Source organism: Dendrobates tinctorius, unplaced genomic scaffold (assembly GCF_039654945.1).
Source record: "Dendrobates tinctorius isolate UK_male_01 unplaced genomic scaffold, ASM3965494v1 ptg000024l, whole genome shotgun sequence".
Lineage (NCBI taxonomy): Eukaryota > Metazoa > Chordata > Amphibia > Anura > Dendrobatidae > Dendrobates > Dendrobates tinctorius.
The window spans coordinates 2,247,264-2,319,352 of record NW_027361692.1 but is presented as its reverse complement, the minus strand read 5'-3'; positions in this window follow the sequence as shown (position 1 = coordinate 2,319,352).

Sequence of the window (72,089 nt, the reverse complement as noted above, 5' to 3'; positions counted from 1 at the left end):
ATCCAAGGTACACAGCAGGTAACTAAGCGACGCACTTGTTTAGTTACCCGATATTTACCTTGGATATCAGCATCCTCGCTGGTCCTGATCGCTGGTTATTTGCCTGTTTGACAGCTCACCAGCGATCATGTAGCGAGGCACCAGCAATCCTGACAAGGTGGTATCATTGTCGGGATCGCAGGTGCATCGTTTAGTGTGACGGGGCTTTAAAGCCGGACTCAAAAATATGAGTCCATTAAATAACCATCTCAGCTTTTTAACGCTGCTGAAGCCAACTCGTCCATCACCTACATCACCAAGGCTAGCCATCTTTGTGACACACACCTCACATCCAGGATTTTTCCAGCTGCTTCTGTACAGAATAAAATTAATTACATTTATAATGTAGGTAGTGTTTTTTTGCTTTTATTGTATAGGAATGAAATTGCTGGTAGTTTGGGGGCAGCCACACCCAACAATTACTAAATAGACTATATTTCATAGTTACAAAATCGACAAGAAGCAAATGAACATAAACCCTAGTGTAAGTAAATAATTATAAAGCACAAATGTGTTTGATCTTAGTAACATGGTTTTTGATAAAAAATAGCATAAAAGTCATCCCACCATTTGCAAGGTGACCTTGTTTAGGATGGTCCTACACTTTCTAATATTTAAAACTTTAACATGTGTCAGAGTTGACCTCAGTGTGCGAATAAGGGCAAACAAAGGAGCTGATCTAGAACTGTGGACACCAGTTTGGAAAGCAATTTAAAGGTAATTTCCAGCTCAAGAAATGGAGGCCATTCCCCACCTTGCACAAAATGCAAAAATACAAAGAAAAAAAGCACAAAAATTGAGCTTGATTTAAGTTGGTATACATATAGCACATAAATGCATGTTCACATTGGCCATAAAGAATACAAGACCTACAAGAAGCAAAATGAACATAAACCTTGCTGTAACTAAATAAATAAAAATCAAAAGTGAATTTAAATAACATAGGGTTCCTAGTAACACTGTTTTTGATCAAAAAAAGCATCCCACCATTGGCAAAGTGAACCTGTTCAGTTTTCCAGCTACCTCTGTACAGAATAAAGTCAAAAGCCACCTTTGTGACACATACCTCACATCCAGACTTTTTCCAGCTGCTTCTGTACAGAAAAAAATGAATTACATTTACAATGTAGGCAGTGATTTAAGCTTTTATTGCATAGGAATGGAATTTCTGGTAGTTTTGGGACAGTCACAACTAACAATTATTAAATAGACTATATTAAGCCTTTTAAGCATTTATTATATAGCATCTCAGATCAAGTGAGCATAAATTTGCATAATAATTATAGGCAAAATATCTATGAGTACCAAAGTCCCCATATCATATCTCAAATAGGGTCAGCTTAATTTGTACAATAATTCCAAGGAGGTATCTTACCCACAAATAGAAAAAAGCTCAGGTAGTCATCTGAAAACTGAAGAAAAATCCCCAAAGCGCTTTTTGTGTGTTTGTGGTTTTGCTTTCTCAAGAGAAAGTTTTGAGAACATGAAAAAAAGAAAAAGTGAATACATACAAACATATGAATAAAATCCATTAAAAAGATTGAGGGACTAGAATACTAAAAGATAAAGGGAGAGAGGGCTATAAATCTTTATAGAATGGAAGCAAAACTAAGTGATATGTTCAGACCATTAGGAGTCATTGCTTCCAATGTAACAATCCACTTGGCCTCACATTGTGATAAAAGTTTTTTAATATTTCCACCTTTAATTCCAGTATGAATGGCATCTTTGTCTCTAACCATAAATGGCTTAGAGTCACAATTATGGTAAGTCTTAAAATGCCATGGAATTATTTTTAATTCAGAAGGATCAGCCACTGTCTTGACCACGTCAATGCCCTGTACATGCTCCAGTACCCTCATTCTAAGTTTTCTTGATGTAATAAATAAGTGGGCCAGCTGCATGTAGCATAATAGATTACATTTGTGCTGCTGCACGATATATGTTGTTTGATCTGAAAATATTTGTCTCCATTTTCCAAATTGAATGAGGTACAGCGGAGGACATAGGTGCAGGTAAGACACTGACCTTGCCGTGCTCCAGCGGTGAGCCATCTGTTCCCCAACATGAAAGCATGCACTCGCCAGTGACTGACAATGGCGTCAGAAGCTGGTGATGGTGAACGATTGGCTGGCAGCTTTAACTATTGCCATGTGAGCCCGGCAGGCTCAGTTACTTGATTGGCAGAATCCTGCCGCTGGGGATGGAGCAGTGGGGCCCGATGGATAGAGGTGACGGGGCCCGATGTGGGTCCCCTCTGCTGATCAGGCCCCATATGCCAGACAGGGCAGTAATGCCCTGATGGCGGCCCTGTATGCTAATACTTGTATTTGTTTGCAGCAGACGTACAATCATAAATGACACTGCCTACTTCATATGTGTCAGTAATAGCAGCAGGTATATGGTACTGTATGTACATAACTGTCATTCCTGAGAAAAAACATTCTTGAAAATACTTCTTCTGAAAGTCCCAATAATATACTGTATGTGTGCTTTTGTGATATTGTCCTGCTGAAAAGTAAAAAAAGACAAACATTTTGAACTTTAAGAATATTGTGTTCTGAAGGTCTAATATGAATGAAATGTTGTACCATCTAATAACATTTTCTGCACCAAAGTTTAAAGTACAGTAAATGTTCCCAGCATTTTATTTTATTGACAACGTCAATCATTTTATATTCTTCATATTTTAAGTAGGACATTTGATTGCAATGTCATGGGCTTTATAAAATTTAATTAGAAGGAAGCAAATTTTATGATTATATAATCACCAATAAGCATTACAGTTAGTAATACTTAACATACATTAATTGAAAATGTTTTTATTTATTTTATATTAAAACAGTTCAGGACAGGTTCTTATAAGTTTTATTTCCAATTACGTAAGCAGGCTACCTTCTTTGTCCTTAAAGGGATAATAGGTTTCTTCCATGCTATGTTTATAGAGTTATAGCTGACATTAGAGATGGATGAATTGATTCAATGCTTATCACATTTTGTTTAATTTGTGGAAATTGAATTGTTTGAATTTAGCAGTTAAAGAGTCAATTCAAGCAAATTATAAAAAAAAACGCTTGCTGCCATTTTACACAATAGAGAAGATTGCATCAGCCAGAGAAGGATCATATGAGCCTGGGTGAAACTGGGTATTCTTTCCCATTAAGCCTTGCAGCTATCACATAACATGGTATAGGCTAAAAAAAACTAAATTTAGTGGAGGGCACCACTTCCATATATGCAGCGATGTACTGTACCATACCAAAAAATGTACCAAATGCATACAAAAAAAAGATGCATACAAAGATGATCACCTAGAAATATTTTATTAAACATAACTACAATGAAAAGCCACAAAAAATAATTAAAAACCTTTGAAAAGGTCATAAATGGACATTATGCACAACACAGAACACAGTCTATTGTAGGACTTGGGTCTACACCTAACTTCCCAGGAGAATGGTTCCTCTTTATTAGCTGCAATATAGCTATGCACACATTGAATAAAGGTATCAAATACACAGCTGTTTTACAATGATAAAATTAAACATATCATATGCTGGTCAGTTTATATAAAAATTAATAATGCACTTATTTAATGTAGTGCACAAAAAGTACATTTGCAAAAATTGACTTATACAAAATGCAAACATAGAGTATACAGTATATCATTATAGCAAATAGACATGATAATCATTGATGCCTGAAAAAGATCTAGGTTACATGCATGTGAATATTTCCCTAGTAAACTACAAGCAAATATACAAAAAAACTATCAGTAAGTAAAAGAGATCATACTAGACAATCCAGAGAATGAATATAGGACAATAGGGCATATTGCCGTCAACTAAGTTCCTGATTAAATTTACATTCACTATTTATTTACTTACTGCATGGTATTTGCTCACTTAGTTTTTATCTTAGGCTTGGTCTGTTAGGTGACCAGAGTGTGAAAGAGCCCCTATATGTTCTACTTACATCAACATTTGCTCTGGCTCATTTCTTTAGTTTTGTACAGGGTTGTAGCTAAAGACTCATCTTGGTGAAAAGGTTCTGCTCTTATTTTAAACTCGCTGCTCTCGCAGTATTCATTTTTTAATCTGACATACAATTCCAGAGATATAGGCCTTTTTTATATGATGATCATTTGTATGGGTTTTAAAAAGGTGGCATGGCTCATAGGATTTTCTGAGGGCGTGTATTTAACCTACTCTGCATTATTAGTCTGTGAGCAACACTCTCTCAGTAAAGACTAGGGATGAGCAAAGGTGCCCGGTAATGCTCAGATATCACTCCAGTATCTGGGTGCTTGGATGTACTCGTTACTTGGTAAGCATTGGGCGGTGCTCGATGTAAAACTTTAAGCCCCACCCACATTTTTTACATCTGTTGAGCAGTCAATAAGCCTACTTGAATTCCCTGTGCAACACTAATGCCATAGCCTTTTGGTTGCTGCATTACTGTGATTGTCTGGCAGTGTAACATCATCAGAGGTTATAAAAGACAGGCATACCCGGCTCTGCACACTGATGCCATTGCACAGCCCTGTGACACTTCGTATTGGAGGGAGAGAGTGCTTTTCTAGACATGTGAATACACAGTATATGAATCAGAGTCCTGTAGTGTTGATACTGGTGCTGAAGCTGAACCATAAATTTAACAGCCCTTTTAAGGGCTAATCCTTTCCTATTTCCTATTTGTATCTCAAATATTCTGCATTTAGTGAAGCGAGGAAGAGTCCCAGGAGCAGGGAGAGAGGCTGAATATAGTCTGCAGACAGGGATTAGGGCTGTGAAGTTCAATGTCAAATATATACAGTGAAGGAAAAAATTATTTGATCTCTTGTTGATTTTGTAAGTTTGCCTACTGACAAAGACATGAACAGTCAATAGTTTTAAGGGTAGGTTAATTTTAACAATGAGAGATAGAATATCAAAAATAAAATCCAGAAAAATCACATTGTATAAATTATATAAATTTATTTGCATTTTGCAGTGTGAAATAAGTATTTGATCCCCTACCAACCATTAAGAGTTCTGGCTCCTACAGACCAGTTAGACGCCCCTAATCAACTCAATACCTGCATTAAAGACAGCTGTCTTACACAGTCACCTTTATAAAAGACTCTTGTCCACAGACTCAATTAATCTGTCAGACTCCAACCTCTAAACCATGGGCAAGACCAAAAAGCTTTATAATGATGTCAGGGACAAGATCATAGACCTGCACAAAGTTGGAATGGGCTACAAAACCATAAATAAGACACTGGGTGAGAAGGAGACAACTGTTGGTGCAATAGTAAGAAAATGGAAGAAATACAAAATGACTGTCAATCAACATCGATCTGGAGCACCATGCAAAATCTCACCTCATGGGATATCCTTGATCATGAGGAACGTGAGAGATCAGCATAAAACTACACAGGGGGAACTTGTTAATGATCTCAAGGCAGCTGGGACCACAGTCACCAAGAAAACCATTGGTAACACATTATGTCATAAAGGTTTAAAATCCTACAGTGCCTGCAAGGTCCCCCTGCTCAAGAAGGCACATGTGCAAGTCCATCTGAACTTTGCCAACGAACACCTGAATGATTCTGTGAGTGATTGGGAGATGGTGCTGTGGTCAGTTGAGACAAAAATTGAGCCCTTGCAATTAACAACTCGCCGTGTTTGCAGGAAGAGAAATGCTGCCTATGACCCAAAGAACACCGTCCCCACTGTCAAGCATGGAGGTAGAAACATGTTTTGGGGGTGTTTCTCTGCTAAGGGCACATGACTACTTCACCACATCAATAGGAGAATGAATGGAGCCATGTACCGTAACATTTTGAGTCATAACCTCCTTCCCTCCGCCAGTACATTAAAAATGGGTCATGGCTAGGTCTTCCAGCAAGAGAATGACCCAAAACATACAGTCAAGGCAAGAAAGGAGTGGCTCAAAAAGAAGCACATTAAGGTCATGGATGGGCCTAGCCAGTCTCAAGACCTTAATCCCATAGAAAACTTATGGAGAGAGTTGAAACTCCAAGTTGCCAAGTGACAATATTAATGATTTAGAGATGATCTGCAAAGAGGAGTGGACTTAATTTCCTCATGACATGTGCGCAAACCTCATCATCAACTACAAAAAACTTCTGACTGCTGTGCTTGCCAACAAGGGTTTTGCCACCAAGTATTATGTCATGTTTGTCAAAGGGATCAAATACTTATTTATCACTGCAAAATGCAAATGAATTTATATAATTTATACAATGTGATTTTTAGGGTTTTATTTTTTATATTATATCTCTCAATGTTAAAATTAACCTACCCTTAAAATTATAGATTGTTCATGTCTTTGTCAGTGGTCAAACTTACAAAATCAGAAAGGGATCAAATAATGATTTCCTTCACTGTAGCTGCAGGTTTATTTTGGGGGGGTTGTGAAAATATGTAGTATATTTTGATCCATTGGATATTATGTGCTTTGTATTACTTTTATGTGTTATATAAAACTCCAAAAAACCGTTGCAACATTTTCCTGTGCTAATTTATCAACACACTATTCTGTATTCTGGGGAAAATGTATTGATATATCACACTCCAAATAAAGCATTTACAAATTTAGCAGAGTTAATTTTCTCTCCAATACACTATTCCATGCTGTGGGGTACATTTCACTAATCTCTAAAACTGAAAAGTGTTACAAAAATTTTAAGGTTTAAATAATTTCTCAGTCATACAGAATTGTGTGGTCTGGGGTTTTCTTTGATCTATAATGTTCCAAGAAAGCATTATTTTTTTACTGTATTCAATTATTCATCCATAGAATGTCATATTCTGATTGGGCGACAAAGAGGGCAGAACCACGTGAGACTCCTGAGGGAGTGACTGGCAGAATATTGGCGCAGCAGCACAGATGTAAGGAGCCTGTGGTCTGGATCAGTCTGATTTCCTGGAACCACCAAGACCCAAACCAAGGCCACATTCTTTACCACTGGAGTTCTTGCAGAGTGTGGACAAGAGAGCCAAGATCCAGGAACTGGTGAGCGGACTGCGGGGCCTGGGATGGTTGGAAAAGACAAGGAGGTGAGCCAGGACCAGGTCTGGAGAAATGTTATCAAGACCTCTAGCAGCAAGGTACCGAGAGTTGGCATCCCGGGAGATGATCATTACTTACAACCATCAGCAGAGAAGGGAGTATATGAAAGAGTTTAGGACACATCATCACATCTCTTTCAACCATCATGAAGTAGAGACAGAACACTTGCAAGGGCTGATGACTGGAACCAGGGTCATGTTCCTCAAAATGGGGGGAAACATTGCTGGTATACAATGGGTATGATCACAGAAAGTAGGGGGTAAGATGAACCCTTCTTGAGGAATGAACAGGCCTGGGTGAGGCTTTTTGAGGCAGCTTGAGACAGTGCTACTACCACCCTTAAGAGATCGTACTGTCCTTGGAGTTCCCCACCTCCTATGCCGGAGCAACCAATGGTGCAGGTGACACAGGAAGCTGTTGCCCATTTCTATTTTTCCGTGGCTCTGGCACTACCAGAAGCCAAGTCACCTACAGCCCATGCTCCAGAAAGGAGGTGGAGGCAGCCCCCAACAGCCTCTTGAGGAAGGAGAAGATGAAGTGGACACCGGAAGAGGATTTATGTATTACCCTCATATTTTTTTCCTGGCTTTCCACTTTGTGCCAAGCCTTTATGAGTGTAGGAGTACAGCAGCTACAATTTTAAAAATAATTGAATGAGACCTGCCACTTTTTTCCTTTCAGGGGTCTAAGGATGACTGTCCTTATAATTTTTTCCTGTCTTTGCACTTTATGAAAAGCTTTTATGAGTGTAGAATTACATAAACTACACTTTCAAAATATTTACATGCCAAATTTATTTATGGATTCAATTAGTCATCCTTACATAAAGCAGTTATTGGTACATTACGGTGGTATGTAAAACTAAAAAAAAAGCAAGTCAGGTTTCTCACCCATACAAAAATTTATATGAATTAAATTAGTCATCCAAAGAGTATAAGGTATTCTGGGGTACATTTTGTTGGAATATAACCCTTCAGAAAAATTGCTCAAATAATGTATTGGTATAATATTGCTCATCCACACAGTATTATGTATTCTTGGGTACATTTCTGTGGTATATAACCCTCAAAAAATGTTAAAAAATGTTTTCCTCACATGGCAGATTTTAAACAAATCAACATTGTAAACTGAACACACATAAGGGGTGACATAAGCAGATTTCTGTTAAAAAGTGAAATATTTAAAGTCAGAAATACTCCCTTGTTAATGTAAAGGTAACTATAATTGGACAGACTTTATCTAGTTTTCCAACACTCAAAATTTTCCGACTTGTCAGTGACATTTTGTGATCTGAAATTCTGAATTATGGAAATCTCTGTTCTGAACTATCCTAACTCATTTTTCTCCATTCATCTAGTAATAACAGGGTTCTGAATTACTGTAGTGATGCATAACAGGATTTAGGGCCCAGTCATAGCTGTAACAGCTGCAATCCCCAATATCTATGCCAAGGAGTGCAAGCAGATTTCTATTGAATAATGGATGATATAAAAGCACACATACTCCAAAAGAACAGACTTAGGCCTCTTTCACACATCAGGTTTTCGCCGTCAGGCGCGATCCGGCGCTTTTGACAGAAACCGGATCCGGCGAAATGCAATGCCGGATCCGGTTTCCCCCCCATTGACTTGCATTAGAGCCGGATCGAGCCGGATGGCCATGCGTTTCATCCGATTTTCGCCGGATCCGGCAATGTGACGCGATCCGGCGTCTGGAAAAAACGGCTACTGTAACGTTTTTTGTCTCCGGCGAAAAAGCCGGACACGCCGGATCCGGCGTGTCCGACTTTTTCATACAATGAAAGCCTATGAGCGCCGCAATGCGCCTGATCCGGCGACAGCCGGATCCGGTGGCCGGATCCGGTTTTTTTGGTCTGAGCATACTCAGTAGCTCTGCCCACAAGACATATATAAAAGCAAGACAGTGGGACCCTCAGCCACACCCAACATGCCACCCAAGCCAAGAACCAGGAGCAGGAGAAGGCAGCAGACATCTGCAGCACCATCAGCACCACCACCACCCCAAATGGAGCAGCAAAGGGAACATGCTGAGGAACGGGAGGGGAGTCCAGCAGCAGATGAGAGACGGTAATTATCAAATCCCCCATTCCTCCAAACTAGGGCTATTGAATATCAAGATATTCATTGGCCCTTTGTTTCTCTTTATTCAACAGCGGCCCAATAGATGCAGCAGCAGCAGCAATGGCAGCAGCTGGAACACCACCCACAGGCATGGAGTGTGGCCACCAGGAAGACAGCACATCATCTTCTGGGAGCCCTCCCTCGCATCGTCAGCGTTTGACGGTAAGTTTTTATTTCCAAAATCCATCATCTCTGTAATATATGTCTATTCATTGCCTTTTATTTCAAAACAGGATTCACAAGATGAAGAGGAGCTCCCAGAAGAAGAAGGAAGGGGTGGACAGACACTTGGAGTGGGCTCACAATTGGTAAGTTTTTTGCATCAAACGCAGAAACACAACATCACACTACACACAACACATAGAAAACAATGTTCTGCAGACCACACACAGCAAACAAATGCCTACATCCAAAGACATAACATTTTTTGTTTTCTTCTCTAGTCTTCCCAATCTGGTGCTCGGCCAAGAGGTCCTCGCAGTGCCTCCCAGGGTCGTCGGCGACAGCAACGCGGCGGTCACCAGCGTGTAAGTATAAATATTTTTGCTTTGTTTTTTTGCACTTTTTATTTCATTTCTTTTGTGGAGGCTAATTATGTTATTTTTGTCTTTTTCTTTAACAGCCTTCACAGCGTGCTCCCGACTCTGATGGTGAGGATGGAGGACTCGATGTGGACCACCTCATCGATCTCGTCAGAGAAAGGGAGCCGCTCTGGAATATGGCTGACCGCCGCCACGCTGACCTTATCGTTACCCGACGACTCTGGGAGGAAATCTGTTCGCTCCTTGTGGACCGCTGGGAGGACCTCGAAGCTCGGGCCCAGATTAAAGAGCGTAAGTATATACAGTACCGGTTGCTTGATTTAAACCAGTGTTTCCCGAACTCCAGTCCTCGTGGTCCCCACGGATCATGTGTTCAGGATTTCTATTTACTTTGGAAATCCTGAAAACATGACCCCTGGGGACCATGAGGACTGGAGTTTGGGAAACACTGATGTTGTATACTAACCACTTTTTCCTTTCTCGTTTCAGGGGAGAGAATTGTGAAGCGGTGGCGGTCTGTGAGGGATCGTTTCAAGAAGGAGTTCAATAAAGAGATGCGGGCCCCGAGTGGATCTGGAGGACGCAGGAACAAGTACAAGTACGCACGAGCCCTGTCGTTCCTCCGGGAAACAATGCTCACCAGAAGGTAAATATTACACACCACATGTGACAAAAAAATGTTTAGATGTAACTTTTTTTTTTCAGCCAGGGCCATACCATGTCACTATTTTAATTGTTTTTTTTTCTTTTTATTTCACAGCACGGTGAGCAGCACTTGGGAGCCTGCACAATTGGACCCTTCTGAGGCGATCCCTGAGGAGACCGGCACCGAGGGACACTTCGACCGCCCCGGTACATCTGCACCTTCCCAGCCTTCCCACACATTCGACCCATCTGTCCCATCCACCAGCACAGGAGCATCGTGGCCGCCTACATTACATGAAGCTGCTGGTGAGGAGATCGCTTTCCCTTTACCCCACCCTTCTGCCCCTGCCACCTCTAGTACACCTGCGGGTACTGGGCGGCAGCGGCAGAGGGGTCAGGAAAAGACTTATGCGCCAGAGTTCTTGCATCTGAATGCATCTTTCCAGAACTGTCTAAAAGTCTTGTCAGAGCAAATCTCCACAGGCTTTCAGCAGATCAACTCCAGCATTCTGGAGGTGAAGACACTTCTGCAAACCATGCATTCAGAAGCAAGATCTTCGCCAAACCACACCTTTTTCAGGTCTGTTGTGGAGCGCATGGCAACACTATCTCCTACCCAGCAGATGCATGTAATGCATTCGTGCCACGGTGCTCTACAGCAGGTTACCTCCCTACCTCCACCTCCCACCACTGTAGTTCCTCCACCTGCACCCCCTCCAGCCACTTTCCATCCTCCCCCTCCTATTACATCTGCACCCCCTCCAGCCACTTTCCATCCTCCCCCTCCTATTACATACCAGCAACCTCACCAGTACCAGCAACCTCCCCAGTACCAGCAACCTCCCCAGTACCAGACAACTCCCCACTTCCAGCAACCTGCCCCGTACCAAACTCCTTCCCCGTACCAAACTCCTTCCCCGTACCAAACTCCTTCCCCATACAACTTTCCATCAACATCATCTGCTCCTACAGTCCCTGCCCAACCCTCCACTCCACCGCCCACCACCTCTTCTGCCTCCCACATGTCCACCCATTCTGTAGCTTTTTCCACACCATCACCTCTAACTGTTCCTTCCCCACCACGATCCCAGTCCTCTCTCCACACTCCCATTGTCGAAGTGTCCCGCAGCCCCTCCAGCAGTATTTCCATCCCACACTACACCGAGTTATAATGTTTTTTTTGTAATAAAAATGCCCATTTGGTTGTTTTCAAACCTTTATTAAAAAAGTTTTTTTAACCTTAAAAACAGTTTACAAAAAAAAAATATTTTAAATAAAAGTTAAATTATTGTTTACACTGGTTGTCTGTCATTTCTTTCTGCGGCGAAATATGTTTAAAAAAAAGGTTAAATACAGGGTATTTAAAAGGTAAAAAGGTATTCAAAACCAGGTATATAACTGTGGGTAAATTTTAGCTTTTTGCCACAGTTGTGTTCCTGGTTGTGTTTGAAGCAAAGTATTTCACCTGAAAAGTTGTGTTTATTGTTGGTGATTTCCTAACAATGTACACAACTTTTGTTAAAAGGTGAAATACTTTGCATAAAACACAACCAGGTACACACCTGTGGCCTAAAGCTAAAAATAGAGACCATGACAAGATAGCCAACTTTGGTTGGCAAAGGTATATACTGTTGGTACAGAAGGTACACAAGTTTGGTTAGGGCACAAATCTTTCACACTCTGTCATCCTGCCAGTGTACTCTGCCTTGAGGTGACATAAAGTATAGTGCAAAATTGTCCCTCATTACTGAAACCGTCACAGAACTTCTAGTGGTAATGTCATGGTAATCTTGCAAGGTGGTTTCTTCAGAGGTGTCCTCAATGGAAATGGGTTCCTTGCAGATAACAAAATTGTGGAGTACCACGCAAGCTTTGATCACCTCGTCCACGGTTTCTGTCTTGAGGTTGATCGCAGTCAATAGGACCCGCCATTTGGCTGTCAGAATACCAAAGGTACATTCAACCATTCTTCTTGCTCTTGTGAGGCGGTAATTAAAAATGCGTTTTGGTCTTGTCAATCCTCTGCTAGAGTACGGTTTCAAAAGGTGTTCTGACAGCTGGAAGGCTTCATCCCCTACACAGACAAATGGCATAGGTGGACCAGATGTTTGCGGCAGCGGTCTAGGTGGTGGGAACTGGAAGGTGTTTCCATACAGTTTACGCCCCATGGCAGACAGTTTGAAAACTTGAGAGTCATTGGAGCGGCCATAGGCCCCAATATCAACCGCAATAAATTTGTATTCCGCGTCAGCGATGGCCATGAGGACAATTGAAAAATATTTCTTGTAATTGAAATATTCCGATCCCGATCCAGTTGGCTTTACAATGCGGATATGTTTCCCGTCCACAGCGCCCAAGCAGTTGGGAAACTGACATATCTGTTGAAACTTGTCAGCAATTTCAATCCACCTCTCTGTTGTGGGCTCTGGTAAAAACTCTTCAGCTAAGGAGTCCCACAGTGCACGGCATGTGTGCTTCACAATTCCAGATATGGTGGAAATCCCGAGTCTGTACTGGAAATGCAGTGACGAAAGTGATTCTCCAGTTGCAAGAAATCTGTGGGGAATTAAAAAACAATAAATTAGTTTTAAATCACAGCATTACATACCAAAACTGAGCTATAACACTTGGAGATACAAACTACCACCAACAAGATTGCAGTGAAAGTGTGCTCTGATGCGATCACATCCAATAAATGTGGCTTACCTTAAAGTCACCATCAGACGCTCTGCGGGTGAAACAGAGAAGCGGCAATAGGTGTCCGCTTTTCTTATGAGGTGTGCAATGCGCTTCACCAAGTAATCAAAATTCTCCATTTTCATCCGAACATATCCAAAAAATTTATCCGGGTTTCGTCGAAGGTCCATGCAGAGTGTAGAATAGACCCCACGCGTCATTCTCTTGGCTGTGATGGGGTGGATCCACAAACGTCGTCTACGATGCCTGATGCGCTGCTGTCTCGCTCTCTCCTTCTCCAGAACAATCACCCTCAAACGATTCGCCTCCCCTATAAAATCCACCAAATTCTTCAAAATATTTCCAATGACAACATCCATCTTCGCCAGTAACTTGCTCTTCTCTCCAACCTGCACTTTCTCCTCTACAACCTGTCAAAGAAGGGCTGTAGGAACACGCTATATATAGTTTTCCAGTAGCCAATCCCGTTCGGAAGGCCACAAGGGTCAATTTTAAAAACCGGATCCAGCGTAATCCGTCGAAAAACGGATAGAAAAACGGATGAACCGGATGAGACGGATCCGGTTTTGTCTGTCAAGAACAAGACGGATCCGGCAGAAAACCGGATCCGGCACATCAGGTTTTACAAAACATTTGCCGGATCTGGCATTCCGGCACGACGCCGGATCGCGCCTGACGCCGAAAGCCTGATGTGTGAAAGTAGCCTTAGGGTGCTTTTACACAAAGCATTTTTCTTGGCTTTCTAAGTTTTATTTCCACTAAAACTCATTGTGGTTAGTTGTTAACTGTGAATCAGAAAAACAAATGCACTTAATATTTTTCCTACTGTGACATTTTTTTCAACTTCCATTTTTTTGGCTCAGTGGAAATGTCTGTGCAAACTCAGCATGCCCTATGGTTGGTAAAACTTGTAGAAATGAATGTATGCTGCACTCTTTATTCCATTCCTTACATTACAAAGTAACTGATTCTAAGAAGAATCATTGAGTTATATGATCTAGGCATAACATGATTTACAATGGAAAAAATAGCAACCAAATTGTGTCTGAAAAAGAAAGAAAAAAGCTGAAAGATACAGTTGAAACCAGAAGTTTACATACACTATACAAAAAACATGAAATCAGAATAATCCTTTCCCATTTTAGTCAATTAGAATTACCATAATTATTAAATTATTAATGTGTGACAAATGCCAGAATATTGAGAGAGAGAGAATGTTTAAGGAATTTTTCTTACTTACTGCAAAGTCAAAAGCTTACATACATTTCATTAGTATTTGATGCCATTGCCCTTAAAGTGAATGACTTTGGTCAAATGTTTGGTAAATCCTTGATACAAGCTTCTCACAATAGTTGGTTGGAATTTGGGCCCATTCCTCCCAACAAAACTGGTGTATGTCACGGCCCCCGTCATGCCCCTGTATACTCACCTGATCACTCCAGCGCTGCAGCCTGTCTCCTCCTGTCAGCCACGGCGTCCTCCTCTGACCGGTCTGTGACATTACTGCATGCTCTGCGCATGCCCGTAGGCCACGGCCGCGTCTCCCTCCACCTTCTTGTGCTCCGGCGGTGCCCTGACATGGAAGCACCGCCGGACCAATGGGGGGCTGTCCTAGAGTATTTCAGGCCGCCCTCCTGTATTAGAGGCACCTGATCGTCATGTTCCTACCTGCATGCTAGGCCATCCCTGTGCCCTGTGTCCTATGCGCTGTGCCCTGTGCGCTGTGCCCTGTGTCCTGTGTGCTGTGCCCCGTGCTCATCTCTCTCTCCTGTGCTTTCGTCCCTGCTACGTCCTGTGGCCCGTGCCTGTTTCCTGCCGCCTTCTCCGGTCCTGTGCCCTTGCTCCGTCCTGCTTCCCGTGTCTATCTCCTGCCGTCCTACTCCGGTCCTGTGTTCCTGCTCCGTCCTGCTTCCTGTGTCTATCTCCCGCAGTCCTACTCCGGTCCTGTGTTCCTGCTCGGTCCTGCTGTCCATATTTATCTACTGCAGTCCTACGCCGGTCTCGCCACCCGAGTACTTCCCTGTCCTGGTGCTCGTGGTACCTCGCACTCAGTCCTACTCCAGTCCATTCCAAGCCTCCCCTCTTGATACCGACTGCCATGGCATTCGAACCCCAGGGCCTGCTCCTAACGATCCCTATATAGGGGTCGGCTCCACCTGGTTGCTCACCGGGGAACCCCTCGGTGCCACGGTCCAGACAGTCCACTCCTGGAGTCTTGCTTCACCAAGCTTGGATGCTAACAGTGTAACTGATGTAGGTTTGTAGGTCACCTTGCTCTAACCTGCTCTTTCAGCTTTGTCCATAAATTTTCAATAGGATTGAGATCAGCACTTTGTGATGGCCACTCCAAAACATTGACTTTGTTATCCTTAAGCCTCTTTGTAACCATTTTGGCAGTATACTTTTAGTCATTGTCCATTTGGAAGACCCATTTCTGCCCATGATTTTAAATCCTGGCTGATGTCTTGAGATGTTGCTTCAGTATTGCCACATAATCTTCTTTTCTCATGATGCCATCTATTTTGTGAATTGACCCTCCCGCAGCAAAACAACCCCACAACATGTTGCTGCCACCCCCGTGTTTCACAGTTGGGATGGTGTTCTTAGGCTTCTAAACTTCTCCCTTTTTCCTACAAATGTAACAATGGTCATTTGCTGTGAATGGCTCACTGAGGAGGATAGCAGGCCCAGGCTAAGCAACAGAACACCAGAGAGGTTGGAAACTAAACAGATTGCAGACCCCTGATCCTGTCCACACAACTAGCAGTAGCCGTGGAGCGTACCTACGAAAGTCCTAGATGCCTCAGCACAGCGGGAGAGCTAACTAAGTCTAAAGCATGAAAGGGGAAATCTATACTGCCCCGAAGCAGACCCCAAAGGAATAGATAGCCCCCAAACATATATTTTTGGTGAGAGAATATGAAAACACAAACGCAGGCAGAAAAATAGACTGAGCAAATGATGGGGCCCACATTGACTAGACACCATCTTTACAAGATCTTTTCTTTTGTCCTTGGGTTGATATGCACTTGTAGGACCAAAGGATGTTCATCTCTGGGACTCAGAACCCGTCTCCTTCCTGAGCGGTAAGATGGCTGGACATTCGTATCTTGTTCCCATAATTGTTTGTACAGATGAATGAGGCAACTTAAGGTATCTAGAACTTGTACCCAAGGATGAGCCAGACTTGTGCGAGTCCACAATTCTCTTCCTGATGTCTTGGCTAATTTCTTGGGACTATTCCATGATGCTACACAAAGAAGCAGTGTGTTTTAGGTGTGCATTAAAATACATCTACAGGTGTTTCTCTAATTAATGCAGATGTTGCCAAAAAACTATCAGAAGCCTCCAAACACATGACCTCATATGGGTAGTCCAGAATTGTTAAAAGTCATAGCAATCTTAGTGTATTGTGGTAGAGTGGCTCATTTGGCTGGACACAGGGGTATAACTGGAACATTGTCTCTTTAAGAAAATGCTTGGTTTATTGAAGACAGCATAAACCATGCTTGGGAAAATAACCACGGCCCTCTGGGCAAAACAGTAACAGTCCTTTTCCTAGCAGGAATTAGCCCGCTAACAGGCAATAATGTCTATGATTCTGGTTCAGCACGCACTTTCCTGGAGTGGTCTTTCTCCAGGCCCACACTGAACACTGAAAGCTCTGTCCTTCGGTCATTTAAGCCCAGAACTTATGACTCCTCCATTATGTGACTAATCACATGATCTTGACATCACACAGGTCCTGTCAGGACTCTGCATGTGGTGATACGGCAGACCCCCTCCCACTCACTCTATGGAGGTCCACTAAAATTAGCCCGTAATATAACTTTATATAAACCGTCCCAACACATAGTGTGCTGGAGGAAACTATTCTGGTTTTACATCACTGATGCCATCATGCGCATTAGCACGTATCTCCCCTCAATCACTTCAGCAGTGACTTTGCCACAGTATGTAAACTTTTTACTTTGCAGTAAGTAATAAAAATACCTTAAAACACTATCTCTCTCATTATTATGGCATTTTGGCACATTTTGGCAAATATTAATAATTATGCTAATTGACCTAAAATGGGAAAGATTTATTCTGATTTGATGTCAGATATTGAGAAAAACATTCATTTGTGTCTTTTTATATAGTGTTTGTAAATTTCTGGTTTCAACTGTATGTATTTTTGAAGAAAACCTAAAAGTAGTTTGTTTTCTGATTTTCAATTTTCTATCTTGCTAATTGTTTTTTAATTATCTGAAATTCAGATATATTGATGCCTTTGATCTGAAATAGAAAAGGTAAAACCATTTGACCTTTAGTCTCCTTCTTATGAACATGGTTAAAATGTAAAGTTGTTGGGGGTGCAAAGTCAAAACATGTTGCAATTCCACTTTTCACCTAGTTTAAAGGGGTTGTCTGGTTTAAAATGAAAAGTCTGCAGTCAAGATTGAGATATGCATACTCCCGAGCAGCATTTGTCTATTGGGAGCTCAATAATCTTGCAAAGAAGGAATTGCAATCCCAGGTTTAAGTACAGTGTTCATTCGAGAGATTACAGGGTGGAGGCAATCAGGAACTGAGAGTGGTGACAATAAGGAACAACACAGATACTAGTATCAGGATTAGCAAGGAACTGTCCAGCAACCTGAATAGGTTATACGAAAGAGCTGTTGCCTGGTGCACAAGAGTTGCTGAGTTAGAGTTCTGACACCTATTTTAATTATTAGATATAAACATTGTCATGATTACGAACATTGATGTTTGCTAAGGCGACTGAGCCTAATATTTTATTTATTGTATTTATATGGTTCAATATATAGATCAGTTTAGCTACAACAAGGCTATCGGAATTCAAGTTTAGCTGTGCGTAATCAGCCTATTCTAGTAATCATAATTAGCTAGTTATTTTGCTCACCTAAGGCTCATTTAGACTGGCCCATAATCATTGGCCAATCCAACGAGACCAGCAATCACCTGACAAAAGAGCAAATTACACGCTTGTCAAGTAATATGATTTTAACCCCTTCGCTCCCTAGCAATTTTTGGTTTTGTTTTGTTTTTCTCCCCCTTCTTCCAAGAGCCATTACTTTTTTATTTTTCCTTCAAAATATATGTATAAATGTTTGATTTTTGCAGGATGAGCTGTACTTTTGAATTACATCTTTCATTCTGCCATATAGTGTACTGGAAAACAAGAAAAAAAATCCAAATGCAGTGAAATTTTTAAAAAATGCAATTCCACAATTGTTTTTTGGTATTATTATTCACCATGTTCACTATATGATAAAACTCATATGGCAAAATGTTTCTCAAAGTCAATCTGTGTACACAAATGTTAAAGATGTAAAGTTTAATTTTTATTTAACCCCTTTCTGCCATATGATGTACTATCCCATCCATGTGCCCTGGAACCTAATTCCCAGGGATGGGATAGTACGTCATAGCGATCAGCGGCGCTCACGTGGTGAGCGCCGCTGATCGCGGCCAGGTGTCAGCTGATTATCACAGCTGACACCCGGCACTATGTGTCAGGGGTAGTGTTGAGCTTTCTGATACCGCAAGTATCAGGTATCGGCCGATATTAGCTGTATCGGAATTCCGATACTGACTTCTGATACTTTTTTCGTATCGGATACCGGAATCGGAAGTTCCCATAAAGCTATCAGCCTGTTCGATTTGATTCAGCCAATGGGAATCCTCAGAAGTGTGGGCACATCCTGTTAGGCATGTTAACTATTGGTATGGCTGTGATTGGCTGCTGAAATGACGTCATCATGATGCGCGGTCTGTGCCGACTGTCGTGGGTCTGTGCCAACTGCCGGGTGCCTGTGCCGGCTGCCGGTGGTCTGTGCGGGCCTGCCGGGGGTCTGTACGGGCCTGCCGGGGGGCTTATGCCGGCTGAGGTGGTCTGTGTGGGCCTGCCGGGGGTCTGTACGGGCCTGCCGGGGGGCTTATGCCGGCTGCGGTGGTCTGTGCGGGCCTGCCGGGGGTCTTGTGTGTGTGCAGGCATCGTCCGATGGGACTACAAGTCCCATCGGGTGATGCCTGCTACACTGACAGTGATTGACACATTAGCCAATGATGGGACAGTACTAGACCCATCATCCGGCTAATGTGTTGAATGTAAAAAAAAAAAAAAAAACATACTACATACATACTACATACATACTACATACATGCTACATACATGCTACATATATGCATACTACATACATGCAACATACATATATACTACATACATACTACATACATGCTACATACATACTACATATATACATACTACATACATACTATATACATACTATATACATACTACATATATACTACATTCATACAGCATACATACATACTACATACATACTACATTCATACAGTATACATACATACTACATTCATACTACATATATACATGCTACATGCATACTATATACATACTACATATATACTACATTCATACAACATACATATATACTACATACATGCTACATACATACTACATATATACATACTACATACATACTACAGTGGGGCAAAAAAGTATTTAGTCAGTCAGCAATAGTGCAAGTTCCACCACTTAAAAAGATGAGAGGCGTCTGTAATTTACATCATAGGTAGACCTCAACTATGGGAGACAAACTGAGAAAAAAAAATCCAGAAAATCACATTGTCTGTTTTTTTTTTCATTTTATTTGCATATTATGGTGGAAAATAAGTATTTGGTCAGAAACAAGCAATCAAGATTTCTGGCTCTCACAGACCTGTAACTTCTTCTTTAAGAGTCTCCTCTTTCCTCCACTCATTACCTGTAGTAATGGCACCTGTTTAAACTTGTTATCAGTATAAAAAGACACCTGTGCACACCCTCAAACAGTCTGACTCCAAACTCCACTATGGTGAAGACCAAAGAGCTGTCAAAGGACACCAGAAACAAAATTGTAGCCCTGCACCAGGCTGGGAAGACTGAATCTGCAATAGCCAACCAGCTTGGAGTGAAGAAATCAACTGTGGGAGCAATAATTAGAAAATGGAAGACATACAAGACCACTGATAATCTCCCTCGATCTGGTGCTCCACGAAAAGTCCCACCCCGTGGGGTCAGAATGATCACAAGAACGGTGAGCAAAAATCCCAGAACCACGCGGGGGGACCTAGTGAATGAACTGCAGAGAGCTGGGACCAATGTAACAAGGCCTACCATAAGTAACACACTACGCCACCATGGACTCAGATCCTGCAGTGCCAGACGTGTCCCACTGCTTAAGCCTGTACATGTCTGGGCCCGTCTGAAGTATGCTAGAGAGCATTTGGATGATCCAGAGGAGTTTTGGGAGAATGTCCTATGGTCTGATGAAACCAAACTGGAACTGTTTGGTAGAAACACAACTTGTCGTGTTTGGAGGAAAAAGAATACTGAGTTGCATCCATCAAACACCATACCTACTGTAAAGCATGGTGGTGGAAACATCAAGCTTTGGGGCTGTTTCTCTGCAAAGGGGCCAGGACGACTGATCCGGGTACATGAAAGAATGAATGGGGCCATGTATCGTGAGATTTTGAGTACAAACCTCCTTCCATCAGCAAGGGCATTGAAGATGAAACGTGGCTGGATCTTTCAACATGACAATGATCCAAAGCACACTGCCAGGGCAACTAAGGAGTGGCTTCATCAGAAGCATTTCAAGGTCCTGGAGTGGCCTAGCCAGTCTCCAGATCTCAACCCTATAGAAAACCTTTGGAGGGAGTTGAAAGTCCGTGTTGCCAAGCGAAAAGCCAAAAACATCACTGCTCTAGAGGAGGTCTGCATGGAGGAATGGACCAACATACCAACAACAGTGTGTGGCAACCTTGTGAAGACTTACAGAAAACGTTTGACCTCTGTCATTGCCAACAAAGGATATATCACAAAGTATTGAGATGAAATTTTGTTTCTGACCAAATACTTATTTTCCACCATAATATGCAAATAAAATGAAAAAAAAAACAGACAATGTGATTTTCTGGATTTTTTTTTCTCAGTTTGTCTCCCATAGTTGAGGTCTACCTATGATGTAAATTACAGACGCCTCTCATCTTTTTAAGTGGTGGAACTTGCACTATTGCTGACTGACTAAATACTTTTTTGCCCCACTGTACATACATACTACATATATACTACATACATACAACATACATACAACATACATATATAATACATACATACTACATACATGCTACATACATATATACTACATACATACTACATACATGCTACATACAGTACATGCTACATATATACATACTACATACATACTACATATATACTACATTCATACAACATACATATATACTACATACTATATATATACTACATACATACTATATACATACTACATATATACTACATTCATACAACATACATACTACATACTACATACATACTACATACATACAACATACATACAACATACATATATACTACATACATACTACATACATGCTACATACATACAACATACATATATACTACATACATACTACATACATGCTACATATATACATACTACATATATACTACATACATACTACATATATACTACATTCATACAACATACATACATACTACATACTACATACATGCTTCATATATACTACATTCATATAACATACATATTGCATACAACATACATACTCACCAATACTTGTCACATTGTTCCCCGAAGTCAGTGTCATCTAAGGAAAAATATGAAAATAACAAACAAGCCATATACTCCCTGATCCGCAGAAATCCACGCGTGTCCCACGCCGATCTCCCGTGGAGAGCAGCAGCATCAGCTGATGCGACCGCTCTCTAGGGGCTCAAGGAATCCAGTGTCGGAAGGTAGGTATCCTTCCGTACTGTATTCCTCCGCCACTGTAAAAAAAATAGTCCCTAGTCTCACTTTTGGCATTGCTGTGTGAAAAAGTTCCCACACAGCATTTGCCATAAAGTGAGACCAGGGACTATTTTTTTACAGTGGCGGAGGAATACAGTGCGGAAGGATACCTACCTCCCGACACTGGATTCCTGAGCCCCGTAGAGAGCGGTCGCATCAGCTGATGCTGCTGCTCTCCACGGAAGATCGGCATGGGACACTCAATCGTGTATTTCTGCGGATCAGGGAGTATTTGGTGGTTTGTTATTTTTATATTTTTCCTTAGATGACACTGGCTTCAGGGATCAAAGTGACAAGTAATGGTGAGTATGTACTCTATGTTGTATGTACTGTATGTCTATATGTATGTATTGTATGAATGTATTGTATGTATGTTGTATGTCTGTAGCATGTTGTATGTATGTAGTATATATGTATGTTGTATGAATGTAGTATGTATGTAGTACGTATGTAGTATGTATGTAGTATGTATGTAGTATGTATATATGTAGTATATATGTAGTATGTATGTAGTATGTATGTAGTGTATATATATGTAGTATGTACGTATGTTGTATGTAGTATGTATGTTGTATGTATGTAGTATATATGTATGTTGTATGAATGTAGTATATATGTAGTATGTATGTATGTAGTATGCATGTAGTATGTATGTAGTATGTATATATGTAGTATGTATGTAGCATGTATATATGTAGTATGTATGTAGTATGTATATATGTAGTATGTATGTAGTATATATATGTAGTATGTATATAGTATGTATATATGTAGTATGTATGTAGTATATGTATATATGTAGTATGTATGTAGTATGTATATACAGTGGGGAAAAAAGTATTTAGTCAGTCAGCAATAGTGCAAGTTCCACCACTTAAAAAGATGAGAGGCGTCTGTAATTTACATCATAGGTAGACCTCAACTATGGGAGACAAACTGAGAAAAAAAAATCCAGAAAATCACATTGTCTGTTTTTTTTTCATTTTATTTGCATATTATGGTGGAAAATAAGTATTTGGTCAGAAAAAAGCAATCAAGATTTCTGGCTCTCACAGACCTGTAACTTCTTCTTTAAGAGTCTCCTCTTTCCTCCACTCATTACCTGTAGTAATGGCACCTGTTTAAACTTGTTATCAGTATAAAAAGACACCTGTGCACACCCTCAAACAGTCTGACTCCAAACTCCACTATGGTGAAGACCAAAGAGCTGTCAAAGGACACCAGAAACAAAATTGTAGCCCTGCACCAGGCTGGGAAGACTGAATCTGCAATAGCCAACCAGCTTGGAGTGAAGAAATCAACTGTGGGAGCAATAATTAGAAAATGGAAGACATACAAGACCACTGATAATCTCCCTCGATCTGGTGCTCCACGCAAAATCCCACCCCATGGGGTCAGAATGATCACAAGAACGGTGAGCAAAAATCCCAGAACCACGCGGGGGGACCTAGTGAATGAACTGCAGAGAGCTGCGACTAATGTAACAAGGCCTACCATAAGTAACACACTACGCCACCATGGACTCAGATCCTGCAGTGCCAGACGTGTCCCACTGCTTAAGCCTGTACATGTCCGGGCCCGTCTGAAGTTTGCTAGAGAGCATTTGGATGATCCAGAGGAGTTTTGGGAGAATGTCCTATGGTCTGATGAAACCAAACTGGAACTGTTTGGTAGAAACACAACTTGTTGTGTTTGGAGGAAAAAGAATACTGAGTTGCATCCATCAAACACCATACCTACTGTAAAGCATGGTGGTGGAAACATCATGCTTTGGGGCTGTTTCTCTGCAAAGGGGCCAGGACGACTGATCCGGGTACATGAAAGAATGAATGGGGCCATGTATCGTGAGATTTTGAGTGCAAACCTCCTTCCATCAGCAAGGGCATTGAAGATGAAACGTGGCTGGGTCTTTCAACATGACAATGATCCAAAGCACACCGCCAGGGCAACGAAGGAGTGGCTTCGTAAGAAGCATTTCAAGGTCCTGGAGTGACCTAGCCAGTCTCCAGATCTCAACCCTATAGAAAACCTTTGGAGGGAGTTGAAAGTCCGTGTTGCCAAGCGAAAAGCCAAAAACATCACTGCTCTAGAGGAGATCTGCATGGAGGAATGGGCCAACATACCAACAACAGTGTGTGGCAACCTTGTGAAGACTTACAGAAAACGTTTGACCTCTGTCATTGCCAACAAAGGATATATCACAAAGTATTGAGATGAAATTTTGTTTCTGACCAAATACTTATTTTCCACCATAATATGCAAATAAAATGAAAAAAAAAACAGACAATGTGATTTTCTGGATTTTTTTTTCTCAGTTTGTCTCCCATAGTTGAGGTCTACCTATGATGTAAATTACAGACGCCTCTCATCTTTTTAAGTGGTGGAACTTGCACTATTGCTGACTGACTAAATACTTTTTTTCCCCACTGTATGTAGTATGTATATATGTAGTATGCATGTAGTATGTATGTAGTATTTTTTATTTTTTTTTTTTAAATCAACACATTAGCCGGATGATGGGACTACTACTGTCCCATCATTGGCTAATGTGTCAATCACCATCATGGTAGCAGGAATAACCCGATGGGACTTGTAGTCCCATCGGACGATGCCTGCACAGACCCCCGCAGCCTGCACAGACCCCCGGACAGTCGGCACAGCCCCCCGGCAGGCCGGTACAGACCCCCGTCAGTCCGCACAGACCCCCGGACAGTCGGCACAGACCCCCGGCAGGCCAGCACAGATCCCCGGAAGGTCCGTGCACACCCCCGAGAGGCTGTACAAGGACAGAAAAGGGTTTTTCTTATTCCGATACCGGAAGTTCCATAGACTTGAATGGGACTTCCGGTATCGGAATCGGCGATACCCGATACTTTTTTTAGATCGGCCGATCCATTCCGATACGATATTTTTCAGTATCGGCTGGTATCGCTCAACACTAGTCAGGGGTGGTCACGGACCGCCCCTGACACGTTAACCCCTGACACACTGTGATCAAACACGATCGCAGTGTACCGGGGTTTAGGGAAGCATCGGCAGGGAGGGGGCTGCTGTGGGGGTCTCCTTCCCTGCGGGTCCCCAGATTCAAAATGGCAGCAGAGACCTTCGGGGGCCTGCAGGGAGCTGGCTTCCTCATGCCTGCAAAGCGCAAGCACGAGGAAGCCTGCAGCACTGTCTGTGACAGATCGCTGATCTGTGATGTGACAGATCAGCGATCTGTCACATGACAGCTATGTCCCCCTGGGACATGGTAATAAAGATAAAAAAAAGTGTAAAAATAATATATAAAAAATCGCTAAATAAATGAAAAAAAAAATATTCCCTAATAAATTCATTTTTTGGAAATAAAGAAAAAACAATAAAAGCACACATATTTGGTATGGCCACGTCCATAATGACCCGCCCTATAAAACTGTCCCATTAGTTAACCCCTTAGTGAACCCCTTAAAAAATAAAAATAAAAAACAAAGCAAAAAATAATGCTTTATTATCATACCGCCGAACAAAAAGTGCAATAACGCGATCAAAAGGACGGATATAAATAACTATGGTACCGCTGAAAATGTCATCTTGTCCCGCAAAAAACGAGCCATCATACAGCATCATCAGCAAAAAAATAAAAAAGTTATAGCTCGCAAAATAAAGCAATGCAAAAATAATTATTTTTTATACAAAATTGTTTTCATTGCATAAAAGCGCTAAAACATAAAAAAAGACATAAATGAGGTATCGCTGTAACCGTACTGACCCGAAGAATAAAACCGCCTTATCAATTTTACCGTACGTGGAACAGTGTAAACGCACCCCCTAAAAGAAATTCTTGAAATGCTGGTTTTTGTTCATTCTGCGTCCAAAAAAATAAGAATAAAAAGTGATCAAAAAATGTCATGTGCCCGAAAATGGTACCAATAAAAACATCAACTCGTCCTGCAAGAAATAAGATCTCACATGACTCAGTTTGTCAAAATATGGAAAAATTATAGCTCTCAAAATGTGGTGATGCAAAAACTATTTTTACAATAAAAAGCGTCTTTTAGCGTATGACAGCCGCCAAACATAAAAACCCGCCATAAATAATAAATCCAACCCCCGTTATCACCCCCTTAGTTAGGGAAAAATAATAAAATTAAAAAAATGTATTTATTTCCATTTTCCCTTTAGGGTTAGGGCTAAGGTTAGGGCTAGGGTTAGGGTTACGGCTAGAGTTAGGGCTGAGATTAGGGTTAGGGTTGTGTTGGGGTTAGGGTTGGAGTTAGAATTGGGGGGTTTCCACTGTTCCACTGTCCTCTCCAAATGCAGCATGGCATCTGATCTCAATTCCAGCCAATTCTGCGTTGAAAAAGTCTAATGGTGCTCCTTCCCTTCCAAGTTCTGCCATGTGCCCAAACACTGTTTTACCCCCACATATGGTGTATCAGACTACTCAGGACAAATTGCAAAACAACTTTTGGGGTCCAATTGCTCCTGTTACCCTTAGAAAAATAAAAAATTGGGGGCAAAAATATCATTTTTGTGGAAAAAAATATGATTTTTTAATTTTCATGCCCGGGCGTTATAAACTTCTGTGAAGCACTTGGGGGCTCAAAGTGCTCACCACACATCTAGATAAGTTCCGTGGGGGTCTAGTTTCCAAAATGGGGTCACTTGTGGGGAGTTTCAACAGTTTAGGCACATCAGAGGCTCTCCAAACGTGACATAACACCCGCAGACCATTCCATCAAAGTCTGCATTCCAAAACGTCACTACTTCCCTTCCAAGCACTGACGTGTCCCCATACAGTTGTTTTCTCCCACATATGGGGTATCAGTGTACTCAAGACAAATTGGACAACAACTTTTGGGTCCAATTTCTCCTGTTACTCTTGGGAAAATAAAAAAATTGGGGACCAAAAGATAATGTTTGTGGAAAAAATATGATTTTTTTATTTTCATGCCCGGGCGTTATAAACTTCTGTGAAGCACTGGGGGGTTCAAAGTGCTTACCACACATCTAGATAAGTTCCTTAGGGGGTCTAGTTTTCAAAATGGGGTCACTTGTGGGGGGTTTCTACTGTTTAGGCACATCAGGGGCTTTCCAAACGCGGCATGGCATCCAATCCCAATTCCAGCCAAAAAAGTCAAATTGCGCTGCTTCCCTTCCGAGCTCTGCCATGCGCACAAGTAGTGGTTTACCTCCACATATGGGGTATCAGCATACTCAGGACAAATTGCAGAATATATATGCAACCATACAGAATTTATCATAAGTCACATCTTGTCGCCTCATAACATAGATCCTTATATATACCCGTTGGACTCCATATGTGGTGTTTTTTTGCCCTCCAACTGGTGCATGTCACTGACGTGACCAATAGTACGGCATCCTTGACATGGACTGGCAGTGCAATATGTGCAATTTTGGTTTCTGCTGGTGTGCCTGATGGACATGGTGGAAGTTGTCCGCCTGTTCGGGACACACATGAAGCGCCGGGACTGTGGCGGAGTAGTGGTACCCCCCCTTTTAGTCCCCTGTTATTTGGATATTGGACACCTGAGGCACCCATACAATTAGATGGATGCAGCGAGTTTGGCAGTTAGTTACAGTGTACATGACACATTGAGAGTCCGGTGGGCGGAGTTATGTCCATCCCATGTTATATCTGGCCGCCTTTACATCGGCCGCCTTTCTATGATGTATACATTCTTATGAGCCGGATGTTTGACATTTGATGCATATATCTGATGGATGCAGCGAGTTTTGCCGCTTAGGTAGGGTGCATATGATATATTGGGAGTCTGGTGGGTGGAGTTTTGTCCGCCCTACATCATACCTGGTGGACCGAAAATTGGCAGCTTTTTCATGATGTATATCGGTGCCGTAAACAGAGTCACATGTACATGTGGAACGTTTTGCATTACCACTTTGAACCGGAAGTCGGCCACTATCTCTGTGTGCACTCGCACTGCTGGAGAGGCGCGCATGATGTTTTGTACCGGAAGTCGGCGGCTCTTGTCAGGTTGCACTAGAGGCGGAGCAACGCTCCTGATGTCCTCCCTCCGGCGTGCGCTCCATGACCGGAAATGGCCTGATTAATGGCGCTTGTCAGGGATCTATGGATGCGACACATGAGGTAATCAAATTTTGTAACATGTGTTACCATTTAGATGTGCCTGCACATGAGGTCATCTATAAATATGCCCTCCTTCCTCCACTACCCGCGGAAGGCATAGGGAGTGGAAGGTTTCCTCTCATCATTAGCACTATGGCACTTTACAAGTTTAGTCCCCGGAAGATTGTACTTGGATGAAACGCATCGGGACATCGCCTCAGGGAAAGTGCAGGGCATGTGTTGTTAGGGTCAGCTGTGGACTGCCCTTGTTAGGACAGGAGTCTGGGGATTAGCTGATATCAGTTTTTAGGGATGTGACAGGGTATTGTCTTCCCATATTGTATTCTCCAGTTGGATTGAACAGAGGATCTTCCCGGACTCCGGACTCATCTGTCTATTCGGTGAGACTGTTCTTTTTTTACTATTATTCTCACCTGACTGTCAATTTTTGGTCCTTAGAGACCTTTTTGGCAAACTGCATTAATCTTATATATATATGCAAATGGGTTATGGCATTTATGAGTAAACTGATCTCAATTGCTGTATCCTTTAGATGTTTTTGTTCACCTATGTAACAAACCTCTTGGTGACCATCTATATTCTCTTATTCAGGTTTGGCCTTTCTTCTTTTTTTAAGTGAAGGCCCATATGCTTGATAAGCAGCTGCATGCTGGTTTTTATTTTCACAGGGGTGACACATGATTCGTACTTTTAATTGACTGATTAAAGGTTATATTTTATATTTCACCTATTGCTTTATATTTCAGTTTATTTTTGGTGAGATTTATGTCAGTTCGTAATGGAAACTGTCTAGTGCTTTATTCATACGGCTGTACGTTGTAAACTTCTGTGAAGCCCTTGTGGGTTCAAAGTTCTCACCACATATCTAGATAAGTTCCTTGGGGGGGTCTAGTTTCCAAAATGGGGTTACTTGCGGGGGGTTTCCACTGTTTAGGTACATCAGGGGCTCTCCAAACGTGACTTGGCGTCCGATCTGAATTCCAGCCAATTTTGCATTGAAAAAGTCAAACGGCACTCCTTCCCTTCTGAGCTCTGCCATGCGCTGAAACAGTGGTTCCCCCCACATATCAGGTATCAGCATACTCAGGAGAAATTGCACAATAACTTTTGCAGTCCAATTTCTCCTGTTACCCTTGTTAAAATAAAAAAAATTGTACCTGAAATAATTTTTTTGTGAAAAAAAGTTAAATGTTCATTTTTTTAAACATTCAAAAAATTCCTGTGAAGCACCTGAAGGGTTAATAAACTTCTTGAATATGGTTTTGAGCACCTTGAGGGGTGCAGTTTTTAGAATGGTGTCACTTTTGGGTATTGTCCTTCATATAAACTCCTCAAAGTGACTTCAAATGTGATGTGGTCAGTAAAAATAAAATGGTGTTGCAAAAATGAGAAATTGCTGGTCAACTTTTAACCCTTATAACTTCCTAACAAAAAATATTTTGTTCCAAAATTGTGCTGATGTAAAGGAAACATAAGTGAAATGTTATTTATTAAGTTTTTTCTGTGCCATATCTCTGTGATTTAAGGGCATAAAAATTCAAAGTTGGAAAATTGCGAAATTTTCAAAATTTTTGCCAAATTTCCATTTTTTAACAAATAAACGCAAGTTATTTGAATGAAATTTTACCACTAACATGAAGTAGAATGTGTTCCGAGAAAACAATGTCAGAATCACCGGGATCCATTGGAAGCGTTTCAGAGTTATTACCTCATAAAGGGACAGTGGTCAGAATTGTAAAAATTGGCCCGGTCATGAACGTGCAAACCACCCTTGGGGGTTAAGGAGTGAAAAAAAATTTGTAAGAAAATATTTATTTGCTTTTGTGGCCATTTTCCAAAATTCTTAACATTTTCATTTTTTGGGATATTGGGCTGTGTGATGGATTATTTTTTGAGCCCTTAGCTGACATTTATACTGATACCACTTTGGGGTGGATACAATGTTTTGCATTAAACTGCAAGGCTGCCTTGATCAAAAAACTCCATAAATCTGGCATTTTGATTTTTTTAGTGTTACTTCATTTATATTTTGATAGATCGGACATTTCTGAAAGCGGTAATACCAAACGTGGTTTTTATACTTATATGTATATTTTTTTTTCAATGGGACCAAAAGGGGGTTTATTTTAACTTTTTCATTTCTATTTTTTCAAATTTTTAAAACTTTTTTTACTTTTCACTCTATTTAATAGATCCCTTAGGTGACCTGAAGCTTCAATCGTCTGCAGCACTGCTATGTATAGCAGAAATCACAACCTCCTATGAACACCAGCCACAAGCTGAGATTCACAGAAGGATTGTAATGACAGGTACTGGGGACATCAGCAGACCTCTATCTGTCATAACAACCCATCCGATCTCCATGATCATGTCACGGGATTACCGATTGCAGTGTCAAATGAGGCGCTCCATGCTGGCTCGAGTTAAATGCCACTGTCAGAGATTGACAGAGGGATTTAACAGGTTAACAGCCGCTGGCAGAGCACTTCTCCACCCACGGCTGTTAAAAGCACAAGATGGCTGAATAAATCAGTTGCTATATGGTGGGAAAGATGTGGGCTCAGTGACCCAGCCCTCATCAAAAGCAGGGATAAGACATATGACGTAAATGTACGTCATATGTTGGTAAGGGGTTAAGCAGACTTAATAAATCTTCATTATTGTCAGCATCTTGTCCTCTGTTAAAAGGTGATGTGATGGAGATAACATGATATTCTATCCAACAACCCCATTAAAGAGGTTTTCCCACCAGCAACATTTAATAGTTACCCACATGATAGGTATAAATGTTTGATAGGTGAAATTCTAACTGCTGGGACCTCGTCAATTACAATAATGAAAATCCCAAATTCCCTGTGTGAATGGACCCTCATTCTGTTGATCTTGGATGCCGCACAGGTCAGTTCATAAGAAACCTTACGTTTATCACCATTTGGAAAAGATGTGCATTTTAATGATGTCATAACTCATTCAAAGTAATTTACCACATAGAATCACAGCTCTTTTTTATAATTGTATGTGATATCACAGAATCATTCATGTGTAAGCAGCATACCTATTTTTTATGCTCATGAACAAGGACACTTGAGAGATACAATATAATAGTTTTCATATATATCTATTTTCATTCATGAGGCAATAATTATTCAGTATGATTCATTAGTAATAGCTAGGATCATAATATTATTATTGAATAATTTAACTCCTTCTGAAACATTTGGCTCACCTTGAAACTCCATGTGAAAAATAATAACAAAGACTTAATCCCGAACCTTATGATTACACATATTCAATAACTGAAAAATATAAATGTGTGCATTAAATTAAGAATAAAATAATTAAAAGACATTCAGCAAAAGTTGACATTAGATAACTTTCCAGCTAAGGGTTAAAAGAAAGAGGCTTAAATATGCATGAGTCTCATAAGAATGCTAAACTAACCACAGCAGTAACTTAAATTAATCATGGGATGGAATGAATATTAAGATTATCTGTATTGCTTTTGGCAGGTCATGGTGTTGGCCATTCACAATTTAGGTAATACAGGAATATGCTTGTCTTATAAGTTTTCTAACCTCTGAGTTAAAATCTTTGTTTACATTATTAATAAAAACATTAATATAAATTAATGTATATAAATATAAAGGAGTGAATGGAGAAAGAATACTGCTTATTCATTAACCAAATTATGAGCAAAATGAATATGATAATACTTATCCATATCTTAGACTGTAATAGTGAGATTCGTAATATCTTTGAGGACAGTATGGACTATTATTACTGTACTCCTTACTACCACAGCCTCATAATTTTTTTTAGTTTTTCTTTTTTTTATCATCATCATCTTGCATATTTTTATCCAACATAGACAAATGTTGGTATGTATTTCTGTGGCTATACTGCATTCTAAATGGATCCTCTTTTGGACACATATAAAAGCAGGCTCAGACTGGCCCACAGGGTAACAGAGGAATCCCCCGGTGGGCCCCTGTGCAGATATGGGCCCCAAACCCCACTATATGGATAATACTTGGCATAATTCACTTGATTTACTCTGTATAAAAAAAAATCAGCATCTCATCATTCATTAACCAAACTACCTAGCTTATTATTATATAGAGATATAGGTAAATTTGTGAATGAGGGTAGTGTAATATTTGTATACAGGTGAAAAGTGGGCCCCTCAAAGTCAATTTTACTGGTGGGCCCTTGGCACCCCAGTCCGACACTGTGTAAAAGGATGAAAAAATGCTATTTTTTTTTCAAGGTAATGGAAAAAACAGCATGTCTACAATTGTTTTCAAGGCTCCATAGATCACTTCTATGGACTTGGCTTCAAACCAGACTGTAATTTTTACTATAAACAGTAGTACTATAGTATTGTTGTACATAGCACAGGTTCAAGTCCCCTAAGTGGTCTAACAAATCCAATGAGAAGTATACAAAAAAATAAAAAATGTTAAAAAAAATTAAAAACACATGGAAACGTGAATCACCCCATTTTGACACATTAAAAATAAAAAGATTAAAAATATAAAAATATGCATATGTGACATAACTACGTCTGTAAAATGCCAATGTATCAAAATACACCGGCCTTGGAGGATGTTCATTCAGTTGTTTAATTTTGTAGTAAAAAAACAGATCACAGACATGGCACAAAACTCATTTCAAATGGCAACTTTCTGGCTTTACGAAACACTGAAAGAAATGAAGAACAAAAAATGTGATAGTCAGCAATGGTTACTTTTTTAGACCAAGCAGGGGGGGGGGAATTATGGAGTCACTCAATTCTGTGGGAAAAAATATGGAATCACCCTGTAAAATTTTCATTTCCAAAACTAACACCTGCATCAAATTAGATCTGCGCATTAGTCTGCATCTAAAAATGAGTGATCACACCTTGAAGAGCTGTTGCACCAAGTGGACTGACATGAATCATGGCTCCAACATGAGAGATGCCAATTGAAACAAAGGAGAGGAATATCAAACCTATTTACCCTTAAAGGAGGGTAAATCATCACGCAATGTTGCAAAAGATGTTGGTTGTGACTAAAATCTGGACCAAACACAAGCAACATGGGAAGGTTGTTAAAGGCAAACATACTGGTAGACCAAGGAAATGCACAACAAAACAAATGAGGAACGAATGGGAGGAAACTGGAGTCAACGTCTGTGACCAAACTGTAAGAAACTGCCTGAAGGAAATGGGATTTACCTACAGAAAAGTTAAACTAAAGCCATCATTAATACCTAAACAGAAAAAAACAAGGTTACAATGGACTAAGGAAAAGCAATTGTGGACTGTGGATGACTGGATGAAAGTCATATTCAGTGATGAATCGCAAATCTGCATTGGGCAAGGTGATGATGCTGGAACTTTTGTTTGGTGCTGTTCCAATAAGATTTATAAAGATGACTGCCTGAAGAGAACATGCAAATTTCCACAGTCATTGATGATATGGGGGTGCATGTCAGGTAAAAGCACTGGGGTGATGGCTGTCATTACATCTTCAATAAATGCACAAGTTTATGTTGATATTTTGGACACTTTTCTTATCCCATCAATTGAAAGGATGCTTGGGGATGATGAAATCATTTTTCAAGTTTATAATGCATCCTGCCATAGAGCAAAAACTGTGAAAACATTCCTTGAAAAAAGACACATAAGGTCAATGTCATGGCCTGCAAATAGTCCGGATCTCAATCCAATTGAAAATCTTTGGTGGAAGTTGAAGAAAATGGTCCATGACAAGGGTCAACCTGCAAAGCTGATCTGGCAACAGCAATCAGAGAAAGTTGGCGCCAGATTGATGAAGAGTACTATTTGATACTCATTAAGTCCATGCCTCAGAGACTGCAAGCCGTTAGAAAAGCCAGAGGTGGTGCAACAAAATACTAGTGATGTGTTGGAGTGTTTTTTTTGTTTGTTTTTCAAGATTCCATAATTTTTTTCCCTCAGAATTGAGTGACTCTAAAATGTTTTCCCCCTGCTTGGTCTAAAAAAAAGTAACCATTACTGACTACCACACTTTTTGTTCTTGATTTCTTTTAGTGTTTCTTAAAGCCAGAAAGTTGCCATTTGAAATGACTTTAGTTTTGTGCCATGTCTGTGATCTGCTTTTTTTCTACAAAATAAAACAACTGAATGAACATCCTCCAAGGCCAGTGATTACAGAATTTTTGCCAGGGGTTGTATAAAGTTAGTTAACATGATTAGTAAACATCATTAAAAAATTTTAAACTCTAAAATTGCATTTGCTAGGCTGGTTTCACACTAGTGTTTTATCGCGCAGCGCATCGTGCGCTATCGGTTGCACGCGCAGTGGTCCCCTATCTTTAAAATGGTGGGGGCAGCGTCTAGCGATTGCACACGTGCCTCAGCGTTTCAGTGTGCTGCTCATTTTCCAGGTGTGTGACCAGACATGCTGGACGCTACATGTTGCATTTTTTGTTCTGCCCAAAGTCGTTAAAAATGCGCATGTGTGCATCAGCGCACGCAATGTGCAAAAAAATAGCAATAGAGTCTATGCGGCGCTGACGTGCGCAGTGTAGTGCGCATGTCAGCGCTTTACAAGCATGCGATTTCAGAGTAAACAATGTCTAGACACTTGGTAAATCCACCAACTAAACAAGCAACATTGTTTTGGTGGAGGGGAGATAAAAGAAGGGCTTTGTAGTGCCAGATCATCACTCTCCAGACAGACTGCAAGACAAGACAAGACACCCACCCAGCCAGCGAGAATCCATTAGTTTGGTGAACACTGCAGCTTTAATGTGATTATTCTAAAACCAATGTATGTGAGCCTGTCTTTTAAAATATATAATGTACTAATGGTTTTTTTTTTCCACAGCATGTCTTCTGGATCAGAATATTCTCCTACCAGGCAAGAATTGGCAGACACAGATCGTGAGGTGAGTATTTTGCTGCCTTTGTGTAAGTATACCTGCCTCTACAAATGGGTAATTATTTCTGTTATTTTTCAGACCTCAGCATCGGACCAGGCAAATGAGCGTGAACAGCCAGAGCAGCGTCCACAAGGCACGTCAAGAAGGAGACGCACTGTAAGGATATTTTTTTTGCCTAATAATGTTTTGTATTCCTGTTTTTCTGGCCTGCTTTTCTCCCCCTTTTTCATCTATATCATTCTCCACAACTTCAAAGATTCTAAATGTATTTCTTTTCTAGGTTTCACAATGGGATGAAGACGTGAATCTCGACAATGAGCAATTCATCAGCCTTGTCCAGGAGCATGTCCCGTTGTGGGACAGCCGTGACCAGCAGTACAAAGACATTGTGGTGACTCGGCAGCTCTGGAATGAAGTGGCCGCAGCGTTGATGGAGGGCTGGGACAGCGGCTCTTCAACTGTCAAAGGCATTCAGTAAGTATTTCTCTGTTATGCGATGCTGCATTGACTCTTGTTCCTAATGATACTTGTGTGTTTATTGCAAGGCATATACTTGCATTAAGCACAGGTGTCCTCAGGTTCAATAGTGTATGCATTGTTTTTTGTCATGCTGTATATTTCATGGTTCACTATTGTTCCTGATGATACATGTGTGTTTAGTGCAAGAGATATACTTGCAGTAAACACACAAGTGTCCTCAGGTACAATAGTGTACGCATTGTGTATTGTCAGGCTGTATATTTCATGCTTCACTATTGAACCTGATGATACTTGTGTGTTTATTGCAAGATATATACTTGCAGGAAACACACAAGTGTCCTCAGGTTCAATAGTGTATGCATTGTGTATTGTCATGCTGTATATTTTATGCTTCACTCTTGTTCCTGCTGATACATGTGTGTTTATTGCAAGATATATACTTGCAGGAAACACACAAGTGTCATCAGGTTCAATAGTGTATGCATTGTGTATTGTCATGCTGTATATTTCATGCTTCACTCTTGTTCCTGATGATACATGTGTGTTTCTTGCAAGATATATACTTGCAGGAAACACACAAGTGTCCTCAGGTTCAATAGTGTATGCATTGTGTATTGTCATGCTGTATATTTCATGCTTCACTCTTGATCCTGATGATACATTGTCATGACTAGAGTTGAGCGACTTTTGTTTTTTTATGGTCGAGTTTCGTTTCGTGAAACCCGACTTTTCCAAAAGTCGGGTCGAGCAAGATCGGCCGATTATAGGGAAAAGTCGGGGTGGTCCCGAAACTCGAAAGCCAATGTAAGTCAATGGGGAATAAAAGTCGGCAGTGAGAGGAGGACAGGAAACACACCTACAGTGCTCATTTGAATGCCAAAAGCATCAATTCTTCTTACTTAAGCTGGTCAACCTTAATTAACTTCATAATACAAGTTACGCACTGAAAAATGGGGGTTATTTGGCTAAAGTTATGGGCGGGGAGGGCTGGCTCCAGGTTTTCATGTGCCCTGGGCGAAAGAGCGCCCCTTTAACACATAATACCACAACTCATCATGCTCCGATACGGCAGAGAAATAGCGGTATAGTACAATGAAAAATACTTCACTTTTTACATCTCATGACGAGGCCCATCTATTTCTCCATACAAAATCATTGGTCCCATATAATGTTTGAAACAGTATATGATGAGCTCCACATAATGCTACAGTATATGTTGGTCCCCATGGATGAAGCTCCACTTTCTTATGGGCCCAAATAATGCTCCAAACATAATGGGCCCCATTTCTAATGCTCTAGTGTATAATGGGCCCTGTAAATGCTGCTCCAGTGTCTGATGTCCACCTTTGGAATGTTCCAGTGTATGGTGGGCCCCATCTATCATTCTCCAGAGTATAGTGCTCCCCAAAAATTGCTGTCCCAACATTGAAAACAATCAAATAAGTCTCCTCACTAGGGAATCCCTGTACTAGTCTGGACTCCTCGTCGTCCCCATCTTCCATCTCACTGCACAGTATTTCAACCTTGCAAGTGCTGTGATCCTGAGCAAGCAGGGGGGGCCCACTCGTTGGCGACGGCACTGGCACAGGGCCCCTGATAGTACGGTGGTGTGTCTGATGGCGGGTGGGCCGAACCTGCACTTTCATCTGCAGCTTCCTCTTTGTCACCGTGTAAGATGGAACTGTATATGGGAAGGGTAACCTGAGTTTCATCAGGGTCAGATTCAGGCCGGGTAGCATGCGAGGGGAATGTAGTGGTCTGGGTCAATGTACCAGCAGATTCATCGAGCAGTGGCTGGGCATCAGTGCACTTGTGTCGCCCCCAGGAGTACGGTCGCCACAGTGGCATTACCTTCCTCCTAGGGAGTGTGATGTCATGCTTGGGAGCAACAAAGGATCTCTCTAGCAGGTTAACTGATTGGGCGGCGTTATTCCCACTAGTCATGACCCTCCAAACAGCGTTCATGAAGGCAAAGTGTTTGTTTTACGTGGGCAGTATGGTTGAAAAGCTGGACCTTAAAGGAATGTCCAGAAGGGCACCACCAGGAGTGGAGCCTACGGCGTAATTTGACTCAACACGGGCAACCTCAACCATGCCAGCTACAGAACAGATGCACACATTGCAAGCTTAATTCCGTTAACGAACGACACTCCGTCATGCCCCGCGGTCCGAGTCTGGCTTACTAGAGGGACACGTGAGGCTCTGGCACATGAGGTTGGCCAATAACTTGTGTGTCATGCCCTTACATGTCCGTGGCTGCATGTGCGCTACACTGAAAAAGCCAGCGTTTGTCGCTTACAGGTGCAGATAACCCGCTGAACAACGTTAGTGATGGGGATCACTGATTACAATTATTACTCGCGATCGATGATTTCCCAGTAAATGCAGGTCAACCGCAGTTCCGGAATTAGGCCTAACCGTCATTCCTGAAAAAAATGAAAAACTTACGTGTGCAAACCACAGGTGCTGTAGCTTGGTTAACAGCTCGCCAGCCGTTCTCACGCCCAGTATGGGTTACACGTGATTGCACAAAGGTGAGAAAGGGTACCGTATCCCCGGATAACATGTATGGATAGCGTACACATTCAAAATATATGTCTATACATCAGGAGGCAGGCTCAGACGGTGTTAGGCCCAGTATGGCTTGCAAGTGATTGCACAAAGGTGAGAAAAGGTACCGTATCCCCGGATAACATGTATGGATAGCGTACACATTCAAAATATATGTCTATACATCAGGAGGCAGGCTCAGACGGTGTCAGGCACAGTATGGCTTGCAAGTGATTGCACAAAGGTGAGAAAGGGTACCGTATCCCCGGATAACATGTATGGATAGCATACACATTCAAAATATATGTCTATACATCAGGAGGCAGGCTCATACGGTGTTAGGCCCAGTATGGATTGCACGTGATTGCACAAAGGTGAGAAAGGGTACCGTATCCCCGGATAACATGTATGGATAATGTACACATTCAAAAGATATGTCTATACATCAGGAGGCAGGCTCAGACAGTGTCAGGCCCAGTATGGCTTGCACGTGATTCCACAAAGGTGAGAAAGGGTACCGTATCCCCGGATAACATGTATGGATAGCGTACACATTCAAAATATATGTCTATACATCAGGTGGCAGGCTCAGACGGTGTTAGGCCCAGTATGGCTTGCACGTGATTGCACAAAGGTGAGAAAGGGTACCGTATCCCCGGATAACATGTATGGATAGCGTACACATTCAAAATATATGTCTATACATCAGGAGGCAGGCTCAGACGGTGTTAGGCCCAGTATGGCTTGCAAGTGATTGCACAAAGGTGAGAAAGGGTACCGTATCCCCGGATAACATGTATGGATAGCGTACACATTCAAAAGATATGTCTATACATCAGGAGGCAGGCTCAGACGGTGTAAGGCCCAGTATGGCTTGCAAGTGATTGCACAAAGGTGAGAAAGGGTACCGTATCCCCGGATAACATGTATGGATAGCATACACATTCAAAAGATATGTCTATACATCAAGAGGCAGGATCAGACGGTGTCAGGCACAGTATGGCTTGCACGTGATTGCACAAAGGTGAGAAAGGGTACCGTATCCCCGGATAACATGTATGGATAGCGTACACATTCAAAATATATGTCTATACATCAGGAGGCAGGCTCAGACGGTGTCAGGCACAGTATGGCTTGCAAGTGATTGCACAAAGGTGAGAAAGGGTACCGTATCCCCGGATAACATGTATGGATAGCATACACATTCAAAATATATGTCTATACATCAGGAGGCAGGCTCATACGGTGTTAGGCCCAGTATGGATTGCACGTGATTGCACAAAGGTGAGAAAGGGTACCGTATCCCCGGATAACATGTATGGATAATGTACACATTCAAAAGATATGTCTATACATCAGGAGGCAGGCTCAGACAGTGTCAGGCCCAGTATGGCTTGCACGTGATTCCACAAAGGTGAGAAAGGGTACCGTATCCCCGGATAACATGTATGGATAGCGTACACATTCAAAATATATGTCTATACATCAGGTGGCAGGCTCAGATGGTGTTAGGCCCAGTATGGCTTGCACGTGATTGCACAAAGGTGAGAAAGGGTACCGTATCCCCGGATAACATGTATGGATAGCGTACACATTCAAAATATATGTCTATACATCAGGAGGCAGGCTCAGACGGTGTTAGGCCCAGTATGGCTTGCAAGTGATTGCACAAAGGTGAGAAAGGGTACCGTATCCCCGGATAACATGTATGGATAGCGTACACATTCAAAAGATATGTCTATACATCAGGAGGCAGGCTCAGACGGTGTAAGGCCCAGTATGGCTTGCAAGTGATTGCACAAAGGTGAGAAAGGGTACCGTATCCCCGGATAACATGTATGGATAGCATACACATTCAAAAGATATGTCTATACATCAGGAGGCAGGATCAGACGGTGTCAGGCACAGTATGGCTTGCACTTGATTGCACAAAGGTGAGAAAGGGTACCGTATCCCCGGATAACATGTATGGATAGCGTACACATTCAAAATATATGTCTATACATCAGGAGGCAGGCTCAGATGGTGTTAGGCCCAGTATGGCTTGCACGTGATTGCACAAAAGGTGAGAAAGGGTACCGTTTCCCCGGATAACATGTATGGATAGCGTACACATTCAAAAGATATGTCTATACATCAGGAGGCAGGCTCAGACGGTGTCAGGCACAGTATGGCTTGCAAGTGATTGCACAAAAGTGAGAAAGGGTACCGTATCCCCGGAAAACATGTATGGATAGCGTACACATTCAAAAGATATGTCTATACATCAGGAGGCAGGCTCAGACGGTGTGAGGCCCAGTATGGCTTGCAAGTGATTGCACAAAGGTGAGAAAGGGTACTGTATCCCCGGATAACATGTATGGATAGCGTACACATTCAAAAGATATGTCTATACATTAGGAGGCAGGCTCAGACGGTGTTAGGCCCAGTATGGCTTGCACGTGATTGCACAAAGGTGAGAAAGGGTACCGTATCCCCGGATAACCTGTATGGATAGCGTACACATTCAAAATATATGTCTATACATCAGGAGGCAGGATCAGACGGTGTCAGGCACAGTATGGCTTGCACGTGATTGCACAAAGGTGAGAAAGGGTACCGTATCCCCGGATAACATGTATGGATAGCGTACACATTCAAAATATATGTCTATACATCAGGAGGCAGGATCAGACGGTGTCAGGCACAGTATGGCTTGCACGTGATTGCACAAAGGTGAAAAAGGGTACCGTATCCCCGGATAACATGTATGGATAGCGTACACATACAAAATATATGTTTATACATCAGGAGGCAGGCACAGACGGTGTTAGGCCAAGTATGGCTAGCAAGTGATTGCACAAAGGTGAGAAAGGGTACCGTATCCCCGGATAACATGTATGGATAGCGTACACATTCAAAAGAAATGTCTATACATCAGGAGGCAGACTCAGACGGTGTCAGGCACAGTATGGCTTGCAAGTGATTGCACAAAGGTGAGAAAGGGTACCGTATCCACGGATAACATGTATGGATAGCGTACACATTCAAAAGATATGTCTATACATCAGGAGGCAGGCTCAGACGGTGTAAGGCCCAGTATGGCTTGCAAGTGATTGCACAAAGGTGAGAAAGGGTACCGTATCCCCGGATAACATGTATGGATAGCATACACATTCAAAAGATATGTCTATACATCAGGAGGCAGGATCAGACGGTGTCAGGCACAGTATGGTTTGCACGTGATTGCACAAAGGTGAGAAAGGGTACCGTATCCCCGGATAACATGTATGGATAGCGTACACATTCAAAATATATGTCTATACATCAGGAGGCAGGCTCAGACGGTGTTAGGCCCAGTATGGATTGCACGTGATTGCACAAAGGTGAGAAAGGGTACCGTATCCCCGGATAACATGTATGGATAGCATACACATTCAAAAGATATGTCTATACATCAGGAGGCAGGATCAGACGGTGTCAGGCACAGTATGGCTTGCACGTGATTGCACAAAGGTGAGAAAGGGTACCGTATCCCCGGATAACATGTATGGATAGCGTACACATTCAAAATATATGTCTATACATCAGGAGGCAGGCTCAGACGGTGTTAGGCCCAGTATGGCTTGCAAGTGATTGCACAAAGGTGAGAAAGGGTACCGTATCCCCGGATAACATGTATGGATAGCGTACACATTCAAAATATATGTCTATACATCAGGAGGCAGGCTCAGACGGTGTTAGGCCCAGTATGGATTGCACGTGATTGCACAAAGGTGAGAAAGGGTACCGTATCCCCGGATAACATGTATGGTTAGCGTACACATTCAAAATATATGTCTATACATCAGGAGGCAGGCTCAGACGGTGTTAGGCCCAGTATAGATAGCACGTGATTGCACAAAGGTGAGAAAGGGTACCGTATCCCCGGATAACATGTATGGATAGCGTACACATTCAAAATATATGTCAATACACCAGGAGGCAGGCTCAGACGGTGTCAGGCACAGTATGGATTTGACGGCCCAGACTACACAGCAGAGGAGCAGGGAGAGGTAAAGATTGCAAATGCTGGGGCCCTGCCCAAGCAAGGGGGGCCCACTCGTGGGCGTCGGTACTGGCACTGGGCCCCTCATAGTACGGCGGTGTGTCTGACGGCGGGTGTGCACCACCACCGTCAGAGACACTTGATTGCACTATGAGGGACCCTGTGCCAGTGCCCGCGCCCAAGAGTCGGCCTACCCACCTGTCCAGGGCAACGGCACTCGCATGGTGTCGTGCGCTCGGTGGTGACCCCGGCCATGGGGGGGGAGGCAGCACAGTTAGGGAGTTTTAGAAAGTGGCATATGCTGATGTTGGACATTCAGCTGATGCAAAAGGCGAAATAGGTCAAGTCCCAGGAAGAGGTGAACCAAAGCAAGCCATTTTTCTGTCACCCTATGTGTCATCAGGGGAAGGTGGGACAAAATCCTTGGAAACCCATGCATGGTTCATTTTAATGAAGGTTAGATCATCCACATTTTGGGTTGACAGACGGGTCCTTTTTTCTGTCAGGATTGATCCAGCTGCACTGAAGACTCTTTCTGATAGCACACTTGCAGCTGGGCAAGCGAGCTCTTGTAAGGCATATTGTGCCAATTCAGGCCAGGTGTCCAGTTTAGCAGCCCAATAGTCAAAGGGGAATGACCTGTGTGGGAGAACATCGATATGGGAGGAAAAGTAGTTTGTAACCATAGTTGACAACTGCTGTCTCCTGTCACTTTCCATCGATGCTTTATTACCAGTTGTGTGAGCGGTACTTGAAAAATCAGTCCACAACATTGTCATGAAACCCCTGTCTCCAACGCCACTTCTGCTGTGTGCACCATGAACACCTCTGCCAAGCTGCCCCCGGCCCGTACGGCTCGTGTGAGAACCATCACCGCTGCTGTGTGCTGGGAATGCCTCAAGCAACCGATTTACCAGAGTTGCTTGTTTATTAGCCAATATTAGGTCAAGGTTCTCCTATGGCATGATGTTTTGTAACTTGCCTTTATAGCGTGGATCCAGGATGCTGGCCAACCAGTAGTCGTCATCGTTCATCATTTTGGCAATGCGGGGGTCCCTTTTTAGGATCCGCAAGGCATAATCTGACATGTGGGCCAATGTTCCCGGTGTCAATGATGCACTGCGAGTGCTGGTTGGAGGAGCACTTTCTGGCAAATCCACATCCCTCCAGTCACGCACAAACCCTGTACCAGACCTTGCCACGCCAACATTTTCACTTGCCCCATGAGATGCATCCTCCTCCCCTAAGTAATCATCCCCATCATCATCCTCCTCCTCCTCTTCTTCCTCCAACTCATCCAGGAGAGGTCCTTGAGCAGACAATGGCTGAATGTCATCAAGGATTCCCTCCACCTCTTCCTCCTCGTCAACATTGGCTGCAGACGCCTGCTCCTTAAGGTGCGTCAAAGTTTGCATGAGCAGACGCATAAGTGGGATGCTCATGCTTAGGATGGCGTCGTCTGCGCTTACCAGCCGTGTGCATTCCTCAAAACACTGAAGGACTTTACAGAGGTCTCTCAGCTTCGACCACTGCACACCTGTCAACTCCATGTCTGCTCTCAAAGTGCCTGGCCGTGTATCCTCCCACAAATGCATTATGGCCTGCCTCTGCTCGCACAGCCGCTCCACCATGTGCAGGGTGGAGTTCCACCTTGTTGCAATGTCGATAATGAGGCGGTGGTTGGGAAGGTGGAGCAATCGCTGCAGCTGCTGCATACGAACGGAGTGTACAGGCGACCGGCGGATGTGCGCGCACAGTCTTTGCACCTTATGGAGCAGGGCTGTTATCTCCGGATAATTTTTGAGGAAGCACTGCACCACCAGGTTCAAGGTGTGAGCCAAGCAAGGTATGTGGCTGAGTTTTGAAAGGGCTATGGCTGCCACAAAATTACGGCCGTTATCACTAACTACCTTGCCTGCCTCAAGATGTACACTGCCCAGCCATGACTCAGTTTGTCGCTTCAAGTACTCGGCCAGCACCTCGGCGGTGTGTCTGTCGCCCAAACACATCATCTGCAACACAGCCTGCTGACGCTTTCCACTAGCTGCTCGATAGGGGGACACCTCGTGTGCAACAGTGGCAGCTGCAGATGGAGTGCTCGTACGACTGCGCTCTGTGGACGAGCTTTCGCTTCTGGAGGAGGAGGAGGAGGAGGAGGGTGGAATGCCTACAGCCAACTGTTTCCTATACCATGGGCTAGGCAGCACTGTCCCACCACCACTGTCCCCTGTGGACCCTGCATCCACCACATTAACCCAGTGCGCAGTGATGGACACGTAACGGCCCTGGCCATGCCGACTGGACCATGCATCAGTTGTGAGGTGCACCTTTCCACTCACTGACTGCTTGAGTGCATGGACAATGCGGTCTTTCACATGATGGTGGAGGGCTGGGATGGCTTTGCGAGAGAAGAAGTGGCGACTGGGTAGGTCATAGCGTGGTACTGCATAGGCCATGAGTTCGCGGAAAGCTGCGCTTTCCACCAACCGATAGGGCATCATCTCAAACGAGATTAGTTTGGCAATGTGGGCGTTCAAACCCAGTGTACGCGGATGAGAGACTGAGTACTTTCTTGACCTACTCATAGTGTCTGGGAGGGTGAGCTGGACTTGAGAGCTGCATATGGTAGAAGTAGCAGTGGACAGGGCGGACTGAGAGAGGTTGATGATGGTGATGGAGTTGGTGTTCTTTCTGATGGCCTAGATTCAGTATTTCGTTGATATAACAGTGGGATTGCCTGACTGCTGTGGCCTTGCAACGACACCTCAACATTTGCTGCTGTGCTAACCGGTGGGCTTACAGTGGGGGAAACAATGTAGTGTTGCTGACTACCTTCTTTGTGATCAGTTGCACATGTGGCACTTGAGGTTTGGTGTTGTGTCCACGCTTGCAAGTGCATGCTGGTTACATGTCTAAGCATGCAACTGGTATTCAAATTTTTCAGATTTTTCCCTCGGCTAAAGGTCTTTGCGCACTTCTTACAGATAACCTTGGCCTGATCATGAGGATTTTGTTCAAAAAAGTGCCACACTGCACTCTTCCTACTTTGGCAGACATTTTGCGGCCTAGCACGCTGTGATGTTTTGACCCTCTGGACAAGCTGTCCAGCAACTCTTTTGATTTTTGGAACCTGTCTTTGGAGTGCTCCGGGCCTGCCAGATAACAGCTGTTGCGATGTTGATGTCTGCTGTGGATGCTCCTCATCTGAGCTATTGGAAGCAGCACCCTCTTCCCCCAATGGATGCCAATCTGGGTCAACAACTGGGTAATCCATCACCTCCTCTTCAACGTCATGTGCACCTTCCTCTGTGTCACCGTGTATGGTGGTATAGTGTGCGGGAGGGGGCACCTGAGTCTCATCAGGGTTAGAATCTGGCTCTGTACACTGCGAGGACAATGTAGTGCTCTGAGTGAATGTACCAGCAGAATCATCCATCAGCGGTTGTGCATCAGTGCACTCCATGTCAGATTCATCTTGGCCTGGGTAATTCACCATTTCACTTGATAATCCAGGCATGGTATGTGAAAACAGCTCCATGGAGTAATCAGTAGTATGGCCTGCGTCATCCTTCAATCTTGGTTGTGGTGAAGGACACAAGGAAAGGTGTGGTTCATGAACATGAGCCTCCAATGACGACTCAGTGCTTTTACTTTTTACAACTTCAGAAGAGGAGGCGATAGAGCTGGAGGCTGAGTCAGCAATGTAAGACAAAACTTTTTCCTGATGCTCTGGCGTTAAAAGCGGTTTGCCAACTCCTAGAAAACTAAGCCTTCAAAGCCTTATGGAGCCAGACGATGACGCAGGCTCAACACCTCCTGCATTTGGTCCTATTTTGCTTTTGCCACTACCATCAGATCCACCACCAACACCATCATTACCAGCTGCCAACCCCCGCCCAATTCCACGGCCTCTTCCACCAGCCTTCCTCATTTTTGGTAGAAATGTAGACAAAATCCAACAAACTATATAGTAATGTAAAACAAGGTACAAGGTGTCTATAGGACAGGGGAGATTTAGATTTTCTGCACACACTAGTGGACACTGGACACTTTTGGATTGTGTGAGGCCCACTGAATATCAGAGCGCTATGTCACAGGCTCGATGGCACAGGTGTGAAAAAAGTGACTACAGAATAAGGGAGATTTTGAATTTCTGTGAGATTTTGAATTTCTGCAGACACTTGTGGACACTGGACACTTGGATTGTGTGAGGCCTACTGAATATCACAGCGCTATGTCACAGGCTCGATGGCACAGGTGTGAAAAAAGTGACTACAGGATAAGGGAGATTTTGAATTTCTGGGAGATTTTGAATTTCTGCAGACACTTGTGGACACTGGACACTTGGATTGTGTGAGGCCCACTGAATATCACAGCGCTATGTCACAGGCTCGATGGCACAGGTGTGAAAAAAGTGACTACAGGATAAGGGAGATTTTGAATTTCTGCAGACACTTGTGGACACTGGACACTTGGATTGTGTGAGGCCCACTGAATATCACAGCGCTATGTCACAGGCTCGATGGCACAGGTGTGAAAAAAGTGACTACAGGATAAGGGAGATTTAGATTTTCTGCAGACACTTGTGGACACTGGACACTTGGATTGTGTGAGGCCCACTGAATATCACAGCGCTATGTCACAGGCTCGATGGCACAGGTGTGAAAAAAGTGACTACAGGATAAGGGAGATTTAGATTTTCTGCAGACACTTGTGGACACTGGACACATGGATTGTGTGAGGCCCACTGAATATCACAGCGCTATGTCACAGGCTCGATGCAGCAGGTGTGAAAAAAGTGACTACAGGATAAGGGAAATTTTGAATTTCTGCAGACACTTGTGGACACTGGACACTTGGATTGTGTGAGGCCCACTGAATATCACAGTGCTATGTCACAGGCTCGATGGCACAGGTGTGAAAAAAGTGACTACAGGATAAGGGAGATTTTGAATTTCTGCAGACACTTGTGGACACTGGACACTTGGATTGTGTGAGGCCCACTGAATATCACAGCGCTATGTCACAGGCTCGATGGCACAGGTGTGAAAAAAGTGACTACAGGATAAGGGAGATTTTGAATTTCTGTGAGATTTTGAATTTCTGCAGACACTTGTGGACACTGGACACTTGGATTGTGTGAGGCCCACTGAATATCACAGCGCTATGTCACAGGCTCGATGGCACAGGTGTGAAAAAAGTGACTACAGGATAAGGGAGATTTTGAATTTCTGCAAACACTTGTGGACACTGGACACTTGGATTGTGTGAGGCCCACTGAATATCACAGCGCTATGTCACAGGCTCGATGGCACAGGTGTGAAAAAAGTGACTACAGGATAAGGGAGATTTTGAATTTCTGCAGACACTTGTGGACACTGGACACTTTTGGATTGTGTGAGGCCCAATGAATATCAGAGCGCTATGTCACAGGCTCGATGCAGCAGGTGTGAAAAAAGTAACTACAGGATAAGGGAGATTTTGAATTCCTGCAGACACTGGACACTTTTGGATTGTGTGAGGCCCAATGAATATCAGAGCGCTATGTCACAGGCTCGATGCAGCAGGTGTGAAAAAAGTGACTACAGGATAAGGGAGATTTTGAATTTCTGCAGACACTGGACACTTTTGGAATTGTAGAATTGGGCAGAATAGGAATCTCCCTAGAGTGTAGGTCTGTAAGAACGGAACAAGTCCTCCACAGTGACACACAGATAGCTTCACTGTGGCTGTGATAACAGCCGTTACACGGTACTGTGTGAGGAGCGTACACCGCTGTATGGTGTGAATAAATGCACGCTCAGTACCTTAGCAGGACAAAAAAAAAATTGGGATTGCTTTTAAAAAAGCAGTTTGCAGAGCAGTGGGGAAACAGCAATGCAGCTGTCAGGAAGCCTTAGAAGGCAGCCTAACAACCAACACTGCTGATCCACCACAATATAGCCTCCCCTTGCACTGCACACACAGTGACTGGTGTGTTGCACAGGCAAAATCGCTAGCAGCAGAAGCAGTTTTTTTGTCTTCTTCCCTGCCTAACGCTCTCCCTACAGAATCAGCAACCTCTCCCTATGCTAAGATCGGCAGAAGTAAGATGGCGGTCGGCGTGCATGCCATTTTATAGTCCCTGTGACGCCCACCAAAGCAAGCCAATCACTTGCATGCCCTTCTGAAAGATGGTGGCGACCCCTGCCTATGTCATCACGTTGCCCACAGTGTCCGTGGATCCTGATTGGCTGAAAAAGAGCGCTAAACAAACTTTTGAAACGCGACTTTGGCGCGTAAGTCGCCGACCTCGTGGCCGACCTTATCCTAGGGTCGGGTTTCGTTTCATGAAACCCGACTTTGCCAAAAGTCGGCGACTTTTGAAATTGTTCGACCCGTTTCGCTCAACTCTAGTCATGACCAATGCTGGATCATAACAGACAAAATGCACTAGTAACCTTTTTTTTCCTTAAGCTGTGATGCTTAAAGATAGTTTTGCCCCAGTGGCCATTAGGGTCATTGCACTGTGGTGGTTTCAGTTCTAGTTTTGCCCCGGTGGCCGTTAGGGTCATTGCACTCTGGTTTCTTTAGTTTAGTGCATGTGATTATAAAGCAGGTGTGATTGCTCTGGCTCTGCTATAAAAGAGTGTCAGGTGTTGCAATCACTTTTGGTGATAGTGGTCATTTCCAACCATCCTTGGTGGAGGAAGGAGCTAGAGAGAGTTCCTTGCGGCACAGTCTGAGTCCTGGTGTGGAAGGAGTCACAGAGGGGATTTCCTTGCAGCTCTGACAAAGCTTGGTGGCAGCTATTCAGGAGGAAAGCTGCATTCTGGTGGTGGACTCTGTTGCTGGGAGCAAGAGCAACAGAGCAAAGCTGTTATGAACTGGTAGCCGAGGAGGAAATAAAAAACAATACAAGCTAAGTCTCAGAAAACCAAAGAGGTTGGTAACTATGGAGACCCCTGATGCTAACCTGCAACTAGCTGCAGTCGTGGAGCGTTCCTACGGTGGTCCTAGATGCCTCGTCACAACTGGAGAACAAGATAAGCCTCAAGCAGGAAAAGAGTAAAACATACTGCCCCAGAGCAGACCCCAAAGGAGAGACAGCCCCCCACATGTATTGATGGTGAAAAAAGATGAAAACACAAACAAAGGCAGGAAAATAGGCTGAGCAAACGATGGGGCCCAACTAACTAGAAAGGACAGGAAAGAAAAAAACCTGTCTGTAGTCTGCCAAAAAACCCTACAAAATGTCCAACACAGCTGATAGCAAAATTAACCCTGACGTCACTAGACTTCTCCCACTATATCAGCACTCTGAAATATTCTGAGACAGAGCAAAAAGAGGCCAATCTAATAAGGGACAAAAAAAAGGCAATTTTGCAAATAAAAGTGGAAATTCAGCACAGCCCAGCCGGGCTGACTGACCACACAGAAAACTGAAAAGACCAACAAGAGCAAGTGTGAACATTAGCAAAAAACAAACTTGTCTTTGAGAAGACTGGAACAGAGCTGAGTCCTAGACCTGAGAAGCAGACTGAATCACCAGCACCTGGATAGGGCGTCAGCTGTCTTATATCCAGTCTGATACTCCAGAGATCCAATCATTATCTTCCTCACCTGGTGGCAGATCACTACCACTTAAACCAACCTCACTACCTCCTGTCACCACCAGAGGGAGAGCGGAAGGGGAACTCTCAACTGGTGGAGCAGAAAATGAGCTCATAACAGTACCCCCCCTTGTGGAGGGGTCACCGAACCCTCATCCATGCCACCAGGCCGATCAGGATGGGCCCGGTGAAAAGCACGAACCGATTTATTGGCATGAATATCAGAGGCAGAGACCCAAGAATTATCCTCCTGGCCATAACTCTTCCATTTGACCAAATACTGGAGTCTCCATATAACCAAACGAGAATCCAATATTTTCTCTACCTCATATTCCATATTGCCTTTAACCAACACAGGGACAGGAGTTGCCGCCACAGGAACTACTGGCTCATCAAACCTCTTCAACAGTGTTTTGTGAAATACATTATGGATTTTGAACGTAACTGGAAGAGCCAATCGAAAAGAAACGGGATTAAGAATCTCCAAAATCCTATAAGGTCCAATAAATCTTGGCTTAAATTTTGGAGATGCAACCTTCATAGGAATATTCTTAGATGACAACCAAACCATATCACCCACTATAAACCGGGGACCAATGGTCCTATGCCGATTGGAAAAACGCTGGGCCTTTTCCTGAGAGAGAGACAATTTATCCACCACTTGGTCCCATATCTGCTGCATTCTCACAACCACAGTGTCCACACCTGGGCAGGATGAAGATTCTACTTGCCCTGAAGAGAATCGAGGATGAAACCCAAAATTACAGAAAAAGGGTGACATCAAGGTGGCAGAACTAACTCTATTGTTCAGCGTAAACTCGGCCAAGGGCAAAAACGAGACCCAATCATCTTGATCAGCAGATATAAAACATCTTAAATAAGACTCCAAGGTCTGGTTTGTTCTCTAAGTCTGCCCATTGGTCTGGGGATGAAACGCGGAGGAGAAGGATAACTGAATTCCCAGATTGGAACAAAAGGCTTTCCAAAATCTGGAAACAAACTGGACCTCTCTATCGGACACAAAGTTCTCAGGAATCCCGTGTAACCGAACCACCTGTTGTAAAAACAAGGGTACCAACTCAGCGGAAGATGGCAACTTTGGGAGTGGTACAAGATGGACCATCTTCGAAAATCTATCACAAATTACCCAGATAACAGTCATTCTCTGAGAGACAGGAAGCTCAGAAATAAAATCCATTGAGATATGGGTCCATGGCCTCTTGGGCACCGGCAGGGTCATCAGCAACCCACTAGAACGAGAACAGGGTTTAGACCGAGAACAAGTCCCACAGGACTGTACAAAATTCCTGAGATCACGAGATAAGGCAGGCCACCAAAACGACCGACTCACCAAATCTCTGGTACCAAAAATACCTGGATGACCATCCAATGCGGAGCAATGGACTTCAGACATCACTCTCTTTCTCCACTGGTCCGGAACATACAATCTTCCCATAGGGCAACGCTCAGGTTTATCCTCCTGAAATTCCTCCAGGGCGCGTCTCAAATCGGGCGAAATGGCAGAAAGAACTACCCCCTCACCTAGGATCGTAGTAGGCTCGGTCACATTAAGAGAATCAGCAAATAAACTCCTAGAAAGGGCGCCTGCCTTAAGATTCTTAGTGCCCGGAAGAAAAGAGACCACAAAATTAAAATGCGTGAAAAACAAGGCCCACCTAGCCTGTCTAGGATTCAAGCGTTTAGCCGACTCCAGATAAGTCAGATTCTTGTGATCGGTGAGGACCACAAATTGATGTCTAGCTCCCTCCAACCAATGTCTCCACTCCTCAAATGCCCATTTCATGGCCAACAATCCCTACATTATAGTTGCGTTCAGATGGGGAGAACTTTCGAGAAAAGAAGGCACAGGGATTCATCTTAGAAGTCACAGGGTCTTTTTGGGACAAAACAGCTCCTGCACCAATCTCAGAAGCGTCTACCTGCACTTGAAATGGAAGTGAGACATCAGGTTGCCGTAAAACTGGAGCTGAAGTAAACCTCCGCTTAAGCTCCTGAAATGCTGAGACAGCCTCAGTAGACCAATTCAGCACATCAGCTCCCTTCTTGGTCAGATCAGTCAGTGGTTTGACAATACTAGAAAAATTACCTATAAGTTTACGATAGAAATTAGCAAAACCCAAAAACTTCTGAAGAGCCTTCAAAGAAGTACACTGAACCCAATCATAAATGGCCTGTACCTTGGCTGGGTCCATTTCAATAGTCGATGGAGATAAGATAAATCCCAAAAATGAAATCCTCTGTACACCAAAGAGATATTTCGATCCCTTAACAAACAGGGAATTCTCCCTCAAAATCCGAAACACAGTCTGGACATGTTCCACATGAGAATCCCAATCACTAGAAAAGATCAAAATATCATCTAGATAGATGATCAAAAACTTATCCACAAAGTCTCGGAAAATATCATTCATAAAGGACTGAAAGACAGAAGGGGCATTAGAGAGCCCAAAAGGCATCACCAGGTACTCAAAATGTCCCTCCGGAGTATTAAACGCCGTCTTCCATTCATCCCCGTGCTTGATGCGAATAAGATTATACGCCCCTCTGAGGTCAAGCTTAGTAAACCAGCAGGCACTCTTAACTCTGGAGAATAAATCAGACATCAGAGGTAACGGATACTGATATTTAACCGTCATCTTTTTAAGGGAACGTTAATCAATACATGGTCTTAATGAACAATCTTTCTTGGCCTCAAAAAAAACCCCAGCACCTAAAGGTGACAAGGATGGTCTAATATGACCCTTCTCCTACGACTCCTTAATATAGGATAGCATAGCATTATGTGTGGGTACAGATAAGTTGAAAAGCCGTCCCTTGGGAAATTTACACCCAGGTATCAACTCAATTGCACAGTCATAACTCCTATGAGGGGGCAAAGACGCAGACTTACTCTCACTAAATACATCAGAGAATTCAGCCAGATAATCAGGAATATCATGAGACTTAGGAGAGGTGGAGAAAACAGGAGCATCCCTAAGAACACACTGACAACCCCAACTCACCACAGACACAGATTTCCAATCCAAAACTGGGTTATGAGTTTGCAACCAGGGGAACCCCAGAACAATAGTGTCATGCAAATTATGCAGCACCAAAAATTTACAATTTTCCTGGTGGTCTGGGGCAACTGGCATTATCACCTGGGTCCAAAACTGAGGTTTATTCTCCGCCAACGGAGTGGCATCAATACCCCTCAAAGGAATAGACGTCTGCAGAGGCGTCATGGACAAACCACAACGTTTAGCAAAGTCCAAATCCATCAGATTCAGAGCTGCTCCTGAATCCACAAAAGCCTTAGTGGAAAATGTGGACAAGGAGCAGATCAGAGTAATTGCCAAAAGGAACTTAGGTTGTATACTGCCCACAGCAAATGTGTGTGCAAAACGTTTTTCTCGTTTAGGGCAGACAGAAATAGTATGAGAGGTGTCTCCACAGAAAAAACACAGCTTATTACGCCTTCTAAACTCCCGACGTTGCGCCCTAGACAAAACCCCATCACATTGCATAGGTTCAGACATTTGTTCAAAAGGTGGCAACGCCTCCCGTGTATTTTTACATTCACGTAAACGCCGATCAACATGAATGGCTAATGCCAAAGAGCCATCCAGACCAGAGGGAACAGGAAATCCCACCATAACATCTTTTACAGTCTCTGATAAACCTTTCTGAAAGAGGGCTGCCAATGCACTATCATTCCATGTAGTAAGGACCGCCCACTTTCTGAATTTTTGACAATATGACTCTGCAGGATCCTGACCCTGGTTTAATGCCAACAGGGTTCTCTCAGCTTGATCAACGGAATTAGGTTCATCATACAACAACCCCAAGACCTGAAAAAATGCATCCACATTAGTCAGAATAGGATTTTCAGGTGTCGGAGAAAACGCCCAATCCTGGGGATCGCCGCGCAGCAAGGAGATGACAATTTTAACCTGCTGCGCAGAGCTTCCCGATGAGTTAGGCTTCAAGGCAAGAAATAATTTACAATTATTCATAAAAATCAAAAATCTAGACCGATCCCCAGAAAACACATCAGGAGTGGGGATTTTGGGTTCAACAGCATGTGATTGAGCGAGATAGGCGGAAATTCCCTGCACTTCAGCAGCGAGCTGCTCCACACGATCAGACAATTGCTTAATCTCCATTAAGGAAAAAATCCTCCTACGGCCCCAGAGAAAAAGAGGAAAAAATGCATATTAAAAAAAAAATTCAGACAAATTTTTTTTTTCTTTTTTTTTTCTTTCCCTGCTTTTGAGTACCCTAGAATCTGCGGTATGGCTGGTGATTCTGTTATGAACGGGTAGCCAAGGAGGAAATAAAAAACAATACAAGCTAAGTCTCAGAAAACCAAAGAGGTTGGTAACTATGCAGACTGCAGACCCCTGATCCTAGCACGCAACTAGCAGCAGTCGTGGAGCGTTCCCAAGGTGGTCCTAGATGCCTCGTCACAACCGGAGAACTAGATAAGCCTCAAGCAGGAAAAGAGGAAAACTAACTGCCCCAGAGCAGACCCCAAAGGAGAGACAGCCCCCCACATGTATTGACGGTGAAAAAAGATGAAAACACAAACAAAGGCAGGAAAATAGGCTGAGCAAACGATGGGGCCCGACTAACTAGAAAGGACAGGAAAGAAAAGACACTGTCTGTAGTCTACCAAAAAACCCTACAAAATGTCCAACACAACTGATAGCAAAATTAACCCTGAAGTCACTAGACTTCTCCCACTATATCAGCACTCTGAAATATTCTGAGACAGAGCAAAAAGAGGCCAATCTAATAAGGGACAAAAAAGAGGCAATTTTGCAAATAAGAGTGGAAATTCAGCACAGCCCAGCCGGGCTGGCTGACCACACAAAAAACTGAATAGACCAACAAGAGCAAGTGTGAACATTAGCAAAAAACAAACTTATCTTTGAGAAGACTGGAACAGAGCTGAGTCCTAGACCTGAGAAGCAGACTGAATCACCAGCACCAGGAGAGGGCGTCGGCTGTCTTATATCCAGTCTGATACTCCAGAGATCCAATCATTATCTTCCTCACCAGGTGGCAGATCACTACCACTTAAACAAACCTCACTACCTCCTGTCACCACCAGAGGGAGAACGGAAGGGGAACTCTCAACTGGTGGAGCAGAAAATGAGCTCATAACACAAAGCTAAGTGGTGTTTCCCTGTTTGTATTTTTCCCTGGTGTGTATTAGTACAGCGGTGGGGCAGGGGAGTGCAGAAGGTCTCCACGTCCCTGTTCCCTATCACAGGGCCCACCGTTGTAACTGTTTCCCCTTCCCCCGTGTCTTGTTTTAGTTACCGGCCTGCGGGTCGTGTCACACAGGACTGCTCTATGTGACATACATGTGTGTTTATTGCAAGATATATACTTGTAGGAAACAGACAAGTGTCCTCAGGTTCAATTGTGTATGCATTGTGTACTGTCAGGCTGTATATTTCATGCTTCACTCTTGATCCTGATGATACTTGTGTGTTTATTGCAAGGTATATACTTGCAGGAAACACACAAGTGTGCTCAGGTTCAATAGTGTATGCATTGTGTATTGTCAGGCTGTATATTTCATGCTTCACTCTTGATCCTGATGATACATGTGTGTTTATTGCAAGATGTATATACTTGCAGGAAACACAGAAGTGTCCTCAGGTTCAACAGTGAATGCATTGTGTATTCAATTTGTTGGGATGCCGCATTGACTGTTTGACAAGTTCACTCAGGAGTGTGTTGATACAGATGTTACCATCAGTGCATTGTATAATATAATTTTATTTTTCTTTGACATTTTTTCAAGAGTGAACAAAGTCCGCACACGTTGGCGCTTGATGAAGGACCGCTTCAACACTGAGGTTCGTGCTGAAGAACAGGTTCGCAGTGGCTCAGCGGCAAGGACAAGAACCAAGTACCGCTATCATCGTGCGTTGGAATTCTTACGACCAGTCCTTGCCACCAGAGCGTAAGTATATTTTTAAATTTTTTTTGTTTTTATTGAACCTAATCGTTCCTTTTCTATTCCACAGCTGATCCGTCTTGAAAATGCTTGATACTAATGTTTAACTTTTGTTTCCACAGCACCTGGAGTAGCACCCTGCAACCTGTCCCAGGAGCGGTTCTTCATCGATCGACCTCGGACCCGTCCCAGCCATCCGACAGCCAGGAAGCAAGTTGCAGGTCAGCAACACGGACAGCTGGTGACCAGGAAGCTGGTCAATCAGGTGTTCCCCTGTCCCAGGTCTCTGCCACTGGTTATGCGGGCACTACCCGCCAGCGGCAGAGGGCCTTGGACAGGCCTGTATTGCCCAAGTTCATGCACTTGAGCGAGGCCTTTCATGCCAGCCTCAAGACACTGTCCGAAAAAGTGGAAAGTGGTTTTTCACTAATGGAACGTGGTTTTAACTACATGGAATACCTCTTCCACTCTTCCGCACAGCGCCTTGACCGGCTGGAGGCCAACCGCAATAGACCAGCGCACCATTTCTTTAGTAAAATTGAACTGGGCATGGCAGATCACCTTAGTCCTGAGCAACAGCTGACTGTGTTACATGCCTGCAACACTGCTTACTTGCAGGCTATGCAGCAGAATCAGTATGAGCAGCAGTCAGTGTTGTCATTCCCACCTGTGCCACCACTGACTCGCTTCACCACAGTACCGACTTCTGCTGCATATCAATGCACGGCCACATGCATTCCTAGCCAAGCCGGACACGACTATACAACACAAATGCTGAGTGCTGCTGGACACTCCACCACCGCCACCACCATGTCAAGCGCTGCTCCGGTCTGGAGCACCAGTACTGCCATGGTGACATCATCTTGGCGCACAAGCGCAAAATCATCTTGGGCCACAGCAACCTCTTCTCCTGTTCGGAGCACAGAGTGAACATCATCTCCGGATCGGAGCACCGCCACTACTCAGCAGTATGAGAGCACCGCCACAACTCCTCACCATTCAAGGACCACCGCCACCACCCCTCTTCAGAGGAGCACCACCACCACCCCTCTTCAGAGGATCACCACCACCACATCTCTTCAGAGGAGCACCACCACCTCATCTCATAGGATTACCACCACTACTACTCTTCAGAGGAGCACCGCCACCACTACTCTTCAGAGGAACACCACCACCACTTTGCCTCCTCATAGCACCGCCACCACTCCTCATCAGAGGAGCACCACCACCACTTCGCCTCCTAAAATCTCTAGGGAGCTTCCAATTCTCCCCAAAACTATATACACCTTGTACTTTGTCATGCACCAGCCAATTTCAGCCTGTTAAATTGAGGTGTAATCTATAGTGGGCCTGAGATAATAGTTCAGCCTCCTAAAATCTCTAGGGAGCTTCCAATTCTCCCCAATACTATATAAACCTTGTACTTTGTCATACACCAGCCAATTTCAGCCTATTAAATTGAGGTGTAATCTATCATGGGCCTGAGATAATAGTTCAGCTTCCTAAAATCTCTAGGGAGATTCAAATTCTCCACAATACTACAGTTGTGGCCCAAAGTATTGACACCCCTGCAATTCTGTCAGATAATACTCAGTTTCTTCCTGAAAATGATTGCAAACAAAAATTCTTTGGTATTATTATCGTCATTTAATTTGTCTTAAATGAAAAAACACAAAAAGAATTGTCCTAAAGCCAAATTGGATATAATTCCACACCAAACATAAAAAAGAGGGTGGACAAAAGTATTGGCACTGTTCGAAAAATCATGTGATGCTTCTCTAATTTGTGTAATTAACAACACCTGTAACTTACCTGTGGCACCTAACAGGTGTTGGCAATAACTAAATCACACTTGCAGCCAGTTGACATGGATCAAAGTTGACTCAACCTCTGTCCTGTGTCCTTGTGTGTACCACAATGAGCATGGAGAAATGAAAGAAGACCAAAGACCTGTCTGAGGACTTGAGAAACCAAATTGTGAGGAAGCATGAGCAATCTCAAGGCTACAAGTCCATCTCCAAAGACCTGAATGTTCCTGTGTCTACCGTGTACAGTGTCATCAAGAAGTTAAAGCCCATGGCACTGTGGCTAACCTCCCTAGATGTGGATGGAAAAGGAAAATTGACAAGATATTTCAATGCAAGATTGTGCGGATGTTGGATAAAGAACCTCGACTAACATCCAAACAAGTTCAAGCTGCCCTGCAGTCCGAGGGTACAAGAGTGTCAACCCGTACTATCCGTTGGCGTCTGAATGAAAAGGGACTGTATGGTAGGAGACCCAGGAAGACCCCACTTCTTACCCCAAGACATAAAAAAGCCAGGCTGGAGCTTGCCAAAACTTACCTGAAAAAGCCTAAAACGTTTTGGAAGAATGTTCTCTGGTCAGATGAGACAAAAGTAGAGCTTTTTGGGCAAAGAGAAAAAAGAGGCATTCAAAGAAAAGAACAGGGTCCCTACAGTCAAACATGACGGAGGTACCCTGATGTTTTGGGGTTGCTTTGCTGCCTCTGGCGCTGGACTGCTTGACCGTGTGCATGGCATTATGAAGTCAGAAGACTACCAACAAATTTTGCAGCATAAAGTAGGGCCCAGTGTGAGAAAGCTGGGTCTCCCTCAGAGGTCATGGGTCTTCCAGCAGGACAATGACCCAAAACACACTTCAAAAAGGACTAGAAAATGGTTTGAGAGAAAGCACTGGAGACTTCTAAGGTGGCCAGCAATGAGTCCAGACCTGAATCCCATAGAACACCTGTGGAGAGATCTAAAAATGGCAGTTTGGAGAAGGCACCCTTCAAATATCAGGGACCTGGAGCACTTTGCCAAAGAAGAATGGTCTAAAATTCCAGCAGAGCATTGTAAGAAACTCATTGATGGTTACCGGAAGCGGTTGGTCGCAGTTATTTTGGCTAAAGGTTGTGCAACCAAGTATTAGGCTGAAGGTGCCAATACTTTTATCTGGCCCATTTTTGGAGTTTTGTGTGAAATGATGAATGTTTTGCTTTTTGCTTCATTTTGTGTTTTTTCATTTAAGAGAAATTAAATGAAGATAATAATACCAAAGAATTTGTGTTTGCAATCATTTTCAGGAAGAAACTGAGTATTATCTGACAGAATTGGAGTGTGCAAACAGCAATGCAGCTATCAGGGAGCCTTATAAGGCAGCCTAATAACCAACAGAGCTGATGCACAAAAAATATAGCCGTCACTGCACACAAACTGTTTTGTTGTACAGTGGAAATCGCTAACAGCAAAAGCAGTTTTTTTGTTCTTCTTCCCTGCCTAACACTCTCCCTTTTTCAGAATCAGCAGATGCAACCTCTCCCTAATGCTATTATCGGCAGAAGTAAGATAGCGGTCGGCGTGCACGCCCTTTTATAGCCCCTGTGACGCCATGCAAAGCAGACCAATCTCTTGCATGCCCTTCTCAAAGATGGTGGTGACCGATGCCCATGTCATCGCGTTGCCCACAGTGTGCGTCCTCCCTCATTGGCTGAAAAAGGGCGCTGGAAGCATAATTTGAAGCACGACTTTGGCGCTCTGGTCGCCGACCTTGTGGCCGACCTCACGCTATGGTCGGGTTTCGTTTCATGAAACCCGACATCAGCGAAAGTCGGCGACTTATGAATTTGACTGACCCGTTTCGCTCAACTCTATTGGAGATATATGTATTGTCAAAAACACAAATCTATATGACTTGCAATGTCCAAATCCCCTCAGTCTCTTTTCTCAGGTAATATCGCACAGACTGAATAGAGGATGGTGTTGAGTGCAAGGCCTATCTATTGTTACCTTGCCTTGTATCCTTAACAGTTAATCTACTATGGAGTTTTTTAACATAATTTAACTGTTTGGAATACAATCCCAGGTTATTATAGATAGACCTTGTAAATAACCCCATCCTCTATTCAGTGTCTGTTTATAAACTGAGGAGATGATGTGGAAAATACACACCATATGTTCAGTAACCTGGCCTTGTATCATAATTTTAAATTGAAAAAGACAGAGTAGACTACAGGTATAAACACAGGCTTTTTCTTAACATACAACCAAAAAAAAATAGCTTACACCATTTGCTCTTGCCAGGCCACCCGTCCTACATCTGAGTTGAAGTAGGCCGCAAATTGGTCCCTCATTTGCCCTACTGCAACGGATGACCTGAGAGGGTGCTGATTAAATTCTGGCAAGGGGTTAGGTGCCACATCATCGAGTTCTAAATGCGGGTGCTCTCTAACCATCACAAAATTGTGTAGAACAACACAGGCCTTCACCACCTCATCCACAGTTTCCAGTTTAAGATTAATGGCTGTGCCGAGAATGCGCCATCTGGACACAAGTATACCAAAGGCACACTCTACAGTTCTTCTTGCCCTGGTTAGCCTGTAATTAAAAATTTGTTTGGTGTGGTCCAAGTCGCGGCTGGAGTAGGGTCTGAGGAGGTTTTGGCACATCTGGAATGCCTCATCCCCAACATTACAAAGGGCTGTGGCAGACCTTCGGTGTTGGCAAGAGGCCGTGGAATGGGGAAATTGAACTGGTTGCCATGCAACCTCAGGCCCATGTCCGAGTTCTTAAAAGCCTGGGAGTCATTTCCACGGCCAAATGCCCCAATGTCCACTGCAACAAACTTACAGTCTGTTTGCATCAGAAATGGCCATGAGTACTGTAGAGAAGTACTTTTTATAGTTGTAGTACTCTGATCCAGTTCTCTTGGGTTTTATAATCCTGATGTGTTTCCCATCCACAGCACCCAAAGAGTTAGGAAAATTGCAGACAGTCCAGAATCTTTCGGCATTTTCACGCCATTTTTTTCACGGTGGGCAGGGGCATAAATTCTGGACAGAGAACGTCCCACAAAGCCCGGCAGGTGTCCGCAACTATTCCAGACAAGGTGGACATTCCTAGCCAGTGCTAGAAGTGCAGTGAAGAGAGTGTCTCTCCAGTAGCCAGGAATCTGTGACACAAAGAAACAACAAAAATTAATATTCGTGTATATGGATTTTTACCACACCCAAAAACACACAAAAAGGGCATACCAATGAATAAAAATGCATCTTTTTCTTTACTAAATGCATTGGTTTTGCAATACTACGTACCGTAATGTGACCAGGAGCCGTTCCTCAGGAGGAATCGCACGACGGAGCTGTGTGTCCTGTCTCCGCATGACATCTTGTACATGACCAAGCAAATACATGAAGCTTTGTTGGGACATCCGTGTGTAATCAGTAAATTTATCCGGGTTTGCCTGTAGCTCGCTGTAGAGGGTGTGGTACGCTCCACGGCTCTCCCGGAGTTCAACAATTGGATGAATCCACAAACGCTGCCGCTGCCGTCTTTGCTGTCTCTCGCTCTCCCTTTGTTCATGGCAAGCAACTGCATAAGCCTGAGCCATCCTGATGTCCAGATCCAAGTTGAAGTGAAAACTCTTCCAGCGCAGATCCATGTCGTCAAGAAAAACAACAAGCAAATGTGAAGTATAGCTGTAAACAGCATCTATATAAAGAATTCCAATAACACACGCCCACTGCTGTCCAATTGGTGGAGTCTGTTGCACTAATTGGTCAAGGATTATTACTCCTGTGATTGTGACATCATGCGCAATAAAAACGCAAATGCATGAAAAATGCATACAAACGCTGCGTTTTTTTTGTTCAATGCGCACGATGAGGCAAGAAAAAAACGCAGCGTTTGCAAGCGTTTGTAAGCGTTTTTGTCATGTGTTTGATGTGCGCACGAAATGCAGTGCAAGAAACGCTAGTGTGAAACTAGCCTTAGTTTGTGTAAAGCTGCAAAAAAATGCAATAGGAAATAATCAAAGTGTCATATTTATCTCAAAATGGTATCAATGAAAACATTGACTTGCCCCAGAAAAATAAGCTCTCCACATTTACATTATCCAAATCTCAGAAAATAATAATTAACATAATAAAAAAGACAGAAGTTTGGCATAGCATAATCATAATGACCATAATGATCATGATGACAGGTAATTTCTATCACACAATGTATGCTGTAAAAACAGTTCCCAAAAACAATGCTTGAATTGTGTTTTTTTTCCAATTTTATCTCATTTGAATTTTTTTTCTTATTTTCCAGTATACTATGCAGTAAAATGAATGATGTTTTTGAAAAGTTCAACTCATCCTGCATAATACAAACCATCAAACTTATATGTGGATGAAAAATTAAAATTGAAAAATTTATTGCTTTCAGAAAAAGAGGAGAAAAAATAAAAGGAATGGAAACTGACCATGTTGGGGAGGTATTCCCTTGCCTGCCAATTTTCATATTTCATTTGCATTTTTCATCCAACAGCAATAACTTACAACACAAGCTGTAGTTTTCAAAGATACCATCCATTTTACCGTAAATTGTACTGATAATTAGGGAAAAAAATCAATTCTGACATAGTTTTTTGGATTTTCTTTTCATGATAGAAAATTTAATAAAAATCTGAGTGATCAGATGTTGATGCCTTTTAATGGCTGAGCAAAAACTTGGTGACAGACTCCCCTTAAATGCTCTCAACCACTTAGGACTTTCAATTTTTTAAATATTTTTGGTATTCATTCTATCTTTAAAAAATTACCTGGAAACATGATTCGTTGAGTCAATACAAATACAGTATGTTGACACCAGTAACGCACAGATTTTTTTAAACTTAAATTGTGAAAAAAAATGGAAGTTTGCAGCAATTTTTTTTATTTCTGTTGCCACATTCAGAGACCTGTATCATTTTCATTTTTCTTTGAATGGATATGTATTTAACTTGTTATTTTGTTTGACTAGCTGTCTGTTTTATTGATACCAATTTACAACACATATACAAAATAATAATTATTTTAATTTTTATTTTCCAAAAGTGTAGTGAACAAAAAACAATTGTAACATTTAGATTTCTTTATTTCAGTTTATAAGGGTTAATTAATTTGATTTTTGATAGACTAATCTTTTATGGATGGGGCAATGCCATGTATGTTTTTTTAAATGAGGGAATAGAAGAGGTACTATGATTTGAAAATATATTGTTAATAGAGTTGAGCGATACCGTCCGATACTTCAAAGTATCGTATCGGATGGTATCGGCCGATCTTTAAAAAAAGTATCGGTATCGCCGATTCCGATACCGGAAGTCCCATTCAAGTCTATGGGACTTCCGGTATCGGAATAAGAAAAACCCTTTCCTGCCCTTGTACAGCCTCTCTGGGGTCTGTACGGGCCTTTCGGGGGGCTGTGCCGGCCTGCCAGGGGGTCTGTGCAGGCTCCGGTGGTCTGTGCCGGCCTGCCGGTGGTCTGTGCAGGCTCCGGGGGGCTGTGCCGGCCTGCCGGGGGGCTGTGCCGGCCTGCCGGGGGGCTGTGCCGGCTCCGGGGGGCTGTGCCGGCCTGCCGGGGGGCTGTGCAGGCTCCGGGGGTCTGTGCAGGCATCGTCCGATGGGACTACAAGTCCCATCGGGCGATGCCTGCTACCATGACAGTGATTGACACATTAGCCAATGATGGGACAGTAGTAGTCCCATCATCCGGCTAATGTGTTAAATGTAAAAAAAAAAAAAAAAAAAAAAATTACATGCTACATACATACAACATGCATACTACATACATGCTACATTCATACTACATACTACATACATGCTACATACATACTACATATATACTACATGCATGCTACATACATACTGCATGCTACATACATACCACATACATACTACATACATACTACATATATACTACATGCATGCTACATACATACTACATGCTACATACATACCACATACATACTACATATATACTACATGCATGCTACATACATACTACATGCTACATACATACCACATATATACTACATACATACTACATATATACTGCATGCTACATACATACTACATATATACTACATGCATGCTACATACATACTACATGCTACATACATACCACATACATACTACATACATACTACATACATACTACATACATACTACATACTACATGCTACATACATACTACATATATACTACATGCATGCTACATACATACTACATGCTACATGCATGCTACATACATACTACATACATACTACATGCTACATACATACCACATATATACTACATACATACAATACATTCATACAATACATACATAGACATACAGTACATATAACATAGAGTAACATACTTACCAATACTTGTCACATTGTTCCCCGAAGCCATTGTCGTCTACGGAATAAATATTAACATAACAAACCACAAAAATACTCACCCACGATCCGAAGCAGTCCACGAGTGTGTCCCACGACGATCTTGGGTAGAGAACTGCAGCATCAGATGATGCTGCCGTTCTCTACGGGCTGCAGGAATCCAATGACGGAAGGTAGGTATCCTTCCGCACTGTATTCCTCCGCCACTTAAAAAAAAAAAAGTCCCTAGTCTCACTTTATGCCAGTGCTGTGTGGGAATTTCCCACACAGCAATGGCATAAAGTGAGACTAGGGACTTTTTTTTTTTTAAGTGGCGGAGGAATACAGTGCGGAAGGATACCTACCTTCCGTCATTGGATTCCTGCAGCCCGTAGAGAACGGCAGCAACAGCTGATGCTGCAGTTCTCTACCCAAGATCGTCGTGGGACACACTCGTGGACTGCTTCGGATCGTGGGTGAGTATTTTTGTGGTTTGTTATGTTAATATTTATTCCGTAGACGACAATGGCTTCGGGGAACAATGTGACAAGTATTGGTAAGTATGTTACTCTATGTTATATGTACTGTATGTCTATGTATGTATTGTATGAATGTATTGTATGTATGTAGTATATATGTGGTATGTATGTAGCATGTAGTATGTATGTAGTATGTATGTAGCATGCATGTAGCATGTAGTATGTATGTAGCATGCATGTAGTATATATGTAGTATGTATGTAGCATGCATGTAGTATATATGTAGTATGTATGTAGCATGTAGTATGTATGTAGCATGCATGTAGTATATATGTAGTATGTATGTGGTATGTATGTAGCATGCAGTATGTATGTAGCATGCATGTAGTATATATGTAGTATGTATGTAGCATGCATGTAGTATATATGTAGTATGTATGTAGCATGTAGTATGTATGTAGCATGCATGTAGTATATATGTAGTATGTATGTAGTATGTATGTAGCATGCAGTATGTATGTAGTATGTATGTAGTATATATGTAGTATGTATGTAGCATGCATGTAGTATGTATGTAGCATGTATGTAGTATATATGTAGTATGTATGTAGCATGTAGTATGTATGTAGTATTTTTTTTTTTTTTTTTTTTTTTTTTTAACATTTAACACATTAGCTGGATGATGGGACTACTACTGTCCCATCATTGGCTAATGTGTCAATCACTGTCATGGTAGCAGGCATCGCCCGATGGGACTTGTAGTCCCATCGGACGATGCTTGCACAGACCCCCGGACATCAGCACAGCCCCCCGGCAGGCCGGCACAGCCCCCCGGCAGGCCGGTACAGACCCCCACAGGGTGCACAGACCACCGGCAGGCCGGCACAGCCCCCCGGCAGGCCGGCAGAGACCCCGGGCAGTCCACACAGCCCCCCGGCAGGCCGGCACAGCCCCCCGGCAGGCCGGCAGAGACCCCCGGAAGGCCCGAAATGACGGCGCATCATGATGCGCACACACCGCGCATCATGATGACGTCAGGCCGTCAATCAACTGAACTTCCGATTCCGATGCCGAATTCCGATATTGAAAAAATATCGGAAGTCGGTATCGGAATTCCGATACAGCAAGTATCGGCCGATACCCGATACTTGCGGTATCGGAATGCTCAACACTAATTGTTAATTATATATTTTATTAACCTATATGTTTTATTTTTTACTTTATTTTTTCCAGTTAGGGGACTTCAATCTGGAGCTACAGTATTACAGTATATAGAGAAAATTGATGTATCCTATAAAACCTGCTGTTGAGCTTCAAAGAAATAACAAGGTAGCAGTCATGGGCACCTTCATCAGACTCCTACAGTTGAAGGAGTATTGACACCCCTGCAATTTTGTCAGATAATGCTCATTTTCTTCCTGAAAATGATTGCAAACACAAATTCTTAGGTATTATTATCTTCATTTAATTTGTCTTAAATGAAAAAACACAAAAGAGAATGAAGCAAAGCAAAATATTGATCATTTCACACAAAACTCCAAAAATGAGCCAGACAAAAGTATTGACACCCTCAACCTAATACTTGGTTGCACAACCTTTAGCCAAAATAACTGCGACCAACCGCTTCCGGTAACCATCAATGAGTTTCTTACAATGCTGGAATTTTAGACCATTCTTCTTTGGCAAACTGCTCAACTGATTATCTGACAAAATTGCATGGGTGTCAATACTTTTGGCCACAACTGTAACTGCCATTGTTTCCCATTGTGCCAAACTATTCTATTGTGATGGCCCATGCAAGCCATGAACCATCAAGCACTCTATTTAAAACTTGTTGGTGATTCACAGTGCCATATAAATAGTTAAGAGAAGCAATCTGACATCAGCTTTGCTCACTGCTTTAAAAGACAGATGATAACTAACATAGCAGTAACTAACATGTGTGGAAAGAGCCCAGTTCTTTAGCCCAATTCCAAGCATGATGTTCCCAGTGCTAATGTACATTTATAACTGTGACCATACAGCATTTTATCTTAAATAAGGAGGAATAGACTGTTATTTATATGTTGACTTTTTAATTTATGCATTTGTTCTTCAGTTGGTCAAGAACCCTAGGCTGTTGTCATATGTGTCTTAAACGTTGATTTTTTTTATATTTTTGAAAAGTTAATGTTTGCCACTTACATCACCTCCTAAATACGCATCTGTGTTTGTTTTTAAGCCTACCTACTTTTAAAATTGTAGAACAGAACAAATATGAAAAATACAGTATTTCATTCATCTGCTGAATATTTCCTGCATATCCTGGAACCTCCATGTCCATCTCTGCAGGCATATTTAATGGTATATATTTGATTCTTCTGGTGCATATATCCTGCATATATCCTCAAACTTCATTTTCATTTCTGCAAGAATATTTATTCATATATACAGTATTTCATTCATTGCTGCATATATCATGAAACCTCATTTCCATCTCTGCAACTATTTTTAATGGTATATATTTCATTCATCTTACTGAGCTGGTCCCTGATGCTGTAAGGTCATTTAACTATCTCAAATAGTTTTAAGAGCCTTTTTGGCCTGCAAACTCATTTGTTTATCTATGCATTTATTGTCTCCTGCTGTCTTAACTTAGTTGATTGATTGGTAACGAGCCAAATAAGTGATAGATCTAAGAACAAACCTCCTATATATTCAGACAAAGCTTTGAGATTCATTTATAAAGGGAGCATGTGAGAAATGGTAAAATTATATCTAAATGATATCATTTTGATTTCTGATGGAATTCCCATCAAGCTACAGTTTGGCCCTAAAATACTTGCTTCATACCACTCAGTCCCGCTCCCTTGACATTCATTCCACAGGATCAATGTTTTTCTTTAATTAAACTCCAGGAACAAGCCCTTTGAAGCTCTGGTCCCCACCAACTATCACAGGGGTGTGAACTCTTCTGCAGGTACAGCCAAACTGGATTCCTTTCTCTAACTCAAGCACCACAGGTAACAGCAAGGCTGTGTGGTATTGAATCTGGAAAATGACCTATAATAACAGAATGTAATATCTCTGAACCTAGCTGAGCACATTCTAGGAAACGGTATTCCTTCCCCCACATGCCCGTGCCCGGCAGTCACCTGTAGTCCCTTGTGTTATGGAGTTATGAAGCATAGCTATGAGGAATTGCATACAGTAGGCATATTTGGTCTCCCTGCGCAGATAAAATCCAGCAGAATCCAGTGGCATCACTGCTGTTCCATTCAGAGCTATGGGGGAAAGTTATGGGCCATCCACGGTTCTGCCTGGAAAATCATTCTTTCATATATGGGAGGAGGAATGCAGCCCAGCCCAGGGGTAGACACAGAATGTGGGAGGGTGCAGCCTAAGAGATAAGAGGCAGCTCCTCATTTTGAGCTTATTTTTACTACTGGCAGGAGGATCCATTTGCTGATGTGGCCAGGAAAACCTCATAACTAAGATTTGAACCTGTGATCCATCGGTGCCTCCCTTTGGTCACATTCTACGTAACACGGTAATTGCAACCTATCTATACCCTATCCTTGTACCACACTTTTGACTGTATACCTGTATATTGTTCAGTAAATATATGCCTGTATATTTCTAGTGCGCTTTTTGGCAATTAAATATAATATTAAACTTGGGTTGCTCTTTTATCTCAATACGCGAATCCCCACGTCCACATGCTCCATTGGTTATACTCTACCCGGGTTGGTTTCTGACCAGATATGAGCCTGTTGACGGACGGGGCTTATTTCGAATGAGGAACTGGTGTCAGCAGACCGTATTGTTTTAGTGAGGAACTCTGGCAGTGATGGCCGGGATGTTTATTTATATATATATATATATATATATACACTCACTGGCCACTTTATTAGGTACACCATGCTAGTAAGGGGTTGGACCCCCTTTTGCCTTCAGAACTGCCTCAATTCTTCGTGGCAGAGATTCAACAAGGTGCTGGAAGCATTCCTCAGAGATTTTGGACCATATTGACATGATGGCATCACACAGTTGGCGCAGATTTGTCGGCTGCACATCCCTGATGCGAATCTCCCGTTCCACCACATCCCAAAGATGCTCTATTGGATTGAGATCTGGTGACTGAGGAGGCCATTTGAGTACAGTGAACTCATTGTCATGTTCAAGAAACCAATCTGAGATGATTCGAGCTTTATGACATGGCGCATTATCCTGCTGAAAGTAGCCATCAGATGTTGGGTACATTGTGGTCATAAAGGGATGGACATGGTCAGCAACAATACTCAGGTAGGCTGTGGCGTTGCAACGATGCTCAATTGGTACCAAGGGGCCCAAAGAGTGCCAAGAAAAAATTCCCCACACCATGACACCACCACCACCAGCCTGAACCGTTGATACAAGGCAGGATGGATCCATGCTTTCATGTTGTTTACGCCAAATTCTGACCCTACCATCCGAATGTCGCAGCAGAAATCGAGACTCATCAGACCAGGCAACATTTTTCCAATCTTCTACTGTCCAATTTCGATGAGCTTGTGCAAATTGTAGCCTCAGTTTCCTGTTCTTAGCTGAGAGGAGTGGTACCCAGTGTGGTCTTCTGCTGCTGTAGCCCATCTGCCTCAAAGTTCGACGCACTGTGCGTTCAGAGATGCTCTTCTGCCTACCTTGGTTGTAACGGGTGGCAATTTGAGTCACTGTTGCCTTTCTATCAGCTCGAACCAGTCTGCCCATTCTCCTCTGACCTCTGGCATCAACAAGGCATTTCCGGCCACAGAACTGCCGCTCACTGGATTTTTTTTCTTTTTCGGACCATTCTCTGTAAACCCTAGAGATGGTTGTGCGTGAAAATCCCAGTAGATCAGCAGTTTCTGAAATACTCAGACCAGCCCTTCTGGCACCAACAATCATGCCACGTTCAAAGGCACTCAAATCACCTTTCTTCCCCATACTGATGCTCGGTTTGAACTGCAGGAGATTGTCTTGACCATGTCTACATGCCTAAATGCACTGAGTTGCCGCCATGTGATTGGCTGATTAGAAATTAAGTCTTAACACACAGTTGGACAGGTGTACCTAATAAAGTGGCCAGTGAGTGTATATATGAACAACGACAAAGCAAAGTCCAGCAATAACGTGAGCAATCCAGGATGCTGTTAAAAAATGTTTTCTTTTTATTCATAAATCCATTAAAATGCAATGGTCTGGACCGTGAAGAAGGCGGGTTCTACCGCTGAAACGCGTAGTCCTATCTGCACGACTTTCCTGCGTTATTGCTGTTTTGAACTGCTTGGACCATTGCATTTTAATGGATTTATGAATAAAAAGAAAAAAAAAATTTTTAAAAATTTTTTAACAGCATCCTGGATTGCTCACGTTATTGCTGGACTTTGCTTTGTCGTTGTTCACATTTGTATGGATGGACTCCTACATCCAGATCCGGGCACAACGGAGTTAACCAGGTCAGCTGAGGTTCCAGGTGGTTCACAGGAGTGAGCTGGTCTACATTGTTGGATATATATATATATATCCCCCGCCTGGACTGGTGATATATATATATCTCCCTCACTGGGAGTGCCTCAATAACTCATACCTATAAGGAAAGCTTTTCTGGTGACAATTTGCTCTCTGTACAGTTGACTGACTGAACTGGGGCAAGTGCTGGTGCCAAAGAACCGATCCCTGCTGAGTCCTTCTCTCTCCTCCCCCGAGGTGAGTGAAGTCAAAACCCCCTTCCCCTGTGCGATCCGTCACAGAGCATTTTTGCACATTTTATTCCAACAACATTTTTTCAAAGTGCTTTGCAGTTAATCATGGCAGATAGACAGGGCAGGAGACAGGAACAATGTTTAAAAGCCCTATTTCCAGAACATTTGGATTGCAACAAATATTCACCACATGCATTTGTATAAATTATATACTGGCTGCTGCATTCAATCCTCTCCACCGTCGTTGCACAAACTCTTTACGTTCCATCCATATCAACCCCTTTGTCCTATCCTATGTACGGCACTCACACTCTTTTCACAATCCTAAACTACACAGATTAATTCAGTCCCACCATACAACACAAGAGGTGCTCTCACAAATCACTTAACCATCTTCACAGTCTTTTATCTTCCTTCTCCTAATCACAGGAGATATCTCTCCCAACCCTGGCCCTTCTTGCAATAGTAAGTCAAACCCCTCACCTACTATACTCAGAAACCTTCCAAACCTCATTAATATTTCCTGCATGCCTTCTGTCTATTTTAACTGCACCCTCTGGAATTCACACTCAGCGTGTAAAAAACGCTCTTTTATCCATAACTTCTTCCTTTCTGATTCTCTTAACCTACTGGCTGAAACCGGGATCCAGCAGTCAGACACCACTGGCACCACTTCTCTTTTATATGGTGGACTACATTTCTCTCATACCGCGAGTTTGGACAACAGAGCAGCTGGAGGTGTTTGTCTGCTCCTATCAACCAAATGTATTTTTCAGGTTATCCCCCAAGTATCCTCCCTTATCTTCCCTTCTTTTGAGGTCCACGCTGTAAGACTCTACATCCACTTCTCCCTTTGGCTGTTGTGTATCATCATACTGCCCCTACAGTCTGTTGTTTCATCATTTTGCCACCTGGCTTCCACATTTTCTATCCTGAGACATCCCCACCCACATCATGGGAGACTTTCACATCCCCATTGGTTTTCTCCTCTTCTCATCTTCCACTCACCTTTTATCTGTAACCTCCTCCTTTGGCCTTTCACAGTTTACTAACTCTCCTGCATATGAAGATGGAAATATGCTGAACCGATTCTTCTCCCAACTCTACTCAGTACATGATTTTACCAACTCCCCTCTCCCACTCTCTGACCACAACCTTCTTTCATTCTCTGTCAAGAATTCTCACCCTGCTCAGGACACCCCCAACTTCCATACTTATTGAAATATACATGCCATTAACACCCAAAAACTTATGAAGAATTTGCAGTCATCATTGGCCCCAATCTCCTCCCTCTCATGTCCTGACTCTGCACTGAAACATCATAATTTAACACTGCAAAGCCCTGGATGAAGCTGCACCTCCTTCACATAGAAAAACATGGCACAGGAGGTGACAACCTTGGCACAGGCTGCAAACACATTACCTACAGTGGTACTCCAGGTGTGCAGAACCTTTGTGGAGAAGATCCAGTCTCCAAACAAACCTACTTTTCTACCCTCATCACCTCACTATCCAACAATCCTAAATGTCTCTTTGACACTTTTCATTACCTCCTCAATCCAAGCGTGCAGGCCTCAAGCAGAGATCTCAGTGCAGAAGATCTGGACAATTATTTCAGGGAAATTTTCTACCAATCCGTTCATATCATGCACTGTTCATCCTCCCCCACTACATCTAGCTCACTTTCTGTCTTTGAACCAGTCACGGAAGAAGACGTTTTCAGGCTCCTTTCATCTTCTCGCCCTACTACTTACACCAGTGACCCTATTCATTCACATCTCCTCCAGTCCATTTCCCCAGCTGTCACCACTAACATAACAAAAATATTCAACCTCTCTATTCAGTATCTTTCCCTCCTCATTTAAACATGCCAGCAAACATCCATTACTTAAAAATCCCTCTACCAAAACTGTGCTGGTATCTATATACCTGTCCCAAATCTTCCCTTCATCTCTAAACTGTGGGAACGGTTAATCCACTCCCATCTATTCTGCTATCTCTCAGATCACTCTCTTCTTGACCCTCTAAAATCCGGTTTCTGTGTT